The 60,948-nt window shown below is 44.9% G+C and overlaps 1 protein-coding gene across 5 annotated transcripts; it reads right to left on the bottom strand.

Moving 5' to 3' along the window:
• Window positions 1-18,705: 18,705 nt before the first annotated feature.
• LOC147366441 (solute carrier family 22 member 2) lies at window positions 18,706-55,696 on the bottom strand. Of its 5 annotated transcripts, XM_086316672.1 has the most exons (11): window positions 54,876-55,696; window positions 52,389-52,492; window positions 47,097-47,251; window positions 44,672-44,840; window positions 42,376-42,490; window positions 40,726-40,832; window positions 38,520-38,734; window positions 37,590-37,698; window positions 31,011-31,123; window positions 27,162-27,261; window positions 18,706-18,894 (listed from the first exon to the last, which is right to left on the bottom strand). In XM_086316672.1, exons 1-11 carry the CDS (start codon window positions 55,269-55,271, stop codon window positions 18,828-18,830), a joined length of 1,650 nt encoding a protein of 549 aa, XP_086172798.1. In that variant the 5' UTR covers window positions 55,272-55,696; the 3' UTR covers window positions 18,706-18,827. The 5 variants fall into 5 exon arrangements, 4 of the variants coding, with proteins under 4 accessions (XP_086172798.1, XP_086172800.1, XP_086172799.1 ...); XM_086316674.1 differs by lacking the exon at window positions 31,011-31,123; XM_086316673.1 differs by lacking the exon at window positions 27,162-27,261.
• Between the last annotated feature and the right edge of the window lie 5,252 nt (window positions 55,697-60,948).

The following is a 60,948-nucleotide window of genomic DNA, read 5'->3' on the forward strand; positions in this document are numbered from 1 at the left end:
GAAATCAGATGACAGTGTTTTTGTTGTTGTTGACTCTCCTTCCCCATCCTGCTTTGCCACATTCTCTCTGCGTGGCCTGACTATCGTTGGAGTGGCCAGGCTTTCCCTCCTGGACAGTCCACAATCTAGTCCTGCCCTATCAAGCATTTTGTGAGCTAAACACATTTTTCTTGCTGATCCAAATTCTGTTTGTCTCATCTTACCAATTCACTTTGTTCTCTCTCTTTCTCACACGTTTCACATGGCATATTATGTTACATATGAAAATCACCCCAAACATACAAGACTGCATACAAGACTGTGTAAAATTTCTTAGCAGGTACATTTTCCAAAATTCTCCAAGCGAGGATTCAACAGTATGTGAACTGAGAACTTCCAGATGTTCAAGCTGGATTTAGAAATGGCAGAGAAACCAGAGATCAAATTGCCAACATTTGCTGAATCATAGAAAAAGCAAGAGAACTCCAGAAAAACATCTACTTCTGCTTTACTGACTACACCAAAGCCTTTGACTGTGCAGATCATAACAAACTGGAAAATTCTTAAAGAGATGGGAATACCAAACCATCTTACCTGCCTCCTGAAAAATCTGTATGCAGGCCAAGAAGTAACAGTTAGAACTGGCCATGGAACAACAGACTGGTTCCAATCTGGGAAAGGAGTACATCAAGGCTGTATATTGTCACCTTGGTTATTTAATTTATATGCAGAATACATCATGCAACATGCTGGACTGGATGAAGCACAAGCTGGAATCAAGATTTCAGGGAGAAATATCAGTAGCCTCAGATATGCAGAATATACCACCCTTATGGGAGAAAGCAAAGAAAAGAGCCTCTTGATGAAGGTGAAATAGGAGAGTGAAAAAGCAGGCTTAAAACTCAACATTCAGAAAACTAAGATTGTGGCATTTGGTCCCATCACTTCATGGCAGATAGATGGGGAAACAATGGAAACAGTGACAGACTTTATTTTCTTGGGCTCTAAAATCACTGCAGATGGTGACTGCAGTCATGAAATTAAAAGATGCTTGCTCCTTGGAAGAAAAGCTGTGACAAATCTAGACAGCATATTAAAAAGCAGAGACATTACTTTGCCAACAAAGGTCCATCTAGTCAAAGCTATGGTTCTTTCAGTAGTTACGAATGGGTATGAGAGTTGGACCATAAAAAAAGCTCTCTGAATTGATGGTTTTCAACTGTGGGTTTGGAGAAGACTCTTGAGAGCCCCTTGGACTGCAAGGAGATCCAACTAGTCAATCCTAAAGGAAATCAGTCCTGAATATTCATTGGAAGGGCTGATGATGAAGCTGAAATTCCAATACTTTGGCCACCTGATGTGAAGAACTAAGTCACTGGCAAAGACCCTGATGCTGGGAAAGATTGAAGGCAGGAGGAGAAGGGGATGACAGAGGATGAGATGATTGGATGGCATCACCAACTTGATGGAAATGAGTTTAAGTAAGCTCCAGGTGTGGGTGATGGACAGGGAGGCCTGGTGTGCTGCAGTCCATGGGGTTGCAAAGAGTCGGACACGACTGACCAATTGAACTGAACTGACATTTTCCAAACATCACAGTTAAATTTTTTGCTCTGTCTTAGCTAAATAACTCCCCTCCCACTAGGTACTTCATTGTTCTTGTTTAATCCCTAAGTCTTGTCTGACTCTTTTGTGACCCCAAGGACTGTAGCCCACCAGGCTTCTCTGTTCATGAGATTCTCCAGGCAAGAATACTGAAGTGGGTTGCCATTTCCTCCTCCAGGGGATCTTCCTAACCCAGGGATTGAACCTGTGACTCCTGCATTGGCGGGCAGATTCTTTTCCGCTGAGCCACCGGGGAAGCCCACTAGGAACTATACTTACCTCTCAAATGCAAACAAATGTGTTCTGACCTTCTGCCCTTAGAGGGATGTGGAGGGAGGCTGCTGTCCCCTTGGGAAGTGACCTTGTAGATCCCAGGAACCACGTGGCCTTTTCTTTAGCAGATATACCTCCCTAGGTCCTTTTGGGAATGAAAGGTGAGTTGGGAAGGTGATAAGAAAACAAAGAGCTGGCTAACCTGTAACTTGTAAAACTGGAAGCTCAAAGCTGCCTTCTAGGGTAAAAATGGAGGGACAAAGGGCGTCTTTAGAAGAAGGGAAGAAAGTTAGAACAAAGATGTGGAGTATAGGGCACATCTGAGCACGTGAGCCCCGCAGAGGTCAGGCAGTTCCCATGTCCCACCCACCACCTCCTTAACTTGCCAAGAGAGAAGCACGGACACAAAAAACAGCTGTGTGTCCTTCAGCTCATTCTCAGTTATGACAATGACAGGGTGAGGTCTGTCGTATGCCTCCTCTCATCCCACCCGCAACACGCTCCACCGTTTTCCCCCCAGCAGCCTGAGAACAGAAAGGATGCAGTTGCCAAGTGGCCCTGGAGGTACACAGCACCTGCTTTTCACCACCCTGACTGCTGATGTCCGGTGGAGTCTCTCCTGGCTCCAGGGGGGTATCATGGGGTATTTCAAGAGCTAACGAACAGCTGAGATGAGAACTTGGTGATGCATGGGCCTTTCTTTAAGTCTGATTCTAGTTTTGTTTGCACGTAATCCTGGAAGGAGGGTCTGGACTTTTAGAGGATCACACCTGGTCATTCAGTTAGCCTCGTTCAAAGAAACCCCAGTGTCCATCTGTTAAGGAAACCACTAACTGAAGCTGCCCACCCTGGCCAGGCACCATAGTAAACCCCTTACATGAGTTATCTTAAACAGGAGGTCCTGGTGAGGAAAGTGGAACCAACAAGCGACCACCGACGGGAAGAATTCGGGAAGGATCCAAAGGAGACACCAGTCCAAAAGTCCTACCAACCTCCCAGAATCCACCTCTCTGGGATCCTACCAACCTCCCAGAATCCACCTCTCTGGAATCCATCTTGGTGCCACCAGGAAGGACCCTGAGTCAGAACGATTGGCCAGAGACAACCCGGAAACTAATCCTGTCACCATAAAACCCGAGGCTGTGAGCCACATAGTGGAGCGGTCCTCCTGGGTTCCCTTGCCCTCCTGCTCTCTACTCAGGTGCCCCTTTCCAATAAAGTCTTTGTTTTATTGGCCTGTGTGTCTCCTCAGACAATCCATTTCTGAACGTTAGACAAGAGCTCACTCTCAAGCCCTGGAAGGAGTCCTCCTTCCGGTAGCACGTCTATGCTTTGGGGACCCTCTCATTGTACTAAAATGTTCCTCCCCTTCCTGGGAGGATTTCAGGCCCTTCAGCCTCCATCTCTATGACTTCTCCTCCAAGTGCTGACGTCCCCTCTGATTCCAGACACCAGTGCCCATGATCCACCCTTTGCAACTTACTGTCCAGCCCAAACTCCTGACCTCTCTCTATCTGTTCAGAGAAAGTTTGGTTTTTATCTGCTTTGTTATCATAGTCCCAGACATTAATATTAGTGATAAAATCTAGAATTGCTCATCATTAAAAACCAAAGCAATATTGTAAAGCAATTACCCTTCAATTAAAAATAAATTAAAAAAGAAAAAAACACCCCAAAGAATCACAAGGAAAAATCAGAGTAATTCATTGCACCAAAAATGAAATCTCTAAAAAAAAAAAACCCATATAACATTTGAAAGGCAAAAAAAAGTAAGTGTTCTTTAAACATTTGCTAATTGATCTGTGAACGGCAAGCTTTTGTGGCCTAATCTTGGTCTCAGTCCAAATTTGAACTTTTGACTAGTTGTCTTCAAAAGATTTGTAATTTCACTCAGAGCTGAGGCTCCCTCTGAGACCTCTCTGCTGCTGTCAAAACCCGTCGGCCCATCTCATGTGCACTCGAGGAACCCAGATTTTGGTCTCCTATACAGTTTGTCTAAAAGAAATTAAGATCCCGGGAAGAGCGGCTGTGGCTAGACCCAGAGACAAGGAAAATCCAGACTTCAAAAGTGGGAGGAAACGTTTTTGCCGAACAGCAAAGACTGTCAGAGATGGTTAAGGTCGTGTTCAAGAGACAAAGATGCCTACAGTATGGAGGGCTCCTCACGGCCCAGCAGGGACAGTTTCAACATCATCAAATTGTAGTAATTATAGTCTGTTGAAACCAGCTGAGACTATAAAAAGAGTCACAAGTCCACGATAATAATTAAAAGGAACACACAGGAATTGTGCCAATTCCTAATAAAGTTTATAAGGCATTCTGTTAATTGTTCAACACAAATAATATGAATTTGCTACTCAAAGTTAGATTAACACCAAGGTTAACAACCATAAATAAGAAACAGATATAGAAGGAAAGAAAGCATGCTTAAAATATATAATGTCTATGATTTGATTGTTTTATTTCATTTTTATTACATTGATTTGCAGATATTGAAGAATCCTTGCATCCCTGGGATAAAGCCCACTTGGTCATGGTATATGATCTTTTTAATGTGTTGTTGGATTCTGATTGCTAGAATTTTGTTAAGGATTTTTGCATCTATGTTCATCAGTGATATTCATTTTTTAATATTAATTCTTCTGAACCACGATCATAGTGAAAGTTTGTGGCTGAGAGCCGTGAATGACAGCAGGATTCGTAGCCCCCAGAGGAGAGGAACTCCATCTGGAGCCAGAGATGAGGCTTGATCACTCGGTGCTTTTGGGTAGCAGAGTTTTATTAAAGTATAAAAAGAGATAGATAAAGCTTCTGACATAGACATCAGAAGGGGACAGAAAGAGTGCCCCCTTTCATATCAGTTAGCAAGCTGCTAATCAGATAAAAGAAACACCTCAAGACTGAAAGGGTCACACCAGGCCCCTCTCCCACAACGTGAGTTTTGAGATAGAATGGCACAAGGAGAGTCATCTCCAGCCATAAAACAATCACATGACTCTTGAAGAAAGGCAGATTTCCAAGCAAATACAGTTTCATTAACATAGTTTGAGAAAACATTTCCAAGAGTAAAACGTACTGGTTTGCTGAGACATGATCAGCACAAGGTTTGGGAAATAAATGAGTTTTAAGCAGAACAGATTTGAAGAAGGGCAGATTCCAAAGCAAATCATTTCAGTTCAGTTCAGTCGCTCAGTTGTGTCTGACTTTTTGCGACCCCATGGACTGTAGCACATTAGGCCTCCCTGTCCATTACCCACACCTGGAGCTTACTCAAACTCATGTCCATCAAGTCAGTGATGCCATCCAACCAACTCATCCTCTGTCGTCCCCTTCTCCTCCTGCCTTCAATCTTTCCCAGGATCTTTTCCAGTGAGTCAGTTTTTCACATCAAATGGCCAGAATATTGGAGCTTCAGCTTCATCATCAGTCCTTCCAATGAAAATTCAGGACTGATTTCCTTTAGATTGACTGGTTGGATCTCCTTGCAGTCCAAGGGGCTCTCAAGAGTCTTCTCCAACATCATAGTTCAAAAACATCAATTCTTCAGAACTCAGCTTTCTTTATGATCCAACACTCTCACCTATATATGACTACTGGAAAAAACATAGCTTTGACTAGGCAGACATTTGTAGGCAAAGTAATGTCTCAGCTTTTTAATATGCTGTTTAGGTTGGTCATAGTTTTTCTTCCAAGGAGCAAACATCTTTTAATTTCATGGCTGCAGTCACCATCTGCAGTGATTTTAGAGCCCAAGAAAATTAAGTCTGTCACTGTTTCCATTGTTTCCCCATCTATTTGCCATGAAGTGATGAGACTGGATGCCATGGTTTAAGTTTTTGAATGTTGATTTTTAAGCCAACTTTTTCAATCTCCTCTTTCACTTTCACCAAAAGGCTCTTTAGTTCTTTGCTTTCTGCCATAAGGATGGTGTCCTTTTTCAGTTCAGTTCAGTTGCTCAGTCATGTCCAACTCTTTGCAACCCCATGGACTGCAGCACGCCAGGCCTCCCTGTCCATCACCAACTCCCAGAGTTTACCCAAACTCATGTCCATTGAGTTAGTGATGCCATCAGCCATCTCTTCCTCTGTCGTCCCCTTCTCCTCCTGTCCTCAATCTTTCCCAGCATCAGGGTCTTTTCAAATGAGTCAACTCTTCACATCAGGTGGCCAAAGTATTGGAATTTCAGCTTCAACATCAGTCCTTCCAATGAACACCCAGGACTGATCTCCTTTAGGATGGACTGGTTGGATCTCCTTACAGTCCAAGGGACTCTCAAGAGTCTTCTCCAACACCACAGTTCAAAAGCATCAATTCTTTGGCATTCAGCTTTCTTCACAGTCCAACTCTCACATCCATACATGACTACTGGAAAAACCATAGCCTTGACTAGATGGACCTTTGTTGGCAAAGTAATGTCTCTGCTTTTTAACATGCTGTCTAGGTTGGTCATAACTTTCCTTAAGCGTCTTTTAATTTCATGGCTGCAGTCACCATCTGCAGTGATTTTGGAGCCCCAAAAAATAAAATCTGACACTCTTTCCACTGTTTCCCCATCTATTTCCCATGAAGTGATGGGACCAGATGCCATGATCATTTTCTGAATGTTGAGTTTTAAGCCAACTTTTTCACTCTCCTCTTTCACTTTCATCAAGAGGCTCTTGAGTTCTTAACTTTCTGCCATAAGGGTGGTGTCATCTGCATGTCTGAGGTTACTGATATTTCTCCCACAAGATTCCAGATTGTGCTTCTTCCAGCCCAACATGTCTCATGATGTACTCTGCATATAAGTTAAATAAGTAGGGTCACAATATACAGCCTTGATGTACTCCTTTTCCTATTTGGAACCAGTCTATTGTTCCATGTTCAGTTCTAACTGTTGCTTCCTGACCCGCATACAGGTTTCTCAAGAGGCAGATCAGGTGGTCTGGTATTCCCATCTCTTTCAGAATTTTCCACAGTTTGTTGTGATCCACACAGTCAAAGGCTTTGACATAGTCAATAAAGCAGAAATAGATGTTTTTCTGGAACTCTCTTGCTTTTTCCATGATCCAGCGGATGTTGGCAATTTGATCTCTGGTTCCTTGGCCTTTTCTAAAACCAGCTTGAACATCAGGAAGTTCATGGTTCATGTATTGCTGAAGCCTGGCTTGGAGAATTTTGAACATTACTTTACTAGCATGTGAGATGAGTGCAATTGTGTGGTAGTTTGAGCATTCTTTGGCATTGCCTTTCTTTGGGGTTGGAATGAAAACTGACCTTTTCCAATCCTGTGGCCACTGCTGAGTTTTCAAAATTTTTTGGCATATTGAGTGCAGCACTTTCACAGCATCATCTTTCAGGATTTGAAATAGCTCAACTGGAATTCCATCACCTCCATTAGCTTTGTTTGTAGTGATGATTCCTAAGACCCACTTGACTTTGCACTCCAGGATGTCTGGCTCTAGGTTAGTGATCACATCATCATGGTTATCTGGGTCATTAAGATCTTTTTTGTACAGTTCTTCTAGGTATCCTTGCCACCTCTTCTTAATATCTTCTTCTTCTGTTAGGTCCATAATGTTTCTGTCCTTTATTGTGCTCATCTTTGCATGAAATGTTCCCTTGGTATCTCTAATTTTCTTGAAGAGATCTCTAGTCTTTCCCAGTCTATTGTTTTCCTCTATTTCTTTGCACTGATCACTTCCAAAGCAAATACATAGTTTCATTAACATGGCTTAAGAAAAACATTTCCATAAGAAAACTGCACTGGTTAGCTCAAGGTTTGAGAAAAATTAAGTTCAGGTGGCACCAGGTGTCATCATGCCAATGCAGGAATAAGAGAAAAGAAGAAAGAAATGCCTGTCACTTGCAGTTCATTTCCTCGTGCCACTTGGGGACCCCTAGCCTTCCTGACTGTTAGCCCTCTCAATAGTGTGTCTTTCTCTTATTATTTTTTAAAATGCATTTTATTTTATTTATTTCTGGCTCTGCTGGGTCTTCGTTGCTGCTCTTGGGCTTTCTCTGGTCACAGTGCATGGGCTTCTATTTCGGTGGTTTCTCATGTTGCGGAGCTTGGGCTCTAGGTGTGAGGGCTTCAGTAGCTGTGACACTCAGGCTTAGTTGCTACTCAGCATGTGAAATCTTCCCAGATCAGGGATCAAACTCACATCCCCTCTTAAGGTGAACTCTTAACCACTGGATCACCAGAAAAGTCCAGTTTGGTCGTTTTAAATTGAAACCTGTTGGTCATCCAGAAGTAAACTCATCTGAAAGTGAAAGTCGCTCAGTTGTGTCTGACACTTTATGATCCCATGGACTGTGGCCAGCCAGGCTCCTCCATCCATGGATACCAGGCAAGAGTACTGGAGTGGGTACCCATTCTCTTTTCTAGGACATCTTTCCAACTCAGGGATTAAACCCAGGGCTCCTGCAGTGCAGGCAGAATCTTTACTGTCTGAGCCACCAGGAAGCCCTGAAAATCAGGGCAGGTGACCCCCAAACCTTTCCTTTCCCAGTGAATACACCCCTTTGTTTGTAGCCCCTCGCAACCGGCTTGCTAAAGAAACCCGGGGCAGCAGCTCCTCACCTGCTTGCCGCTCTCCCTCTCAGAGTGTATTCTTGCTGAAATAAACTCTGACTTAACTTTCTTAAACTCCCTGCTTCCTTTCTGAGTTCTTTCATGATGAAGAAAGAACCTTACCATTCAGCAGAAGCAGCTTCGGGCTTCCCCTGAGTCCCACAGACAGCAGAGGAGTGCTTTGCTCAGGATGGAATGGGGGTGGGGTTGGGGGGGTCCTGGGAGGGTGGAAAGAGGAAGTGGGGAGGGGAGCCCTCCTTTCACGGCAAAGGTGTGGTAACGCCCAGACTTACTGGGTCAAGACAGAGACCTCCATTTCAATCGCACCAAAGGTACCTCTCGAGTAGGGAGGCAGCCCATTTTGTTTTTCTTTTTGGTAAAAAAGAATTCTATACATGAAAAATTTCCCCCACCCACCCAAAACCCCTAAAAGGCCAGAGGCCAACTCCAAGACACAAACTGAAGGTTCTATGCCAAAGTGTTACTATTCCTAATATACAAAAGGCTCTTACCTGTTAATAAGGAAAAGCAGACGATTTCGGAGAGAAAATGGGCAAAGGGCAAAAATAGTCATGTCACAGCAAAAAGAAAATTGCCAAGAAATTTGAAAACACGTTCAGCCTCACCGCTCAAAGAAGCACGGGTGAAACAGCCTTGCGGTGTGATCTTTGGCGGATCCACTCGGCAAGACTGCGCAGCGGTGGTACGTGTGTGTGCGGGTGTGAGAGCATGAGCGAGTGCGTGAGAGAGAAGCTGTTGGGGGGACGACGGCATGAAAAAGTAGGCTCTCCTCTGGTGTGTCGGTGCAATTAATTTCTAACACCTTCTGGAGGACAATTTGATACTTGCAGCAGAAGTCTGTAAACGTGCGTCACATGGCTAGTAAACGGGGCAATCCGTCTTGATGCCGGGTCAGCCCTGACCCCCTCTGCCTCTTGCCTCAGCAGTTGCAGACGCAAAGTGGCAGCAGGAAAGACAAGTCAAACCTGTCTCTCAAGGCCTTCCTCGCTTCTCTCTGACGCTGTCTTCCCTCTTCGTCTTCTGCTGTCCATTCACCTTTGCCTGGTTTGATCTATTGGAGAACCCTGTTTAATCGGTTTCATGGGACTTCCTTTCATTCCAGACATTGGCTCTTAATGAATCCCCCCTTCTCTGGATGCTTTAGAAAGAATGGCTCACTAGTTGAACTTGGCCAAGTTCTCTGGAGCCACACTTGGAAGAAGGGAGAGGGAATCTCTTCTTTAGACTTCCCCCTTTGTCCTCCCGTTAACTTCATTACCACGCCCACCGCACTTAGCAGTCTCTTGCCTTTGGAAGAGAGAAATCCGTGATTTTAAGATGTGTTTGAGCTGAGACAGTGATGCGTCAGTGTCTGACCTTGGGTGGTCACTTCTAACAGACAGCCGGGCGTGGCTTTAGAGGAGTCCCTGGACAGCATCAGGGGCTGCTCTCCTTTGAAGACCCAGGAATAGACGTTTTCCTGGCCTCCCAACTCAGCATGTCTCCGAGAAGAAAACAACCCACGGCTGTGGGAAAACATTGCTGTGCCCTTTGTGTGATAAGGGGGTTAAACAGAGCCTGAGAGAGGGGGTGGAGCTTTGGGACTTTCTCCCGGTTGAAGGTCCCACCAGGAGATAGGAAGCCTGGGGCAGGGATGCGGGGATGTATGGAACAGCCTCTCAGATCAGAATCGGCCAACGTGCTAGATATCTGTGACGGCTGAGGCTCAGAGTCTAAATGGTCATTCGGGACAGGGAATTAGAAAAAGAACTGCAGGATAAACCCAAAGTAAGAAAAGTGAAGATGAAGATAAAAGCAAAAAGTAATAAAAATATAAAACAAAGCTGAAAATAGAGGCTGAAATTAACTGTATTTCAGTAACATTTACAAAATATATTAAAAATAAGTTGATAGCATTAAAATAAGACCACAGGCCCCAAAAGGATTCACTTGTACTACATTAGGCCACCGAATCAGGACTTAATACCTAACTTAACTGAAGCTCAGACTCCCCCAGAAATACAGCCTTAACCTTTCGGTCAGATACTTTCCGGTCAGCACCTTCTCCATCCCCCAAAGGAAGGTGAGGTGGTGCCTGAAAGACCCCTTTTCCCCCGAAGAAAGATGATCTGAATCTGAAACAATTTTGTTTCCATGTTTATGACTTCCTTGTCCTGCCTTTGGGGCTTCCCTGGTGGCTCAGTGGTAAAGAATCCACCGGCCAATGCAGGAGACGTGGGTTCCATCCCTGGGTCGGGAAGATCCCCTGGAGAAGGAAATGGCAACCCACTCCAGTGTTGTTGCCTGGAGAATCTCATGGACATAGGAGCCTGGCAGGCTACAGTCCATGAGCTTGCAAAAGAGCTGTACACGACTTAGCCAATGAGCACACACGCACTCTCTCATATCCATCCTGTCTTTAGAAAATTTCCCTTTCTGTCACCCTTTGAGGCTTCCTTCCACACAATGCATGGGATGCTGCCCGATGCCTGAATTGTTCAATAAAGTCAATTAGATCTTTAAAATATTCTCAGTGGAATTTTTGTTTTTTAACAGGATGCATACACACATTTGTGTGTGTGTGTGTGTGTGTGTGTGTTGTACACTCAAAACAAGGAAATTGGAGAGACAAAATCTGGAATAGTTGTTACCTTTGGTGTGATGGAGGCTAGACCAGGAATGAATTCAGAAAGGAAATCTTTAACGGTGACCCATCTATCACGCGTATTTTTATAGGCACCATATCCTGCCTAACACATGTTTTTTTGTTTTTTAAATATATGCATTGCAGAAAATTGAGGAAATGCCAAAGTTATGAAGAATAAAATGTAAAACTACCCTTCCTCTCAGTCTTAATGTTATTTCTCTTTGAACCATTTTGGATGAAAGTGTTCCTAAAATGTCTTTTTTCTTTCTTTCTGAGAGTACTTGAGAATACTTGAACCTGTTTTTGTGATTTCTGGTTGCCTTGTGGACAAAAATTCCTGTGTGATGCTCTAGACACCGATGGCCTCAGGACCTCTGAACCTGGTCCTGGAATTGTCCCCAGGCTGTCGAGCTTGTGAAGCTAGTGTCTAGTGTGTTTGTTATGGGATAAATCTCATTGCTATGCTCTTCTTAAATGCCCCTTTAGCCTCTGGCTCCACAGCTAATGGTCATCCTTTTTCTTTTCTCCCTTAATCTCCTTCATCTGTCTGCTTCTCTTGGCTCCGTGCCTCCTGCTGCCCATCCCATCTCTCCCTGCCCAGCTCTCTGCCCACAAGGTCAAGGTTGGGCAGCCCTGGCCACTCTGCCTGCCTCTCCACCTCCTGCACACACTGAAGCTCAGCCTCTCGGGGTATTGTCTCCAAACTCCAAATTGTCCTCCAGGTATTCTCCTTTGTCTGTGAACTCCTAGAACTGTACTAAGTATCGGCTCCCCAGGGAGAGCTGTCCCCGCTCAAGAAGCAAAACCAGCTTGACTTTGGGGATCTGGCACTTCCCTCTTGGTCCCCAGGCTGGCTCCACATCGCGCTGTCATCTCTAGGGTATTCCCCAACCGGCCTGCGGCGTCAAAGCCCACACCCATCTTGTTCATCTTGTCCTGGTGAACAGCATTCCCGAGTAGAGGAGACCCTCGCACTTTGTACCGTGGTTAGTAGTCTGAGGTTGCTTCTCTAGTGATGAGGGACACCCCAGACAGGGTTCTGGTTACAGTTCCTGTTTGTTGTGTTTGAGCTGGGCCCCTGCAGGGTTGTGAGCTCTCACAGGCACTGGGTGGCCTCTACTGCCTCTGTGGTTTCTGACCCTAGTATTTCTGCCTGACGGGAAAATCCTCACCGAACATCTGTTCTGGGGGTAAAATATCTGTAACATTCCACAAGATTTCCTGGGGATGACAGATGGCTTAGAAAATGTGCAAGAAAGATATGAATATGGACCTCTACAGAGTTCTTCCTCTTTTCAAAATCTGAAGACGATAAACTTTTTTGTCATTGGCAGTAAAATCTCAGTGAGAAATGCTGGTTACCGGAACCCTCATGCTAAGCAGCTTCAGTTGCGTCTGACTCTGCGGCCCTGTGGACTGTAGCCCGCCAGGCTCCTCTGTCCATGGGATTCTCCAGGCGAGAACACTGGAGTGGGTTGCCATGTCTTCCTCCAGGGGATCTTCCCGACGCAGGGTTCGAACCTGCATCTCTTATGTCTCCTGCCTTGGCAGGTGGGTTCTTTATCACTAGCCCCACCTGGGAGACCCACGGGAACCCTCCGCATGTCTAAACAGAGATGTCTGGATCTGGGAAGAGTGCTCTGGGCTAGAATCTCTGACCTGGGGATCCAAGCCAGCACTAGTTATGAGTCATTGTTTGTAGGAGTTTCTGGGCATCTAAGCACTGAAATGATTGAACTCTGGGATGGAGACTGCTAGTTCCCACAACCCAGCAGAACTGGTTTCCAGAATTAACACTCTCTGCCCTACAGGTCGCTCCCCAGCTGAGCCCTAAGATTCTGGGGCATGGAGCGGATCTTTTTTGATGAGGGGCCACAGGGGAGATTGGCTTACTTGCTTAGTCGCTCAGTTGTATCCAACTCTTTTGTGACCCCATGGATTGTAGCCCTCTAGGCTGCTCTGTCCATGGAATTTTTCAGGCAAGACTACTGGAGCGGGTTTCTTCCTCCATGGGATCTTCCTGATCCGGGGATTGACCCTGTGTCTCCTGGATTGCAGGCAGATTCTTTACCTGCTGAGCCATTGGTGTCAAAGGGCCCTGGTGTGGCCAGGGAGGGTGGGCATGGGGAGGAGGATAGGCAGGGACAAGGGGACCTGGAACACAGACGACTCAATTTTGCCAGGCCCAGTCATGATTGAGGTGGTGTCCTTGGGTGCCTTATGCTTGAGGGCAAGCACTCCTGAGGCAAGATGCCCTGGGCTCTTGACAGGGAAATGCAGATTGAGGGCACGTGGAAATCACACAGACCCCCAAATTACAGCAGCCAGAGAGTGACGGACGTGGTCCCCTCTCACTCCACATCTTCCTGCCTTAGAGAAATCGTTGCTGGAGACATCTGAAAGTGAACCTGAGCCCGAGACCCACTTGCCTGATGGTGTAAGCATAGAGTCAGACTGTTTTGGGAGAGAAGTCTTTGCCAAGTCAGTTTTGATTTCAGAACTTTCATGGGGGTCACCCAAGTTCACAGCTACAGAGTTCTGGTTAACCGAGGATACTGTGCTAAGACCTGCCAAATGGGGAAAAGGGAAGACAGCTTTACTCTTGGGGTTTGATCAGGGTCCTGGTGTTTTAGATGTATTGTCCTATTTGTCAAGTTTGCATGAGTGAAACAAGGCGAGTTCTATGTTTTGTTTACCAGAGCGGCATTGGGCTTAGAAGGAGCTCTTGAGACCAGCCTCCAGTGAACTGGTTTACAGAGCGACCCCCACCCCCATGAACGTGAAATCCTGTGTCCTGATGAAGCAGGATGCCTGAGTATGTCTGTGAGGGTGTTTCAGGATGAGATCGGCATTGGAAGCGAAGCGGTGGACTCAGCAAAAGTGGATGCCCCCTGCCGCCAACAACCTGGGTGGGCATCGTCCAATCCAGGGACTGAGCAGAACGAGAAGGAGAGGAGGGAGTGCTGTCCCTGCCTGCCATCCTCCCTTCCTGCTGCTGTGAGCGGGGCATCTGTCTTCTGCCCTGGGACCGGGAGTTACAGCATCATGCGCCCCTGGTCTTTACAGCTGGTTTCCCTGGGTCTCTGGCTTGTAGACAGTAGATCGTGGGACTTCTCAGCCTTACAATCAATGTAAGCCAAAGTTTCCTTTCACGTATGTGTATATGTACATTGTGCGTTGGTGCTGTTTTCTCTGGGGAACCCCGCTGGGCACACCTTCTCTCTGTGAAACTGTAACAGATCAGAACCCCGTGGGACCTTCCTGGGGCAGACCCGTCCCCAATATCCTCTGCTGTAGCTCCTCCCTGAAGCACCCAGATCACGGTATTTCATGCTTATTTCCTGAGTTTTTTGGAGGCTACCACCAGAGGAAAGAAATTAACTGCTCGATGCTGAGCACTGTAACCCCCAGACCTACTGGAGCCTAAGGATTGCTCAGGTTTACCCCGTGACACGGCCATGTCACCTTCCCATCAGCCAGTCAGAAACGACGCAGGAACTGATCACAAACCCTGCCATCCTTCCCACCCCCATCTTTAAAAATGCTTTGCTGAACTCCTTCAGGGAGTTGATGGGTTTTGGGGGCATGAGACACGCATTCTCCTGGCATGATTCTAGGGGTTGCAATAAACCTTTCTTGGCTCCAAACTCTGACATTTAGGTTTGCTTGGCTTTGCTGTGTGTCGGGCACACAGACTTGCGTTGGGTAGCAAAACCAGCTGGCGAACCCTCAGCTCAGCTAGGTGGCCACGTTCTAATGTGACCACCTATCTGTGTCTCTTAGTTGAGCTACAGGAGGACCAGGGATCAGTTAGATTTGCTCCTAAATCTGTTTTTTCTCTTTGAACTCTATATTGTGATTACCTAATTTGATGACATCATGTAATCTGATGAAATAGAAAGGTAAAAATGCATTTTTAATACACAATTAAAGTAAGTTAAATCAGCAGTTCCCTACACTGGGCACCAGTGACTGGTTTCATGGAAGACAGTGTTGCCGCTGGCCTGGGTGGGATTATAGTTTTGGTTTTGCCTGCCCAATCCTCACCTCCTGCTGTGCATCCCAGTTTCTAACAGGCTACAGTCTGTAGCCTGGGGGTTGGGGACCCCTGAATTAAATGCTTTCTCAATATTCAGTAGAGTGAGTCACTAAAAATGTCATGTAAATGTGGACAAGTCAAATATTAAAGAAGAAAAGTATGGTAAAAATCTGGAATTTTTGATCCAGGTTGTTTCAAAGTGTTTTGAGTTTTGGTTCTACTTTAAAGAGACTCAAACTGCAAATGATCAACAGTGCGTCAGAAACGTGGCTTATGCCAGAAAAAGCGGAAGAACTCCTAACAGGAGACATATTCTTAGAGGAAAGACATTCCTCTTTCATTGAAGAAATAAAAATACATTCTTTTTGCTTTAGGTTAAATGAAAATAATAGTCTTTGATGAGTGGGACTTTTTAGACAATGGGGCTTTTACTGAGCACATCTTACACAGTAGACAGAATGGTCCCTGACTCTTCCCTCCCAAGTCGCCCCTCCCAGTTTACGTGGCCACCCCAATCTGCACGGCCCACCCAGTTCTTTTCCTCAGGAGTGCTGGGGCTCTCGGGAATCACCGCACCCAGAGCACGCCCCGAGGCCGCTGGGCAGCCCAGCCCAGCTCAGGGCCCAGGGAGGAAGCCGCAGGGGGCCGTGTGCACGAGCGTGCTGGGGAGATGTGAGTGCGTCTTCTTTCCACACTGCCACCTTCTTGCCTGACTTCTTCCTGTTTGCCTGCACAACAGGCGCACAGAAGGAGCGCAGACTCTAGAAGGTCAACAGTGTTGCCTTCTCTGTGCTTTTATTGTTCTTTTTTATTCCAACATTTCTTTCAGTTTACAGAGGTGGGATTCTACCCAGGGGTCAGCAAACTTTTTCCATAAAGGGCTGCTGTGCTGTGCTTAATCACTCAGTCATGTCTGACTCTTTGCAACCCCATGAACTGTAGCTCACCAGGGGATTCTCCAGGCAAGAATACTGGAGTGGGTTGCCATGCCCTCCTCCAGGGGATCTTCCCAACCCAGGGATCAAACCCAGGTCTCCCGCATTGCAGACAGATTCTTTACCACCTGAGCCACCAGGAGAGCCCATGAATACTGATGTGGGCAGCCTATCCCTTCTCCAGGGGATCTTCCGGACCCAGGAATTGAACTGGGGTCTCCTACATTGCAGGTGGATTCTTTACCAGCTGATCTATTAGGTAAACCCCATAAAGGGCTAGATAGCAAATATTTTAAGGTTTGTGCATCAGAGAATCTTTGCAGCAGCCACTTACTCTGCTGCAGTGGCTGCAAAGTTGCCTTAGACAAAATAGAAGTCAATGCGTGTGGCTGTGTGTCAATAAAACTTTATTTAAAAACAGGCAGCATGCTGGATTTGGTTTATGGACTGAAACTTGTGTCAACAGCAAGAGTTCTTAACTGAATGAAGGATTGGTAAAAGCCTGTGAAAGTATATGCAAATTTTGGATATGCAGTTTTCTGGACAGAGGAACGTAGTTTCCTTTGGATGTCAAAGACATTTTGACCATTAACTTGAAAAAACATTGTTACAGAGAAGTGGCCTCTTCTGGGTCCCCATAGCATTTCATTTTGAAAATATTGTTTTTAATTTTTTATTTTGAAATAACTAGATTCACGGGAAATTTACAAAGGTAATCCAGAGAGATTCTGGGTCCCCTTCACCTGGTGTTCCCGAATGGTTCCATCTCACATAATTATAGAAAATATCAAAACCGGGAAACTGACACTGGTGCTTTATGTGAGTATAGATCCATGTCACTTTATCACACGAGTAGATTTATGTACTTATGTAACCACTACCGTAACTACTGATCTGCTTCCCATCTCAGGAGTTTTTCCTTTCATGAGTGACCTTTGGAGACTGGCCTTTATCACTCAGCCTAGCATCCTTGAGATCCATTCAAGTTGTGTGTGTCTTGTTGATTTGTTCCTTTTTCTTACTGAGGAGTGTTCCTTGGTATGAGGGACATTTTGATTATTTCCAGATTGTGTTTAATTAGAGACAAAAATGAGCAATTGTGTATGGCATTTTGTGTGGATGTATGTTTTCCTTTCTCTGGGATAAATACCCAGGAGGGCAATTGCCGAGTGATATTGTAAGTACATGTTTAGTTTTTAAAGAAACCATCAAACTCTTTCCCAGTTAATCATTTATTTTTAAAAACAGCATGAGCATGCCACAGATCAGCACATGAAAAAATAAAAATGCAAGACTTGCAGAAAAAGTAAAATCTTTCTAATCGTTTCTGTGCCCTGCCAGTCCCATTCCTCTCCCCCTACATCATTAGTTAGATGCGCATCCTATGATTTCCACATCCTTATTCCAAAACTCACCTTAGCCCTCCACCATGAAGGTCTTTATATGGAGTAGCTATATGTCATTTTCACTCTTTTCCACTGATGAGTTGATATACCGTAGCTTATTTAAGCATTCCTCACATACAAGGACTTTGGTTATTTCCAGTTTTTGCTCTCATCAACAAATGATGCGATGAATACCTCTGAGATGAATCTGCATACACTTTAGTGTTTCTCAAAAATAGACACTGAGTGGTGAAATTGTTGGGTCCAGATGTGCACATTTCTAATATGTGCACGGACACCGCCAAACTGCTTTCTAAAGACTAAACCAATCAACTCATGCATGCCAGCAATGCACGAAAGTTCTTTCATGTCCTCGTCCATACTTGATGTTTTCAATTTTTTAAATTACTTTTATTAATTAATCTGAAGAGTAAAAAATATTTCCTTATTATTTCCCAGCAGTGAAGATATATACGTTTATATATATATAATCTAACCATATTTTAAAGCTATTTCTATAAATAACTTTGTATTCTTGAACCATTTTTTTCCTATGGTCTGTGTAAAGGATTGTCATTTCTTTATTTACTTTTAGTAGCTTTTTATTTATTTTGGGTATTCGCCCTTTAATATTTTATATGTGGCAAATATTTCCCCAAATCTGTCACTTATTCATTAAATTTACTTTTCGGGTGTGTTAAACATCTAGCCTCATTTAATTTAGCCTTGTCTTGTGTCATCACATCCATCAGTCAGTCATTTACTTTATGTCTCTTGGATTATGCTTTTGCCTAAGAAGTCCTCCTTATTTCAAATTATGGAAATATACTCATAATTTTTCTCATGTTGTTGTTCTGCTAACTGTTGGAGCTGATGCTAGATGTTCCAGCCAGCACATTAAATCTAGAATCTTGGGTCAGAGCACTCAGATCAGTAAATCTTACCTGACTCATTATTATGTTTCATCCTCCTGGGCCTTGTATCTTTATGATTCATTCCTAAACTTGTAGCCAGATTTCTGCTGATTTAAATGATAAAATCTTGACATTCTTTTTATGTGTAAGCTATTTCTTTCCTAGACAGACTTTTTGCTTCTCCCTTGAGATATTCTAGAACCTACTCTGGAAATATCTGGTCCAGAGGAGTACTGGCATCCCCTCTGAAGGTACCTATGTAAGATGAGGTCATTGGAAGTGTTTAAGCAAGTGAAGATTTGCTTGAACCTCTAAGACCTCGTCCTAGAGGCAGATTTTCATATAGCAGTACAACAGACTCCATTTGGTTATAGATCAGGGTTAATAGTGTCCAAACAGAAGTAAGGTTGACATGTATAGGCTTTGTGGTGAGAGCAGAAATGTTCGATTCTTGCCTTGTTATTGTCAAAGCAAACCAGAGCGGCTCTCTCTTCTTAATTTAGTGGAGTGTCTAATTTCTTGACTTCAATGTAAATCATCTTTTCTTTGTTTTTTCCTGACCTGCAATAATAAAACAAAAAAGGAGAGAGGAGAAAGAGATTATGAGGAACTGAAAATCAAGATAAAGTGGATAATAGAAAAATGGAGCAACAAATGAGTATAAGCTTTGTCCAGGATCAGTCTTGCCAAGTGTTCCTTGTGGTGATGCTCAAAAAGAAAATGGAAAGAGCATCGTGAGCAGCTATTGTGGATGAAGTCACTCCTAAAATGCTCTCCCAGGAGTGGGACTGGCCCACATTCTTTATTCAAGGTGTCTCACTCCTCTCTGTAATAGAGAACACGCTAAACATCTGAAATTAATTTTCTATCCCTTAGATGAATGCAAAATATAGACACTGTTAACATCTCTTCTGCAAATAGGACTTGAGAAACCATTTTTACCAAAGATTATTGACTTTTCAGTAAAAGTAAAGAGCAAATAAAAATTAATTAAAAAAGTTTTTCAAATTGCAACTTTTCTTAGTCATCTTGTCTTTATGAATATGAGGATCTTGCTGATATTCATGTAAAAATGCTGTTTTCTTCACTTTGCTGTTCCCAGCCACACCCTCTTGGCATGTTTGTGTTTATAATACTGAAATCCAGGTTGGGGCTGCTCCTGGGTCCCCTAACTCCTCATAGAATGCCCCCCACCTGGAGGAGCTTAGTCTTGCCTCAGTCTCTGGATCCATCTGAGAAACAGAGAGGAGCAGAAGCTTGCCGTAATCCAGGTGGTTCTGGAGTCCTCTCAGACTCCAGATGCAGGGGCCCAAGCTCAAAAACCAAGCTCCAAGGGCCTCCTTGTCAACAGTGGCAACAACAAAAATGATAGTTGCAGCAGCAACAGCAGCAACTACAGCAACAGCAGCAGTGACAACAGCAACAGCAATAGCAGTAACAACAACAACAGCAACAGAAGCAGCAACAACAGCAACAGCAGCAGCAGTAACAACAGGAACAACAGCAGTAACAACAACAATAGCAGCAACAAAAGCATCAGCAACAGCAGTAACAGCAACAGGAGCAACAACAACAGCAGCAACACCACCAACAGCAGCAACAGCAATAGCAGCAGTAGCAACAACAGCAGAAGTAGCAGCAACAGCAGCAGCAGCAACAACAGTAGCAGCAACAACAGCAATGGCAGCAACAAAAACAGCAGCAGCAAGAAGAGCAACAGAAGCAACAACAGCAACAGTGGCAACAACAGCAGCAGGAGAAACAACAGCAGCAACAGCACCAACAACATCAGCAGCAGTAACAGCAACAACAACAGCAACAGCATCAACACCAATAGCAACAGCAACAGTAACAGAAACAACAGCAATAGCAGCAACATCAACAACAGCAGCAACAAGAGCAACAGCAATAGCAGCAACAGCAGCAGCAGCAGAAACAGAAGCAACAACAGCAACAACTACAGCAACAGCAGCAGGAACAGCAACAATAACAGCAATAGCAGTAACTACAGAAACAACAGCAACAACAGAAGCAACAACAGCAACAGCAATAGCAACAGCAGTAATGGTAACAACAGCAGCAGTAACAGCAGCAGAAATAGTAAGAGCAACAACAGCAGCAGCAAAAACTATTGTTGCTGCAACAACAACAATAGCAGCAAAAGCAGCAACAACAATAGCAGTAGCAACAGCAGCAGGAACAGCCAGGTTGCTGACAACTGAAGGCAGCCCTGCACAGGGCACCTTGCATGCCTCATTCTTCTCGTGAGCTCAGCCCTCCAGGGTGAGGTGTGTCCATGAACCCTGGCCTTGGGCTGCCAGGATTAAAACCTTGGCTTTGCTACTTACTGACTTTGGGCAAATCTCTCTTTTTTATTCTGTCTTCAAATGGGGTTAATGATACTACCTACTGCCTACGGTTGTTGTGAGGATTAAATGAGGTGATACAGGTGAAGGGCTTGCAGAGCACTAGACGAAAGCTCTTAGGACATGTAAGCTATTGCGGCTCAATTTTACAGGAAAGGAAACAGGCTGAAGGGGTGAAATAGGTGTATGTTAGTAAGTCAGAAGGCTCTGTGTACCTAGGATGGACTCAGGGACTGAATAATTTGAGTGGTGGTGGGGTTCGGGTCCTCCCTGGTCTTGCCCATGCTCACTCAGTGCCTGGGACACTCTGTCTGGGTCGGCTCTCCACACCTAGCGAGAAACGTGCCTGACCCCAGGTGCCAGCTATGGCTGCCCCATCTCCTGGGCGCCTCTGCCTCCTGCCAGCTGGCCCCTCCTCATCTTTCTCTGAATGGGAGCCTCCACCCGACTCGGCTTCAGTCTCCATCTTCTCACATGCTCCTCCTGTCACACTCTGAACCCTACTCATCTCTCTTCTGTCTTTGAAAGGTGAACTGGGTTACACAGTACAGAGGACAGAGAAGTGCAGATCTTCATAGATGTATTTGCAGCTGGCATAGTTAGCAAGAATGTAAAATAACAATAGGAATAATATTGCACAGAATCTCTTTAGCCTACTTTGAACCAGTCTGATAAAAATGGAAAATTCTTTCAAGTATAGGCATATGGGTATATCACTGAGCTGCACTTCCCTGTCTCAAAACCATTCAGCATATATTTAAAAATTTGATTTCCAATAAACCATCTGGGTACCTATTTTATTGTTTTGTAAAACAGCTATGAAAACTTCTATGAATAGTCTTGGTGGTTATTGAACATTTACTAACAGCCAGGCACTTTACATGCATTATCCGCCCACCAGGCTTCTCTGTCCATGTGATTTCCCAGGCAAGAATACTGGAGTGGGTTGCCATTTCCTTCTCCAGGGGATCTTCCCTACCCAGGGATCAAACCCACATGTCCTGTGTTGCATGTGGAATTTTTTTACCTGCTGAGCCATCAGGGAAGTCCCATTTAATCATTACAAAAAATTCAATGAATAGGAACTCTTGTTCCATTGACAGATGAAAAATTGAGCCCTAGTGGAGTGAAGATAACATGATAGGAAATATGAGGACCCATAGCCCAGCAGGACCCTATGAAGCCTTTCCAGAATAGACACCCACCCATGACCTCCACTTGCCTTTGTCTGTAGAAAAACTTTAGTCAAAGAATACATTCAATCAGAGAAGTGAGAAAATGCAGAAAAAAAAAACAGCCCACCAAGACAAAATAATACTCTAACCGTTAAATAAAGTCAAGGACCTTTAGTTCCTCTTCAAGGGCCATAGATAATATTCCGAGCCGTGTCCTTTGAGCTGTTTTGCAGATACTGAAACCCCACCAGATGGAAGAAACTACCTATGCTGCCCAAAAACTCTAGACCCCAGACTGGTTGGAACCAGAAGGCTGATGATGCTGACTCCCAAGTACCTCACCACCAACCAGTCAGAAGAATGTCCATGAGATGGTCACACACCCCATAACCCCCTTCCCTCACCTTGTTTTATAAACTTTTCCTTGAAAATCTTCAGGAAGGTTGGGTCTTTTAAGCACTAGCTGCCCTGGACTCTTTGCTTGGCACCTGCAAAAAAAGCTATTCTTTTCAACTTTACCCCAAAACTCTGTCTCTGAGATTGAATTCAGAGTCAGTGCACAGAGGCTGGGTTCTGGCATCAGACCAGGCCTGTTCCTCACCATCACATGTTGCTGCCTTGCCGACACTGGAACTGGCAGGGGAAAACCTAGGGGCACCCCACATGGGGGTGCTGTGGAAGGAGCTCTACATTTATTCCACAAATATTTGGTGCGCGCCTGCTCTTTGTGTGCAGGGATTATGCTTAGCTCTAGGGACACGACCATAAATGATGTAGAATTTCTGTCCTCCAGGAGCAGCACTCACGTGCACGGGAAGATGCATTGGACAAGGTCTGTGGGGGTTGGTTGATCAAGATCAAAGCTCTCAAACTCAAAGGTCCACACTCACCAGACGGAAAACAAGTGTCCTAGGCACCAAGCGTAGGGAAGGCAGGCCTGTGGCTGGCTCCCCAGGCATGCCCTTCAAAGAGCAGAGCTGTCACCACTCAGCTCCTCCAAACTGTCAACAGGAGGAAACTGCCTGCTCAGTGTTACCCAATTCTCTGATTAAAAAAAAAAAAAAAACAGATTCTGGAAATTCAGTTTATGTGGAATTTCCCACTTAACAAAATTATGTGGGCCAGGCAAAGCTCTTGAGACCCCGGTGTCCCATAAACTGCTAGGGTATGACCTCTGGCTGAATTCAAAGCCTCTTCCAAGTTCTAGGAAAAGCATCAGACCACTGTAACTCTTCTGCTGTGACCTTTGCCCAAGTACTGAATATGTGAAATGTGAAGGGTTTGTAGCATGGGTACAATTCAGCTCAATTCATGGCGCCAGTGGGCCGAAAATGGACTACGGATAAAACAAACAGTTATAGCTAAGAATGTCACATAAACAGATTCATGGGGGAGTGTGTCATATATGTTTCTCTGTATGTAGATTTTTAAAAAATTCTTCTATCTATTTATTTTTGATTGCACTGGGTCTTTGTTGCTGTGCTTGGGCTTTCTCTACTTGCGGCCAGCAACGGCAGCTCTCCAGTTGCGGTACACGGGGCTTCTCACTGAGGCGGCTTCTCTTGTGGAGCACAGGCTCTAGGCCCATGGGCTTCAGTAGGTGCTCCATGCAGGCTTCGGTGGTTGCGGTTTCCTGGCTCTCGGGCCTGGGGGCTTCCGTAGTCGTGGGACATGGGCTCCGTAGTTGCGGCTCATTGGCCCTAGAATGTGCATCTTCAGTAGCTACGGCCCACAGGCTTAGTTGCTCTGTGGCAAGTGGAATCCTCCTGGACCAGGGATCGAACTTGTGTCCCTTGCATTGGCTGTACCAACCGAAAGGGAAGTCTCTATTTTTGATTTTTAAGGTTACTTTTAAAATAGAATTGTATGTGTTCAGAGAGTGCAAAAAGTATGCACTGAAGAGTCTCCCTTCCACTTACATCCCATAGCCATTTAATTCCATAGACGATCAATGTTACGCATGTTCTTCCAAAGATAAATTGTATATATAATTTATATATATGTTTAATATATATTTAAGTTTCATATACATGTATTTTGCTCTTTGTACATAAATGATTATATACCTTTCTATGTTTTGTTTTTTTTCCCCATTAATAATACATCTGGGAGAATTTCCATATCAGTATATATATATCAAGGTGCTTCATTCTTTTTAATAACCATGGAGTGTTTTACTGAATGACCTACCATAGTTTACCTAACTGGTCTCCCAATCGATCGACATTTATGTTACTCTCACTCTTTTGATACATAAAAATTGCTTTAATGAATAATCCTGTACAAACACCATTTTACACACATAAATTTCTACAAGTATGGAATTGCTGTATACAAAAGTACACACATATACAATTTTGATACTATTGTCATACTGCCCATCAGAAATGTTTTAAGGACACTGCCTGTCTCTCCACATCTTTTACCAGCACAGTACAGTTGATCCTTGAACAACACAAGTTTGAACTGCATGTGTCCACTTACGTGTGGATTTTTTTCTATAAAAAAGTTGAAAAAGTTTTGGCAATTTGTGACAATTTGAAAAACTCTCAGATGAAACATGTAGCCTAGAAATTTTGAAAAAACTAAGAAAAAGTTAAGTACATCATGATGCATAAAGTATATGCAGACATTAGTCTGGGCTTCCCTGCTGGCTCCGTAGTAAAGAATTCCCCTGCAGGGCAGGAGATGGAGGAGATGCTGGTTCGATCCCTAGGTCAGGAAGATGCCCTGGAGGAGGGCATGGCAACCCACTCCAGTATTCCTGCCTGGAGAATCACATGGACAGAGGAGTCTGGAGAGATACAGTCTATAGGGTTGCAAGGAGTCAGACATGACTGAGGCGACTGAGCACGCATGCACGCACAAACTTTAGTCTATCCCTACATAGGCATAAGGTGAGTGATATTAATACAAAATTAATAATGTATTCATTTTCTTATTGTTTTATAATTTTGCTTTCAAAGAATTACATTATCTTACATTATGCCTCTCTTGATCGTACTGGAGAACCTGCCTACCATCACAGGTAAGTGGTTTTTTTAAAAAAATGTAACAAATGTTTCCAATGCTGTATTATGAATATGACTGTAATACTGTATGGCACAAAAATTTCATATCAATGCATTCATTCGTGTATAGGCTAGGCTGCTGTGAGCAGTGGAGGGTGATAGCATCAGTCAATTACAGCAGGCAGCCTTACAGCAACCACACAGACACCGCTCCAGTATCAGTGCATGAGTCATACATGGTGGCCGTGATTCAGTCGCTAAGTCGTGTCTGACTCGCAACCCTGCCAGACTCCTCTGTCGATAGGAATTCCCTGGCAAGAGTACTGGAGGAAATACTGCCATTTCCTCCTCCAGGGGATCTTCCCGACCCAAGGATCACACCTGTGTCTCCTGCATTGGCAGGTGGATTTTTTTTTTTTTTTTAACCACTGAGCCACCTGGGAAGCCCATGAATCACCATATCTGTAAATAAATATGGATTTCTTTTTTATATTATCTTTTCATTTTTGATGTCACTTGTTATTAATACACGTAAAATCTACCATGTTTCCTTTTTAATTTTATTTATTTAGTTTTGGCTGTGCTGGGTCTTCACTGCTTCGTGGGCTTTGCTCTAGTTTTGGTGAGCAGGGACTACTCTTCATGGTGGCATGCGGGCTTCTCATTGCGGCGACTTCTCTCGTTGGGGAGCACGGGCTCTAGGGCGTGCAGGCTTCAGTATTTGTGGCACGTGGGCTCAGAAGTTGTGGTTCCCAGGCTCTGGAGCACAGGCTCAACAGTTGTGGTGCATGGGCTTAGCGGCCTGTGGCCTGTGGGATCTTCCCGGATCAGGGATTGAACCCATGTTTCCTGCATTGGCAGGCCAATTCTTTACCACTGAGCCATCAGAGAAGTCCTACAGTGGTTTGCATCATATAGGAACATGTTCATGTAGGTGCTGATAGATGATTTGTCTTATAAACAGATGATGTAAATTTATAAATTTACAGTATTGATAAACAAGGTGTGTGAGTGCTAAGCTGCTTCAGTCGTATCTGACTCTATGTGACCCTATGGACTGTATCCTGCCAGGCTCCTCTGTCCATGGGATTCTCCAGGCAAGCATATCGGAGTGGGTTGCTATGCCCTCCTCCAGGGGATCCTCCAGACCCGGGGATCGAACCTGCATCTCTCATGTCTCCTGCATTGGCAGGCAGGTTCTTTACCACTAGTGCTACCTAAGAAGCCTGAAAAACGCGGTATAGTACTGTAAATGTATTTTATTTTCCTTACGATTTTCTTAATAACATTTTCTTTTCTATAGATTACTGTAGGAACACACTATATGATACATACAACATACGAAATATATCTGAACTGCCCTATGTGATTCATAAGCTTCTGATTATTAGCAGCTGGGGCTTCCCTTATAGCTCAGTTGGTAAAGAATCTGCCTGCAGTGCAGGAAACCAGGGTTTGATCCCTGGGTCGGGAAGATCCTCTGGAGAAGGAAATGGCAACCCGCTCCAGTATTCTTGCCTGGAAAATCTCATGGACAGAAGAGCCTGGTAGGCTGCAGTCCATGACTGGGTGACTAACACTTACTTACTTACTTACTTATTAGCGATTAAGTTTTGGGGGAATTGAAAGTAAGTGGATTTTGATTGCATAGGAGGTTGACACCCCTCACTCCTGTGCTGTTCAAGGGTCCACTGGATATTTTCAAGCAGTTTGATCTTTGACAATCCCAGGGGATAATAGTGCAGGGTAACTTTGTAATTCTCTTACTATGAAGGAGATTGGGCATATTAATATATTTTAGAGCTGTTTTTTCCTTCTTTTCACTAAATTATGTATTCAAGTCCTTTGTCCATTTTTTCCTACTGAGTGATTTTTCTTATGAATTTGTTAGTACTCTTTATACATTGGGAAAATTAGCCCTTTATGGAGGAGTAGACATTTTCTCTAAGTTTGCTTATCTTTTTTTAGCTTATGGAAGTTTTTCAACACAGTTTTAAATTTTTATGAAGGTGAACTTTTTTTTCCTAATGGGTCCTGGATATTTTTGGTCAAATTTTAAGTCTTCCTCACTGTGAAAGGGTAAAGGGCTTCTCCTATAATATCTTCATTCTCTTTTACTGTTTCTTTGTTGGTACATTTTAATCTTTGCTTTCATTTGAATTGATCTCAGTGTACAGTCGGAGGGACAGATTCACCATCATCTTTCTTTCCAGCCGGCTACAGCGTTTTCCCCAAACATGTATGGAATCGTTCGTGAAGAAACCGCAACTCCCTACCTCTGCATGTTCTCAGCTTCTTCAATGGTCTCAGGCAAAGTCTTCCCTTTGGTTTCTGGGAGCAACAGCACTAATCCTCCAGCAATCAGGCCAACCACAGCTGAGAGCCAAACAGACAAAGATCACATTCAGGGTTGATGCGTGCCGCTTCTGTAATAAGAGCTCCCCTTGTTTCTTAAAAAAATGTTTTTGATGATTTCCTATACTTACAGATTCCTTTGCCATCTCAGACTGCCCTGTTCTCCATCATAAATATTTAGCCTGTTCCAAACTCCGCTGAATTACAATTCCTTATAGGGAAATGAAATACTTCGCATTTTGAGTCAAAGTTATTCTAGGCTAGAGAACATTGCCATGATATTAAGATACTTTAGAGTTAGAAAATAACTCTGAAAAAAAACAATGCTAAGAAAAGAAAGAATATAGCCCTGCCAATATAAAGCACGTAGTAATGAAAATGAGTTAGAAACTTGGATTGTTACCAGCAAATAAAAGTAATGAATCACATATTACTTCATAACGGCATTAAATGGTATAGCCAGGCTTTTTATTTTTATTTATTGTTGCTTTTTATTTTTTATTTTACTGAAGTATAGTTGATCTACAACATTGGGTTAATATCAGGCATACAGCAAAGTGATTCACATATATATATTCTTTTTAATATATATAGCTTTTTAAATGTATACATTTATATATAGTCTTTTTATGTGTATATATAGTATCTATGTATATATGCATGTATTTTTTATGTATATCTATATATAGACTTTAAATGTATATAGATGTATGTATGTGTGTATAGACATAAAAAGACAATATATATCTATACAAATATATATACTTAAATATACATAAAAAGAATATATATACACACACAAATACATATATATACATAAAATATATATATACGTGCATACACACACACACGTGCTGTGCCATGCTTAGTCACTCACTCGTGTCCAACTCTTTGTGATCCCATGGACTATAGCCCACCAGGCTCTTCTGTCCACGGGATTCTCCAGGCAATAATCCTGGAGTGGGTGGCCATGCCCTCCTCCAGGGGATCCTCCCAAACCAGGGGTTGAACCCAGGTCTCCCTCATTGCAGGCAGATTCTTTACCATCTGAGCCACCAGGGAAGCCCATGAATACTGGCATGGGTAGCTTATCCCTTCTCCAGGGGTTCTTCCCGATCCAGGAATCAAACCAGGGTACATCTTTATATATTTTCTGTCATAGAATGCAAGAAGTAGGATGTGGGTTTTTTACTATTTAGGGGTTTCAAAAAAATGCCTGCTGGACTCCATTTTCTGCACCCTTAAAACTGAAATAGAAATACAGGCCTCCAGTGCGCAGTGGTTCAGGGCACCGGCTGTAGCTCTGGGCACCAGAGTGCTGACACCCCGAGTGCTGACACCCCGAGCACTGGTCGTAGAGCCCCGAGAAGCTCTACGATCTCCCGATACTCCAGGCACCTCTGCAGAATGTGGGATGATGTCTCCACCTCAAATGCTTGTTATGGGGCTGAAATGAGTTCATATTTGTTAGGTGCTTAGAAAAGTGCGTGGCCCGTGGCATGAACTTTTCCAGTGTATTCATGTGTTGGTTTTCAAGCTTCTAGATGACCATTTCTGGATATTACTAGAGCACAATTTGAACACTATTATCATGCATTGGAGAAGGAAATGGCAACCCACTCCAGTGTTCTTGCCTGGAGAATCCCAGGGACGGGGGAGCCTGGTGGGCTGCCGTCTCTGGGGTCGCACAGAGTCAGACACGACTGAAGCGACTTAGCAGCAGCAGCAGCAGCAGCAAAAACAGTGTAAAACTGCTCGTTTTGCTTCCTGCTAGCTATTAAAAGCTGGTGAGAGAAGGAAACTACCAGCAATATAAAATCAGGAATTGTCTTCTTCCCAGGTGGTTCTAGTGTTAAGGAACCTGCCTGCCAATGCAGGAGACACAAGAGACGCGGGTTCGATCCCTGGGTCAGGAAGATGCCCTGGAGAAAGGAATGGCTACCCATTCCAGTATTCTCACCTGGAGAATCCCCTGGACAGAGCAGCCTGGCAGATTATATATAGTTCATGGGGTCACAACGAGTTGGACACGACTGAGCCACTAACACTTTGCTTACTTCAAATTTGAAATGCAATTAAAATCCTTTATCTTTTTGATGGACAGGCAGGGCCCAAAGGAGGATCTAGGTCTGGGGAGTTCCTCTGGGTCTGGACTTCGCATAGTTTTTGTTGTTGTTGTTGTTAAATGGTACTAAGAGAAACAAAATAGATACTAAGGAGTATCTATTTTCTACCCAGAAATATCCCTCAGACCCACGGACCACTCACTGCCAACCTAGGGGAGTGGCCAAGGTTGGATTGTAAGGAAGAGACCAGAACGTGCTCCCAAGATGGAAAGGGGGTCCTGGGGTCAGGCCCCTTGGCCAGTGCTGGGGGAGGAAGGAGTCTGGGCCCGGGGCTCCCAGCCACTCTGCCTACCTTGGGATAGAGACCTCATGTTCTATCAACTTGGCCATCTTGTTGTTATTAAGGTGGAACATGGAAACATTCGTCAGGTCTCTTTCGAGGGTGAGTTCTCTCAATGCTTTGGAGTTTTTGCTGATAGATCTACAGCCGTGGAAACTTCTGCCCTCACAAGTCCCTCGAGCAGAAGGAATGAGCAGAGACACTTGGGTGTGACAACACGCAGGATTGGGGGAAAGCCATTTGCTGTCCCTCTGCTGTCATCTGAGACAGTCTTTACCTTCCTCCCCCAGACTGGGTCTTGTATGCCCGTGGGGAAAGCATTCCATTTCTGTCAAATTAAAACAAAGACTCGGAAGGAGTCTTAAAGAAGACAGGAGTGGGTGCATGGAGACCCCAGGGCTGACACACTGAGAGGGTGAAGTTACGTGTGTGGATCTGGAGCCGTGTCTGCCGGGTGCCCAGGAGGGCACCTGTCCCTCTGTCTGCCACTGGGGGAAGAGGCAGTGGATACTGGGTGAACGGAACCTCCCAGGATCCCAGCCCCTCTCAGTCTGCAGACTTAGGGTTCAGGACGCGGTAATGATTAGGTTAATCCCTCCCATTCTCTCCTGAGGCTGGTCGGGAGGGATGCACTCAGCACCCATACCTCCTTCAGGGTCAGCGGGCAGGACTGTGCCCCTGCTGCTTCAGTCTAATCGCTGAGGAACCTGAGGACAGGGCGCCAGCACCCCCACGGGTGTTCCTGTCATGTAACCCATTTTCTTTCTTTTTTAAAAAATGTACTTATTTGGCTGCACTGGGCCTTCACTGCAGCATGCAGGACCTTACAGTTGCAGCATGTGGAATCTAGTTCCCTGATCAGGGATCAAACCTGGGCCCCCTGTATTCTGAGCGCGGCGTCTTAACCTCTGGACGGCCAGGGAAGTCTGCACTCTCTCAGTCTTGGCCTTTGTTTCCCCTGGGTGTTGAAATTGCCCTTGGCAAAATTTTAACTGCTTCTTTTGAAGTAAGGAAGTAAAAAGAGTTTGGATTTTCCAATGTCTGGGCCTAGAGCAGATAGAAAGAATGAGTTCCTGGACAAAGAGGCAGACATCAGTGAGGGGAGAGGGTCTTCTTCAAGGAAACCCCCACCTCACTCGCCCTGGACTTTGCAGCTCTACGGGCGTGAGTCCTCGTGGGTTCCCAGACTTGAGTGTTAGCGGCTGCTAATGCTGTTAGTAACACTAGAGTTGCCACACTAATAGTAGTACCAATTACCAGTCACATTTAGTAGTGACTTGCAAGGAGAGCACTAGTTTGGAGGTAGAAACATGGAGACCCCTAAAAGACAGGTTTTCCTTCGGACATCTCTGAGGATTTCTTACCGAAAACCACCAGGGGGAGCTCGTGCCAGATGTCGGTGAGCCTGTAGACCAGGAAGGGGGTGAGGATGCCCCCGATGTCACACATGGAGGAGCACACGAGGACCCCGAGGTTCCTGAAACGCGGGACACCCATGTTTCCTTCTGCTTATCACAGGACCGTAGTTATCTCCCACGCCCGTCTTAAATACCTCCCCCAATCATTAAAACGGGTGCGAGCTGAAAGTCCTCACGGTACTGTCGACGCACGGAAACGATACATAATTCCATTCATGTTCTGCTGTACTTGTTTTATATTAACTTTCTCGAAGATGTCTAACTGGGGGCGGGGCCAATTTTGGATTCTTACTTTCATCACCGTCTGCCCTCGCTCTGCTCTGCCATCCTGCATGGGCTGTTCTCCCACCTGTGGCCATTCGGGCATCCCTCTCCGTGCAATGGCTCCTGTTCTCCCCACGTGGTTCCTGAGTTTTACCCCAGCCGGGGAGTGTGAGGTGTGACCTGCCTACTGCCTTGAAATGGTCCCATCCTCTTGAAAAGGAAGGTGCCTTCCCTAGAGATACCAAGCGCAGGAAGTCAGAAAGAGAAAGACACAGGAGGAGCCAAGATGGCGGAGGAGTAGGACGGGGAGAACACTTTCTCCCCCACAAATTCATCAAAAGAGCATTTAAACGTCGAGTAAATTCCACAAAACAACTTCTGAATGCCGGCAGAGGACATCAGGCACCCAGAAAAGCAACCCAACTCTTCGAAAGGAGAGAGAAGAAATACAGCTCCACCCACCAGAACACCGACACAAGCTTCCCTAACCAGGAAACCTTGACAAGCCACCTGTACAAACCCACACACAGTGAGGAAACGCCATAATAAAGAGAACTCCACAAACTGCCAGAATACAGAAAGGACACCCCAAACTCAGCAATTTAAACAAGATGAAGAGACAGAGGAATACTCAGCAGATAAAGGAACAGGATAAATGCCCACCAAACCAAACAAAAGAGGAAGAGATAGGGAATCTACCTGATAAAGAATTCCGAATAATGATAGTGAAATTGATCCAAAATCTTGAAACTAAAATGGAATCACAGATAAATAGCCTGGAGACAAGGATTGAGAAGATGCAAGAAAGGTTTAACAAGGACCTAGAAGAAATAAAAAAGAGTCAATATATAATGAATAATGCAATAAGTGAAATTAAAAACACTCTGGAGGCAACAAATAGTAGAATAACAGAGGCAGAAGACAGGATTAGTGAATTAGAAGATAGAATGGTAGAAATAAATGAATCAGAGAGGATAAAAGAAAAACGAATTAAAAGAAATGAGGACAATCTCAGAGACCTCCAGGACAATATTAAACGCTACAACATTCGAATCATAGGGGTTCCAGAAGAAGAAGACAAAAAGAAAGACCATGAGAAAATACTTGAGGAGATAATAGTGGAAAACTTCCCTAAAATGGGGAAGGAAATAATCACCCAAGTCCAAGAAACCCAGAGAGTACCAAACAGGATAAACCCAAGGAGAAACACCCCAAGACACATATTAATCAAATTAACAAAGATCAAACACAAAGAACAAATATTAAAAGCAGCAAGGGAAAAACAACAAATAACACACAAGGGAATTCCCATAAGGATAACAGCTGATCTTTCAATAGAAACTCTTCAAGCCAGGAGGGAATGGCAAGACATACTTAAAATGATGAAAGAAAATAACCTACAGCCCAGATTATTGTACCCAGCAAGGATCTCATTCAAGTATGAAGGAGAAATCAAAAGCTTTTCAGACAAGCAAAAGCTGAGAGAATTCTGCACCACCAAACCAGCTCTCCAACAAATACTAAAGGATATTCTCTAGACAGGAAACACAAAAACGGTGTATAAACTCGAACCCAAAACAATAAAGTAAATGGCAACGGGAACATACTTATCAGTAATTACCTTAAATGTAAATGGGTTGAATGCCCCAACCAAAAGACAAAGACTGGCTGAATGGATACAAAAACAAGACCCCTACATATGTTGTCTACAAGAGACCCACCTCAAAACAGGGGACACATACAGACTGAAAGTGAAGGGCTGGAAAAAGATTTTCCATGCAAATAGGGACCAAAAGAAAGCAGGAGTAGCAATACTCATATCAGATAAAATAGACTTTAAAACAAAGGCTGTGAAAAGAGACAAAGAAGGTCACTACATAATGATCAAAGGATCAATCCAAGAAGAAGATATAACAATTATAAATATATATGCACCCAACACGGGAGCACCACAGTACGTAAGACAAATGCTAACAAGTATGAAAGGAGAAATTAACAATAACACAATAATAGTGGGAGACTTTAATACCCCACTTACACCTATGGATAGATCAACTAAACAGAAAATTAACAAGGAAACACAAACTTTAAACGATACAATAGACCAGTTAGACCTAATTGATATCTATAGGTCATTTCATCCCAAAACAATGAATTTCACCTTTTTCTCAAGCGCACATGGAACCTTCTCCAGGATAGATCACATCCTGGGCCATAAAGCTAGCCTTGGTAAATTCAAAAAAATAGAAATCATTCCAAGCATTTTTTCTGACCACAATGCAGTAAGATTAGATCTCAATTACAGGAGAAAAACTATTAAAAATTCCAACATATGGAGGCTGAACAACACGCTGCTGAATAACCAACAAATCACAGAAGAAATCAAAAAAGAAATCAAAATTTGCATAGAAACGAATGAAAATGAAAACACAACAACCCAAAACCTGTGGGACACGGTAAAAGCAGTCCTAAGGGGAAAGTTCATAGCAATACAGGCACACCTCAAGAAACAAGAAAAAAGTCAAATAAATAACCTAACTCTACACCTAAAGCAACTAGAAAAGGAAGAAATGAAGAACCCCAGGGTTAGTAGAAGGAAAGAAATCTTAAAAATTAGAGCAGAAATAAATGCAAAAGAAACAAAAGAGACCATAGCAAAAATCAACAAAACCAAAAGCTGGTTCTTTGAAAGGATAAATAAAATTGACAAACCATTAGCTAGACTCATCAAGAAACAAAGGGAGAAAAATCAAATCAACAAAATTAGAAACGAAAATGGAGAGATCACAACAGACAACACAGAAATACAAAGGATCATAAGAGACTACTATCAACAATTATATGCCAATAAAATGGACAACGTGGAAGAAATGGACAAATTCTTAGAAAAGTACAACTTTCCAAAACTGGACCAGGAAGAAATAGAAAATCTTAACAGACCCATCACAAGCATGGAAATTGAAACTGTAATCAAAAATCTTCCAGCAAACAAAAGCCCCGGTCCAGACGGCTTCACAGCTGAATTCTACCAAAAATTTAGAGAAGAGCTAACACCTATCCTGCTCAAACTCTTCCAGAAAATTGCAGAGGAAGGTAAACTTCCAAACTCATTCTATGAGGCCACCATCACCCTAATACCAAAACCTGACAAAGATCCCACAAAAAAAGAAAACTACAGGCCAATATCACTGATGAACATAGATGCAAAAATCCTTAACAAAATTCTAGCAATCAGAATCCAACAACACATTAAAAAGATCATACACCATGATCAAGTGGGCTTTATCCCAGGGATGCAAGGATTCTTCAATATCTGCAAATCAATCAATGTAATACACCACATTAACAAATTGAAAAATAAAAACCATATGATTATCTCAATAGATGCAGAGAAAGCCTTTGACAAAATTCAACATCCATTTATGATAAAAACTCTCCAGAAAGCAGGAATAGAAGGAACATACCTCAACATAATAAAAGCTATATATGACAAACCCACTGCAAACATTATCCTCAATGGTGAAAAATTGAAAGCATTTCCTCTAAAGTCAGGAACAAGACAAGGGTGCCCACTTTCACCATTACTATTCAACATAGTTTTGGAAGTTTTGGCCACAGCAATCAGAGCAGAAAAAGAAATAAAAGGAATCCAAATTGGAAAAGAAGAAGTAAAACTCTCACTATTTGCAGATGACATGATCCTCTACATAGAAAACCCTAAAGAGTCCACCAGAAAATTACTAGAAATAATCAATGACTACAGTAAAGTTGCAGGATATAAAATCAACACACAGAAATCCCTGGCATTCCTATACACTAATAATGAGAAAACAGAAAGAGAAATTAAGGAAACAATTCCATTCACCATTGCAACGGAAAGAATAAAATACTTAGGAATATATCTACCTAAAGAAACTAAAGACCTATATATAGAAAACTATAAAACACTGGTGAAAGAAATCAAAGAGGACACTAATAGATGGAGAAATATACCATGTTCATGGATTGGAAGAATCAATATAGTGAAAATGAGTATACTACCCAAAGCAATTTATAGATTCAACGCAATCCCTATCAAGCTACCAACAGTATTCTTCACAGAGCTAGAACAAATAATTTCACAATTTGTATGGAAATACAAAAAACCTCGAATAGCCAAAGCGATCTTGAGAAAGAAGAATGGAACTGGAGGAATCAACCTACCTGACTTCAGGCTCTACTACAAAGCCACAGTTATCAAGACAGTATGGTACTGGCACAAAGACAGAATTATTGATCAATGGAATAAAATAGAAAGCCCAGAGATAAATCCACGCACATATGGACACCTTATCTTTGACAAAGGAGGCAAGAATATACAATGGATTAAAGACAATCTCTTTAACAAGTGGTGCTGGGAAATCTGGTCAACCACTTGTAAAAGAATGAAACTGGACCACTTTCTAACACCATACACAAAAATAAACTCAAAATGGATTAAAGATCTAAACGTAAGACCAGAAACTATAAAACTCCTAGAGGAGAACATAGGCAAAACACTCTCCGACATACATCACAGCAGGATCCTCTATGACCCACCTCCCAGAATATTGGAAATAAAAGCAAAAATAAACAAATGGGACCTAATTAACCTTAAAAGCTTCTGCACATCAAAGGAAACTATTAGCAAGGTGAAAAGACAGCCTTCAGAATGGGAGAAAATAATAGCAAATGAAGCAACCGACAAACAACTAATCTCAAAAATATACAAGCAACTCCTACAGCTCAACTCCAGAAAAATAAACGACCCAATCAAAAAATGGGCCAAAGAACTAAATAGACATTTCTCCAAAAAAGACATACAGATGGCTAACAAACACATGAAAAGATGCTCAACATCACTCATTATCAGAGAAATGCAAATCAAGACCACTATGAGGTACCATTTCACACCAGTCAGAATGGCTGCGATCCAAAAGTCTACAAATAATAAATGCTGGAGAGGGTGTGGAGAAAAGGGAACTCTCTTACACTGTTGGTGGGAATGCAAACTAGTACAGCCACTATGGAGAACAGTGTGGAGATTCCTTAAAAAACTGGAAATAGAACTGCCTTATGATCCAGCAACCCCACTGCTGGGCATACACACTGAGGAAACCAGAAGGGAAAGAGACACGTGTACCCCAATGTTCATCGCAGCACTGTTTATAATAGCCAAGACATGGAAGCAACCTAGATGTCCATCAGCAGATGAATGGATAAGAAAGCTGTGGTACATATACACAATGGAGTATTACTCAGCCATTAAAAAGAATTCATTTGAATCAGTTCTAATGAGGTGGATGAAACTGGAGCCTATTATACAGAGTGAAGTAAGCCAGAAGGAAAAACATAAATACAGTATACTAACGCACATATATGGAATTTAGAAAGATGGTAACAATAACCCGGTGTACGAGACAGCAAAAGAGACACTGATGTATAGAACAGTCTTATGGACTCTGTGGGAGAGGGAGAGGGTGGGAAGATTTGGGAGAATGGCAATGAAACATGTAAAATATCATGTAGGAAACGAGTTGCCAGTCCAGGTTCGATGCATGATGCTGGATGCTTGGGGCTGGTGCACTGGGACGGCCCAGAGGGATGGTATGGGGAGGGAGGAGGGAGGAGGGTTCGGGATGGGGAACACATGTATACCTGTGGCGGATTCATTTTGATATTTGGCAAAACTAATACAATTATGTAAAGTTTAAAAATAAAATAAAATTGGAAGAATAAAAAAAAAAAAAAAAATCATTAAAAAAAAAAAAAAAAGAGAAAGACAAATACCGTATGATGTCACCTACATGTGGAATCTAAAATATAACACAGATGAACTTATCTACAAAAGAGAAACAGACTCACAGACACAGATAATAGACTCATGGTTGCCAAGGAGCGTGGAAGGCGTGAGAGGCTTGGATTGGGGGTTCGGGGTTAGCAGAGGCACACTGTTCTATACAGGATGGATCAACCACAAGGTCCTACTGCTTAGCACAGGGAACTAGACTCGATATCCTGTGATAAATCGTAATGGAGAAGAATACGTAAAAGAATGTACATACGTATAACTGAATCATTTTGCTGTACAGTAGAAATTGGCACGCCACTGTAAATCAACTGTGCATCAATAAAATAAATTTCTTAAGAAAGGTGAGTTGTCCTCTGTCGGCACCTGTGGTCGTTCTCACCAGTAAACAAATGTCCCAGCCGCCCTCCTCGCGCTGAGGGGGACGTACGCACCTGATGAACGTGGGGTACAGTTCCGCGTTGACCAGGCAGACCATCTCATAGGCCATTGTGATCCCCATCCGACCCAGGCAAGCAGCCGTAACTCTTAGCCAGTGTAGATCTGAGGGGAAAACACATGGCTGACACGTGCTGCTCAGGCTCCCGGGCCACCCAACGGGGCTCGGCGGCAGAGGGGAGGGGCAAGGAGATAGTGCATCCCCCAGAACGGGACAAGAGTGCACCGCCGGCACTTCTGCAGCCTCAGGACAGTTCTGCAAAATCCCCCGCGTCTGCTCGTGTTAGCCTCACGGTTCTAACACACTCCTCACTTTAGACCTCGGTCGTTAATGACACCAGAATGACACCCGCTTCCGAAGTTCCACCAGCTTTCGTCTACAGAGGTGACCCAGAAGAAATAGCCTGCTCTCTGTGCTGGCCCAGCCAGAGAGCCCGAGGCGTGGGTCCTCCTAGCCTCTCTTGTTGTACTACATTAGAGAACCGACTCTTTGCAACCCCATGGACTGTAGCCTATCAGGCTCCTCCGTCCGTAGGATTTTCCAGACAAGAGTACCGGAGTGGGTTGCCATGTCCTTCTCCAGGGTAGCCTTCTGACCCAGGGATCGAACCCAGGTCTCCTGCATCACAGGCAGACGCTTTACCGTCTGAGCTACCAGGGAAGCCCAACTCAGAGAACCAGTGGATGTGATTATATCACATCAGGCCATCATGGGGTGCCATGGCTCTTACAGGCAGAGTTGCCATATGCGTTCACTCAGGAAAGTCCCAGATATTTCATTCATTCTTTCCAAATAGACTTCCACGCTGAAAAACATGGTCTTCCTATCAAAGGGCTGTGCTTCCCACGCCCCGCCCCCAAATCCCCGCCCCTGGCCCCTTCTCAGGGCCTTGGCAGACAAGACCCCAGCTTGGCCGGGCACTTACCCTCAGGGATAAAAACCGAGACCAGACAGGCTGCCCCCGCCACCATATTTGATACGGCCCATGGATAACGGCGACCTATGCGGTCAATGGTGAGGATGATGAGGAAGGCGGCAGGGAACTCGACCAGGGCAGAGTAGAAGAAGTCCAGGTAGATGTTGCTGCCCGCAAGGCCCATGTGCATGATGAGGCCCTGGTAGAGAACAGAGCTCGTGAACCTGAGCAAAGAGGAGAGCTCAGATCAAGACAAGCACCGTGAGCAAGTCACTGAAAGCTTGACTGTAGGACACCTTTCCTTGTCATCTTATTATGGCTTTCCCTCCATCCCACTGCTTTTACACCATCTGACCCATTACAGTGACTGGCTGTAACCTCAGAGTCTGGAAAGGGAAAGAATTAGGCTAACATTCCCTGGCCAAATTGAAAGGCGAGAAGCAACGTCTTACTGGAAGGATTTATTTAGTAGAACTGTTTCAGGTTATTAGTGGTTGTTAATCTTTTCTCTTTCTGGTCTTCTAATGACTACTTAATCCAAACATTAGGAACACAGGAGACCAAGTGGAAAGCAAATTCCCAAATGGATACAGCCCCACTTTTGATGATTTATCTTCTGACATGATACAGACAACATTTTAAAAATTAATTAATTTTTAAAATTGAAGAATAGTTGGTTTCAGTGTTGTGCCAGTCTCTGCTGTACAGCAAAGTGGCTCAGTTGTATACATGTATGCTTTCTTTTTAAATATTCTTTTCCATTATGGTTGATCACAGGATACTGAATCTAGTTCCCTGTGCTATATGGTAGGTCCCTGTTGTTTATCCATTCACAGACAAGACTTAGATGATGTTTCTGGTTTTGTTGACTGGAAGCGTTCAATGTCTGCAATGGAAAATATGTGGATAATGAGGCCAAGTTTCCCCGATGCATTTTGCATGCAATATTGTGAAGGCTGCTAAACTAACTCCTGCTAAGCTCTGCTTCTGTCGGTGACTGTGGATAGTCTTTATTGTTTAGCTGTCCCATGTGGCGTGCAGGACACTCAGGATCTTAGTTCCCCGACCAGGGATCGACCCCATGCTCCCTGCAGAGGGGGCGTGGACCGCCAGGGACGTCGCCTTCTGTCAGTGACTGTGAAGCATCATTTGGCTGCTCTGTGTCATCCCAGTGATGTCACTTAGTGAAGGGAAAGCGTGCTGCGTGGTGCAGAGGCTGGTGCGGAGCCCAGGGCTCTGGAGCAGCCTGCAGGCAGTGAGGATGCCCAGACTTGCTACTGGATGTGGAGTCAGTGGTTAATCCTGTCTAGTCTTGTTTGAGAAGTTTATTTATTTACATTTTATCCAGGTGGAAAAGAAAAGGCCTTGCAGTAGAGATCTACACTCATATCAATTAACCTATGTAACAAGGACCTACTGTATAGCACCGGGGACTCTATCAATATTTACTAACAACCTGTAAGGGCTTCCCTGGTGACTCAGATGGTAAAGAATCTGATCTGTCTGCCAATGCAGGAGACCCAGGTTCAATCCCTGAGTCAGGAAGATCCCCTGGAGAAGGGAACGGCAGACCACTTCAGTATTCTTGCCTGGAGAATTCTCATGGACTCCTCTCCTTCTCATGGACTCCTGCCAGAGGAGCCTGGCAGGCTGCAGTCCACGGGATCACAAAGAGTCAGACACAACTGAGTGGCTAACACTTCCACTTCTACTACTTCTATAAGGGAAGAGAATTTGAATCATATAAATATAAAAAAAAAAATATATATATATATGTATATGAATCACTGTGCTGTATAACTGAAACTAACATATTGTAAATCAATTATACTTCAATTTTTAAAAATCTATACCAATTGTCTCAGTTTGACATTAGAATCACTTGGAAGATTTTAAAACTACTGGTTCTTGGTTCCTAGCCTTGACAATTAAATCCATGTCTTTGTGGGAGAAGAGTCTGGCCTTGGTATTTTATAAACTCCCAGGTGATTCTTAAGGTAAAGCCCAGGTTGAGAATGTAGTGGTCTATGTGTTGGGTCTGTAAGCTGATTTCAACATCTGCCTGACAAAAATATAAATGAGCCCACTTGCAATCCACCACTGATGCTGACTGGACCTAGGCTACGTTTTGAAGGCCCTCTTGGTCCCTCCCTCTATGTGGATGTTGGAGATTAAAAGAATTTGGAGAGATTTTAAAGTGGAAAATAATCCTTACCAGTTGTACATCAAGATCAAGGTGTGTTTCCTTATCTGTGGGGTTCTGACCAAGTCAAGAAATGAAGGATTCAGCTTCTCACCAACTTCCTCATCAGGTCTGAGGCTCTGGGAACAGAAACAAGAGCAACAGTTTTGTATATTTCATGACGGCATCCCAGGGTCACCCGGGGAACATAATACCCTAGACTTGCTAAATGCTTTTAAAGTGCCCAGAGCTAGTTAAGCCCATCGCACACATTAACTCGTTTAATCAATATAACCACCCTGCAAGTTAGATTTTATGGTTTTCACTACGTCTCACAGAAGAGGAAACTGGGATACAGAGCAGCAAGGTAACTCATGCATATATATTATGGGATGTTGCTGGCAAAATGTGGTGGGGTAAAACTGAGGTCCTCCAGGGACCCTGAGGGCTGAGCACATTGACACACCCTCTCTGCACACCCGGACCCGAGTACGGCCAATAGGAGACTGCTCGGGGACCTTGGCACTCAGACCAGCATTGGCGTCACCTGGGGCTTGTTGGAATGAAAGGTCTCTGGGGACTTCTCTGGTGGTTCAGTGGCTAAGACTTCAGTGCAGGGGGCCTGGGTTCGATCCCTGCTCAGGGAACCAGGTCCCGCGTGCCAAATCTCATATGCTGCGTTGAAGATCGAAGATCCTGCATGTCTCAACTGAGACCTGGTGCAGCCAAACAAATAAATAAAATAAAATATCAAAATAATAAAGAGCGAAAAATCTCTGGCCCCAGCCCAGCCAGAGGGAAATGCACGTTCATAGGTTCCCCCGGTGAATTGAGAAGCCCACTCTAGAAGCACACAGTCGATGCTGAACCGGACAAGTTGGTGTTGGAAGAAGCCTCCAGGGAACCAGCAATGACCGGACTTAGTGTCCTCACAGGAACTCTGACCGTGGAGGGGAGACAGTGACCCAAATGTGCTTTATTCCCTGGCCAGTTTCCAAGAGGATCTGAATTCTAAGAATCAGTGCTATGCCAGCTGTTTATACAGAAAAAAAAAAAAAAAGGTACTCTAACCACCCAGAGAGGAAGTGAAGAAAAAAGGCCCCTGAGTCCCTCACTGTGAATGTCAGGTCAATCTCAGATTTGTACAGGTCACATCTTAGAGCCTCATCAGAAATTACTTGCTACTATGTCAATATAAATTCCTAGCGAGCTTGGTTTTCTCTTTACCAGGTCCTGTCAGGTGAAAAGTTTTAAATTAAAGGTGATGAGGTCTACTCAAGGTGAAATGCTAAGTGCACGGAAAATGGACACTTTGATTTGTTCTATTCAAGAAGGCAGGGGGGTGTTTAAAATATTTTGGGATACTTTTTATCTAAAATTTTAAAAATTCTAAGGAATTATTTGTGTTTGAAGATTCTTCCCTCTGTACTGGGGCTGAGGGCCAACACAGTCAAGAGATGAACAAGACAGAAGCTCCTCGTTTGACTTTCAAATGACTTTTGGTTTCCTTTGATGTTTTCCATCTGTGTAAAATATTCTGCTGGGAACCACAAATCTTAGTACAACAGAAGTACCCTGCTGTGCCTGGGAGGTGGGCCGCTTCTGCGGTTCCCCATGGAGACAGTGCATGCTTTTTCCCCCTCTTCGCAGTTCCCTGCTTTGCCACTTCAGCCGCTGGCTCACCTGGAGAGATCCGGGCAAGGGTTTTCCATTTTTCTTTGCAATATGCTTAATGATCTTCAAGGCTTTAGCATTTTTGTTCTGGGAGATCAGCCATCGAGGAGACTCAGGCACACACCTGGGGCACAGAAACTGTCATCAGTGCTGTTAAGTAGAGGGAATCCTACTTGGCCCTGCACCTGCTCAGTGGCCACAAACCAATTTCTGGGAGGGGCCTTACATAGACAGGTTTGGTTGTATCTACAGAGGAAGTAAAACTGTGTGGAGACTGCGCAGTAAAGGAAACCATCAACAAAATACACAGCCTACTGAACGGGAGAGAATACTTGCTAGCTGTATATCGAATAAGGGGTTGATATCCAAAATATATAAAGAGCTCATTCGACCTGATAGCAAAAATCCAAACAATTTGATTTAAAAATGAGCAGAGTGGGACTTCCCTGATGGCCCCAGTGGTTAAGAATCCTCCTGCCAATGCAGGGGACAAGGGTTCGACCCCTGGTCTGGGAAGATTCCACATGCCGTGGACCAACTAAGCCCGTGTACCACAACGACTGAGGCCGCACGCTAGAGCCAGTGCTCTATAACAAGAGAAGCCACCACTGCCATGAGAAGCCCGAGTACGACCGCCAGAGAGTAGCTGCCACTCATCCCAACTAGAGAAAGCCCACTCCTGGCCTCAAAGATGCAGCACAGCCAAATCTTTTTTTAGTTTTAAAAATAAACAAAAATGAACGGAGCATTGGAATGGACGTTTTTCCAAAGAAGATATACAGATGGTCACTAAGGACATGAAAAGATGCTCAACATTGCTAATCACCAGGGAAAAGCAAATCAAAACCACAATTGAGATGTCACCTCAACCTGTCAGAGTGGCCGTTATCAAAAAGACAAGAAATAGCAAGTACTGGTGAGGATATGGAGAAAAGGGAATCCTGGTGAACTATTGGTGGGGATATACTTTGTGCAGCCACCATGGAGAATGGTATAGAGATTCCTTAAAAAAATATTAGAAATAGAACTACTGTATTATCCAGAAATCCCACTTCTGAATATTTATCTGAAGAAAACAAAACAGCCCAAACACCTGTTTTCTACTCTTCATCTTGAGTGATCTTTTGAAAAAGCAGTTCTATTGTGGGGCTTGTGGAATTGTAAGAAAACTAAATGGGACTCAATTGAGTAAAAGTGGCAAGAAGTGCTTCAGAGATGGTCAGAACTTGGATGATAGCTGGCCCTTTCCTGTCATGCTAAAGCATTAGGTCTTTATTCTGAAGAGAATAAGACTGTTGAAAAATATTTAAGCTGAAGAGGAATGAGCTAGACCTGGATTTTTTCAATGCAATGTGAAGCATGGACTAGAGGATGGGGAAGCTGATGCCAAAGAGACCAGTTATGAATCTGTCCAGAAAGCCAGGCAATAAATCATGAGTTCCTAATGAGAAAAAATGATTTTTTTTTTAATGAGTTCCTAACAGGAAAAAAAAAAGGGGGTGGATTCAGAGATAGAAAGTGGGTAGAAAGGATAGAGGGAAGGAGCTAAGAATCACCCTCAGAATGTTACTGGCTTTTGGAGGAGAAACAGGCTTCCTAGAAAGGGTTTAGATGTTCAATCCTTGGACAAGGCACCTATAGGAAGAACAGGTAGCTATGTCCAGGAACTAAATAAGTGGGTTTTTGCAAAGGAGATTTGGTTGATAATCCAGCACCCTTCTTACTTTATCTCAGGTAACCTCACATTAGGAGTTTTTGAGAGCTTCTGCTATTTGCATGTTTCCCTTGGGCAGGAACGACTGACATTTCACTTGCTCTGGTAACTCTGATTGATTGGTATGGTCTGACTGGGGTGCCACATTGGCCTAATCTGGGATAAAAACTGCTGTGATTGATTGGGGATGTCTGCTCCGGACCCGGCAGGCCAAGTGGTGACAACAGCGTCACCCTTCACCTTCTCCATCTTGGAGTCTCTTCTGAGGAGAGGCGGAGTAAGAACAATAATATTGTCAGTCTCTTCCAAGGGTGTTACGGCCACTGGAAGCTAATTTTAAAAACCACATAAATACTGTGAAAATGTGAGATCCAAGTCATAAAGCTCTTTGTTCAAAGTGAAAGAACATTTGAATTCCAGAGGGCGAGACAGGTGGGAACTTGTCATTTTCAGCCCTGAAGCTGGGTTTCCCGTGAAACAGAAGAGTGACGGACATCTTAGGCTGGATGGATGGTGTGCACTGGGGCAGACAGCCTTTTTAGCTAAAGGTAGTATTTCAGTTTCTTTCCTTTTTGTTCCACGTGGACTCACCAGTAATACAGCAAGAAGCAGAAGTTGGGCAGAGTCACGGTGAACTGAAGCCATCTCCAGTGCGGAAGCACATAGGCCACCCCAGCAAGCACGAGGAGTCCAATCGTGAAGGCCACTTGGTAGAAAATCCCCACTGTCCTCCGGTATCTCAGCCCGACAAATTCTGTAACTGTGGAGAGAACCCAAAGGGTCAGCACCGGTCAGTACGACAGTAAGCTGGCGATCCAACGATAGGACAACTAGAATGCCAACCTCGAAAACGTGGTCCAAGCTCCAGAATTTTCTATACAGCTCTTAGGAAACATTTAAATGTCCTTTGGGACCTATTCTGTTATGATTATTGCTATTGTGTTAATATAAAATCTCATAATCCCACATTACATGGAGTAAGCATTGAATTTAGAGCATAGATGATTTTCATGTAAATGAATAGCTCAGTATAATAGCTCATGTCCTCTTACATGAGTTAAACATTTTCTTGGCCATCCTGTTAATGTGTGCAAATGGCTTGAAAACCTAGGGGGTGGGTTTCCAAGTTGACCGAAATCAGCTAGTACTGACTGGCAAGACCTAATTTTTAGGAATTTTGCAAGCTGATTTTTAACCCATTGGTATCTTAAAATCAGTCATGGTGTGAGTATTCACAACTTAGAAATTGGAAAACCCTATGAATCAGATTTTTTATTCTCTAAGAGCTGGTTTAAAGGCATAACACTGCACATGGTATAATTATTGCCTTATCCTACGCCATATACCATGACAGATGTATGAAGTCTATGGTACATGGATTTAGGAAATAGTCATTTTTGTATCACAGACATTCTAAAATTGACATGCCAGATATTCCATGAACCACAGAGTTTTGCTAAATGTTTGGTTATCATGTTAAAGATTTCAGCTATTTATAAACCAAATAGAAATGTTCTCTGAAATTATTTCTATGAAGTACTGTGAACTATCCAAAAGTACTTACAAAGAGAGATGAAATTGTGTACATAATAAATGGAAACATCTGTCCTTCAAAGTGGTTGGGGTCATGGATGAGGTCTTGGGGTAGCAAGTAGAAAAGAAAAGTAGAAAAAGGGCACATGGCAAGAGCACCATAAGGACACTGGAGGGACTGGAGGAGAAATTACTGAGAAGAGGCCAAAATCTACATTCAAATGCTACGTATTTCGATGTCATGTCTTCAGAAACCAAGTTTCTCATCAAATAACCGCATGCATTCATCTCTTTATTGTCCTCACATAGATCAGGGGACTACCGTGACAGGGACATAAAAGTATTAAAGGCGCCATTTCCTCCTCATCTCATAGAATCCCCCAGATTTATTGGCCCCTCTCCTGGGCCAATTTTTAAGCACAGATATTCTAGTTCTCTTGTGTGAAATGAGAGATTTATTATTATTATTTAAATTTCAGAGTCCGTTTCCCTTTGTGTGGATGCTACTTGAATGTGCCCAAAAGAAAAGCAATGATGAAGTGAATTCCCAAGATCTAAGTGTGGTGGTAAGTCTTCTTAATATCACTTTAAAGATGCCCTGCTGTTATAATGCAAATATTCTCCTATAATCCATGGAGCTTAAGCATAGCTCTGGCTCCTAATGGGTAGGATGTAAATGATATTCCTGGTCCCACAAGTGGCTTGCTGAGGGCCCGAGATTGACCACAGTACTTGCATCCTCAGTTTCCTTGCATATAATTTGAGGATAACTGTGGTTTGCTAGAGTGGATGTACTCAAACTAATAAAGTCTCTTATAAATCTAGCATGTTTCCCATTGAATATTCTCTCTGTAGAGCCTGGTACTAAAGTTCATGGGGTTCACACCAGTCAATCCTAAAGGAAATCAACTCTGAATATCCATCAGAAGGACCAAAGCAGAAGTTCTACTTCTTTGGCCACCTGATTTGAAGAGCCAACTTGATGGAAAAGACCCTGATGCTGGGGAAGATTGAGGACAAGAGGAGAAGGGGACGACGGAGGATGAGATGGTTGGATGGCATCACCAACTCAATGGACATGAGTTTGAGCAAGCTCTGGGAGATAGTGAAGGACAGGGAAGCCTGGTGTACTGGAACCCATGGGGTCGCAAAGAGTCAGACGTGACTTAGTGACAGAACAACAATCAGAAGAGCCTGGTAGGCTCGATTTTCTCTCTATGGAACACCCTAGGGTACAGAAAACAAAAATTCCTAAAGCATTATACAAGAATTTGGATGGCATTCCTGTTGCATTGTTTTCTTTCTAGGAGGAATGTAGAATGAGTCTAGTGAAAAGATTTTAGAAATTGTTTTGATACAGAAAGAAAAATCTTTCAACGTTGTCTGGAAGCTGAGTCCAGTTTTCTGTGTAGCTTCCCCCACCAGACTGACTATTTTGCCAGCCAACCTTTGTTCCCACAGCTAAAATCACAAGTGTTCTTACTCAGGATGTAGCCTATTAACCAGCCTGCTTTGCTGACCAGTCCTTGGATCAAGCGAAAAATTAGCATCCATGTGTAGTTTGGGGAGATGGCCATGAGCACTCCAGATGAAGCGTTTATGAGGATTGTAATCAAGAGGCAGAGCTTACGGCCAAACCTGTGAAGAGAAAACGAAGAGAGGGAATGGCATCAGATTAGATTCACGAAGGTTGTAGAAAATTCACACAAGCTATGGAACTCTAACTAAAGTGGGGGTCAACTCTGAAGGATGGAAATTCAAGAGGTACAGACTGACTCCCTCCAAGAGAATCCCTGACTTCGGGTCTGTTCTGTTGGCACGATATGTAAACAGCGAGACCCTTTCTGGGCTGCAGAAACTCTCAGCCCCACACTGCGGAGGGTACTCAGGGAGGGGAGATTCTTCGAGCCCCCCGGTCCTGAATGCCCCAAGGGCCTATCTAAGCCTTCCATCATCACATGAGCTGGGCCTCTCCATGAACAGACTCAACTGCCCACCCAGGAGCTTTTGCTTTAGAAAAAACAAAACTCAGTGTTCGGTGAATTTCCGTATCCATTTTCAACACTGCCTTTGGACTTCGTGGTATTTGTGTGTCTCCATGGAAACGGTTGTTTATGCCCTCACCTCATGTGTTCCCGTCCCTTAGGCCTTTGTCGTGGAGTCCCCTAGCCGGAGAGCTCCTGTACATTTTATTATGGGGACTTGGGTTTCATTGCTTTAAGGACCTGGGAGTGTCTCAGTACAGAGTAGAGGAAAACATGGAACCCGGGCTTAACCTTGTCTTTTACGGAAACAGAACAGGACCGTATGCTTCCTGCCCCCACCCCACACCACCATGCCCTCTCCCTGCCTCCTGTCTGCATAAAACTTTAGTCAAAGAATGAGTTCAATCAGAGAAGTGAGAAATGCAGAAACAAAGGACAGCAGCCAAAGGAGACTAAATAATAATGTCATCATTAAGCACAGTCAAGACCTTTAGCTCTTTTCTCAAGGGCTATAGATAATATTCTGAGCCTTATCCTGTGAGCTGTCTTATGGGTATTATTAATGCTTTAAATCTGAAACTTAAAGATCAAGCAGTCCCATTGGGAATTGATGTAAATTGCCAAACTTCTTAAAACTCTGTGTTGACTACATCATTTTTGAATTCTCAGTCAACTGTTCCCCACTGTAAACGTATACCCTCTTAGCCTTTTATCCACAGCCTTCCAAAGTCACAACTCAACACAACGTTTTAGCCTTTCTTTCCACGTTCTCCTACCCAACCCCCTTCACTTATCCTCAAAGAATTTATAAGCACGTGTTCAAAGGAGATTTCTTCAACTTCCAAAGTTGACTTGGGTGACCACAAAGCACCCCAGTCGTGCTCCCCTAGGTGACAAAATCCCATGGCTGATGAGAGGGGGCATTCACCATTTGACACTCAGAGTGTGGGAACTTTCAGAAACTCGAATCTACTAATGCAGTTCACTAGGGGACAATTTCACAGATGGACACAAGGCGATTAAAACAGTAAAGCAGGGCTGGAAGAAATTCTGGAGGTTCGGGAGACTGGTTTGAGACATCCCCACCTTCCTGCCCTCCTACAATAGAACCACTTAAGTGGTTAAATGAAAGAAAGAGAGAAAATCAAAGGGAGTGGGTGGACTCCTGTACCGCTGGCTTCGTAAATCCTTTAGCTACTTGCCACTCCGACTGTGGCCTGGGGATATGAGTATCGCCAGCGGGTGGTTTGAAAGGCAGATCCTCAGGCCCACTCCAGACCCACTGGATCAGAATCGTAATTCTAACAAACCCTCCAGGTGGTTGACATGCACGTTAGCATTTGGGAAGCGTGCTTTCATTTCACTGAGCCTCAGTCTCCTCCTGTGCAAACTGTGGACAATAACTCCCCTCTTCAAGGCTGTTAGGATCCTAGTGAGATATAGCACACCATGACGTACAATGACTGGCGCATAGGAGGTAGGGGCAGCTTGGTTTGGAAGATTCTGCAGAGCTGGGTGAGCTTGACTGCAACCCACTGGGACTCTGATTCTGTTTGGATCTGGTTCCATTTTGAAATTTGAACGGCATAGTGGTGACTCTCGAGAACTGACTGATAGACTTTCAGAAAATTTGTGAGCTGAGTGTTAAATGCACCATTATGAAAAATGAAAGTATACACTTACTCTAAAGTAAATTGCGTTAAAAGCTAGTGTAGTAAATATGCAAACCATCTCTTTCTCCATCTCTAATTATTTTACTATGTTTGAGTATTTATCTATGCTCATGAGGTCTTTTACATCTTGTTATATTTGTATGGTGGAAATGCCATAGGATGGTGCATATTTCTCCAACTCTGTGTTCCATCACCTCACTTTGGTAGCTTGAAATGGACCACCATGGGAGCATGGATAGCATGGAGATCTGCAAACTCTACAAGTCAGGCCTTTCTCCTTTAGAGAGTCAGTTGTTAAACATTCATAAGCCTGATGGGACTTCTCTGATAATCCAGTGGTTAAGACTCTGCCTTCCATCCAAAGCAAGAAGCATGGGTTTGATCCCTGGTCAGGGGACTAAGATCCCATGGTCAAAAATAAAAAAATAAAATAAAACATTTACAAGCCTGACATTAAATGACTGATCATTGGAGTAAAAACCCTGGAGTCGCTGATCGATTACTTTTTTACGTCAGGTGATTCTCACAATCGTTGTTTAGGCGGTTTGGATGATGAAACAAATGGGACACGTTACGAAAGACTCATTTCCAAAGTCTCTAGCATATTTCCTCCCTCCCTCCCACCGGAGGGTTGCAAAGCTGACCCTCAGAAGTCTGGCTTGCTGTTCCTGGCTTTCTTCTAAAAGACACTGCAGCTCTTAAAAGACTCCTCACTCCTTCAGCTGTCAGGTCACATTTTTAAAATTCCTTATCGCAATCTATTTTGTTTAATCTGTAGCATCAAATGGGTTCCCATGAGATTCTTGTCCCATTGTATAAAACCTGAGAGTTGTGCAGAAACAGGTGTTGAGTGTGCAAAAATAGAGCGTCCTCATTGGACCCCTCTGGCGGTCACCTCATTCCATACCCTTATCTGCACACAGCAGAGGAGAAAGGGGTAATAACCAACCAGACTTCAGACAGTTTAAGAAAAAGAAATAAAGGGATGTGCACAGCTTGTGGGGGGAAGAATGATGACTCATTAGCTTTACACAGGAGATTTCAACAAAAGGAACAAAATGATGAGGTCATTTGAGAAGGTGGATAATCACCCGGGGATTGTAAATCAGGAATGCACCGTCAGGAGAGAATTATAACCCGGTTCCTACTCTCTGAGTGGGACGGGAATAATTAACTCATTTATTTAACCAACTGTGAAGCTCAGTCACCTGTTTGTTCACTTCTGTGCTGGCGAGTTGAGTGTTAGAGTCTGCTCTCTCCAGTGCAGGCGGGAGTGGAGAGGGAGCCAGGGGCCAGGGACCCGAAGAGCCACACGCTGGAGCAGGGTGGACTCTGGACCGCCCTCGTTAGGGTGCTTCTTCCTTCTTAAAGGGTCATCTCCAAACCACCTCTCTCAGTTCAGTGGCAATACTAGTGAAAGCAAATGCCTTCCCCTTGCACCTCACCAGCCTCTTCGCAGCACAGAGTCCCAAGAAGAGCCTCTGGAAGAAGGTGCACAGGCAGTTCCAGAAGAGGCACGAGGCCCGGGGCTGCCTCAGACCAGCGCCCTCTCTGTCACTCCCCTCCTGCCTGTGGCCACAGGGAGTCCTGGCCGTGAACATTCAGATGCCCCTGAGGTGTGACTGACTCAGCCAGCCTGATTCATCTTTAACACATTTGCCGGTTTTAATCCAGACAGACAACGCAGTATCATCAGACAAAATGTCCCACCTACGTTTCATATTAAACTGACAGGTGTGGGTTTATCTGTACCAAAGATAGAGTTGGAGAAGGCAGCAGGCATATTTACCATTTATTTCAGAATTAAACGTGTAGTTTATAATAAGTTATGAGACTATATAGGCATTGCTCAGTTATGCAGTGCTATCTCACTAGCGGACTAACAATTTAAGAGGATGATACTGTTTAAAATGTTGCTCACACTGCCTGGCGTACAAAACACACCCAGACATTATAGCTCTGATGGCCAAATTAGCTAAGGTGCTCACCAAGTATAGAGCCGATTTTTTGTTCCTTTCCCTTTGTTAGTCACTCAGTAATGTCCAACTCTTTGTGACCCCATAGGCTGTAGCCCGCCAGGCTCCTCTGTCCATGGGATTCTCCAGGCAAGAATACTGGAGTGGGTTGGCATGCCCTTCTCCAGGGGCTCTTCCTGACCCAGGGATAGAACCTTGGTCTCCTACATTGCAGGTAGATTCTCTACTGCCTGAGCCACCAGGGAAGCCCTCCTTTTCCTTTCTCTTTAGGGGACTCCTAACAATGTCTAATTGATCATTGATCAATTAGATCAATGAGTAAAGATGCACATTATGAGCAACTTTCAGCACAGTGAATGTGGGATTACAAAACGATGGATAAATAAGCGACCCAGGAAGAGCTGGATTGGTACAAGCCACTGAAACCAAGCTCCTGAAGATTCAGACCCAAGTGAGAGGACCACCGGCCATGCGTCCCACCTGGAGAAGTCCCCCTTCATTTATCTCTTGGGACGTGACATCATGGAATCGAATATTTACCTCTGTCAGTGTGGAGACCCTGCTTCCCTTTCAGTGTTATATTGTACTTCCACACATATATTGGGTTAACCAAAAGGTTCATTCAAAGTTTTCTGTAAGATCAGAAGGGAAAACACAAAGGAAGTTTCTGGCCAACTCAACAATTACATCTGGCTCTGGGGCCCCGATTCAGGAATCCTGCACCCCCTTGGGCTCAGGTGAGAACAATAGTGAGATTCTACCTGGCTCTGGGACTTGAGAGGGAAGAGGGAAGAGGCCCCGAAGGTGCATGACCAGGGGGATGGCAGGAAGCCAAAGGAAGAGTCGGGATTACGAAAGGGGTCCAGTCATCTTTCATCTGTCATCTCTCCCATCTCACCCTCAGCTTCTGGACAGCCCACAAGGAAACACTGCTACCCGATGATGAAACATCCTTCAATGAGCCCCCAGAATGAGAAAATACAGACAGTGGTCATGCTATCGGAGTGGCAGGAGAACTCTAAGACTGTCGTGACCATCCAGGGAAGCGTGGCCGGTGTGCTGTGGGGCAGGAGGGCATTCAAGCGGGGGCGGGTGCTCTCCTCCGAGGGTTTCAATTCCGCCACTTCTGTGGCACACCTACCTGTCTGCTATGTAGCCGATACTCATAGAACCGATAAAAAATCCTACGTTCACCGCCGACTGAAACAGGTCCAGCATCCAGGAGTCGGCACACACTAGGTTAAACTGCGAGGGGCCGCAGGGGTCCCGAGTGGGGAGAGAAAGAAAACAAGTCCTGTTAGATGCGACTCAGCCCAAGGGACATGGGAGGCACTCCTTGTATTGCACTGAGTATCTGGATGACAATAACCCAACTCTTTCCTTGCTTGTGTTAATTTTCTTTACACAACCTGAAGATTTGACCAGCAGCCTGTTTAGCTTTCTATCTGGTGGTATGTCATCAGGCTAAACTTGATTTTGGCTAAATCAGCTGAAATTAGGTAATTACTTGTGCACGAACCATTCCTCTTTCTAATTTTAATGCACAGAGGCAATAGGTGTGTGGACACATTACAAGTGCTGCCTCAAGGAAGTTGGGCAGTTTGGTGTCTCTTTAAAGTAGGGGAATTAGCATCTTGCTCAGGGCTGTGGCCTTTGCTCTCATTTGGAACAAGAGGCAGTGTTGTAGGAGTCACCAGTGCCGGCCCGGAGTTTGGGAGATGCGGTTTCTAGGGCTTAAAACTAACTTTCTCTCTCTGTGTGTGCGTTGTGTGCTCAGTGGCTCAGTCATGTCCAGCTCTTTGCAATCTTGTGGACTGTAGCCCGCCAGGCTCTTCTGTCCATGGAATTTCCCAGGCAAGAATACTGGAGTGGGTTGCCATTCTCTCCTCCGAGGGATCTTCCTTACCTAGGGATTGAACCCATATCCCCTGTGTCTCCTTCATTGGGAGGCAGAGTCTTTACCCCTGAGCCACCTGGGAAGGCCTTCTCACTGTCTGGGGTAAAATTTTTCTCTGCCCTGGACCTCAGTTTCCTCATCTCTGTATGAATGAGTGAGATGAGCCAAGTTGTAAGGCCTCTTAAAAATTGTACGGTGTTATGGAATTTAGAAAGATGGTAACAATAACCCTGTATACGAGACAGCAAAAGAGACACTGATGTATAGAACAGGCTTATGGACTCTGTGGGAGAGGGAGAGGGTGGGAAGATTTGGGAGAATGGCATTGAAACATGTGAAATGTCATGTATGAAACGAGATGCCAGTCCAGGTTCAATGCACGATGCTGGATGCTTGGGGCTGGTGCACTGGGACGACCCAGAGGGATGGTATGGGGAGGGAGGAGGGAAGAGGGTTCAGGATGGGGAATTGATATAAATAAATTTAAAAAATAAATAAATAAATAAAAAGAAGAAGAAAAAAAAATTGTACGGTGTTAAATCTTCAATCCTTCACGTTTCATGTAACTGTCAGACCACTTTAGATCCTTAGAAAAGGCTCTTCTACCTAAATGTCTGTTCAGACAGAGTATCTTCACATAGTCCAAGTGGTCCTTTTAAGTTAAGCCAAGCACCTGGCTTTCTTTGTAGAATAATCTTGTCCCCTTATTTTCCTTTGCCTCCAATAAAATCATGTCTCATTATTGTATATAAAATAGACAACTAACAGGAACCTACTACAGAGCACAGGGAACTCTACTCAATATTATGCAATAGTCTATGTGGGAAAAAAATCTAAAGAGTGAATGTATATATATGTATAAGTGATTTACTTTGCTGCACACTTGAAACTAACACAATATTGTAAATTGGCTCTACTCCAATAATTTTTTTTTAAACATCAAGCCTCCATTTTTTTCCTTTTTATGGAAAAGAGGCCTCACAATCAGATGTATGTCAACTGTGTGTGTGTGTGTTAGTGCTCAGTTGTGTCCGACTTTTTGCGACTCCATGGACTGTAGCCTGCCAGTCTCCTCTGTCCATGGAATTCTCTAAGTGAGAATACTGGACTGGGTTGCCATTTCCTTCTCCAGGGGATCTTCCCAACCCAGGGCTCAAACCCAGGTCTCCTGCACTGCAGGCAGATTCTTTACCCTCTGAGCCACCAGGGAAGGGCAAGTGTAGGAATGTCAAGTGTGGTTTGTAATAAACTATAGTACCATAGCAAAAGATCCAACCCCAAATGGTTTGACATGTATACTTTGAGCAAACTAAAGAGAAGAAAGTTAACCATTGAGAGAAAAGTACATTGTATCACAGTAAGGCCCCAATCAGGTGAGTTCTACGAGCTGTTGCGTGTCTGTCCATTCATATGACGGCAGATGGAGGGTACAGCTTCCAGAAATTCAGCCTGAGGCTTTGAAATTTCCCCTTTCCTGGCATTATTTCCAGGAATTCTGATATGTTTTTGTTTATTTCTTATACTGATACTTGCATACACTAGAATAATTATGGCCATAATTTGAAGTTTCAACTAACTCACGCTCTAGACAAGTAAGAGGCGGCATGTTTCGGTTGGAAACAAGAATTTTATGAGATCCTTTGACTCCACGTCTGGGCTTCCCCGGGTTCTTCCTTAAGGAAAGCTGCGCTGTTTGTTTTCTCCATCTCTTTAAGTCCCACGGTCACCTACCTCGGTCACGATGGAGGAGCCGGGCGTGTCGTACACCCAGCCCTGCTCGCAGGGGCCCAGGGGCAGGGGGCTGCCATTGGTAGCCAGGCTGGCCAGCGGGTCCAGGCAGCCAAGGGTGCTCTGGTTCCAGTCCACCTCGTAGCGGAGGCACTGGCCCTCGGGTCCCGGGCCCGGCACCGTGTAGTTGAGCTCCTCCGCCAGGCTCCAGCCGCATCGCCGGCTCAGCTCCGCCACCCCCGGGCTCCGGCAGCGGTGGTCCGGGGTGAAGCCCAGAAAGACGATGCCCACGTAGATGGGGGTGAAGGCGGCCGAGATCAGGCAGAGGAGGAAGAACGTTTGTTTCTGGAAAAAGTTGAATTCCCCGATGTGCTCTAGGATGTCGTCCACCGTCGGCATGATTCCGGGCAGAGAGATCCCGAGGTTCTTTCCTGCGCTGCTCGGTCGTCGCTGAGCGAGGCTGCAGCCAGCTCAGCAAAACCCCGACCAAAAGTCAAAGGGTGAGTGTACTTTAGAAAGGGGACCAGCCTCTGGTCCAGACCTCTGCTGGTGGGACCAGCTCCCAGCCAGGCGCTTCCCCGGCCCCTGAACCCTGCTGCTCCCCGGAAGAATCCCCGGGTGAGTCGCTGTATTTACTGTCGCATCCCCCCGTGTGTGCGGGTAGCTCCCTCACCCGGCCCCACAATCGATCCTTCCTATGTCCCCCACGGGGAGAAATCCGAGAGCTTTCACGTATCACAGCCCTGTTAATCTTTCTCTTAGTAAACTGAGCGTCCAGGAAATTAATAGATTCGTATCTCACCCACACAGCCGACCTTTTCGCTAAGGTGTTGTAGGGAAAAGAACTGGATTTTGGCCGTGCTCCCCGGGTGTGGCGTGAGTCACAGTCTCCGGCCAGAGTTCTTGTCTGGATCTGGGGGGTTCGCGAACTCGATCGCTGGACTCCGCTACCACCCGCAGCCCGTGACTCGGCACCTGCCGGGGCTGCCTTGTGCTGATTTTCCCGGATTTCCCCATCCTGCTCTTTCAAGAAGGACAATTTGACATTCCTGCCTTTGAACCCTGCAACTGCCTGACCCGGTTGTGAGGAAAGAATAACATGTCCTCTCCACACGTAGGTCAAGTGGAGACGCAGGCAGGTGTGGTCTTGTTCTGCTGCCTTTTTGTCTTATTTGTTATTTCTGCCTGTGATTGGTGTGGAGGGTACTCTTTAGGATGGCGCTGGCTGCATCCAAGTGCAAGGGAAGCAGGCAGACATCTTTCCCAGGTGAGGATGGAAGGATCCTCACTGCGGTGGGCGGCTGCCACTTTAGGAATGTGGCTTCTTGATATATCTGCCTATTAGAACACCAGAAATCTAATCTTGTTTACTTTCTTCTTTTTCTGTTAGGGTCTGTTTTCCTGTGGCTAGAACAGCATGGGTCTAAAAGTAGTGACTCATAGAAGTCCTTCTCACCAAGGCAGCTGCAAACATCTTATTTTTTTTTTTAACAAAGCCAGAACGTGGGTGCCTGGGGGGTCCCTGTCTACCTCCTCTGGGTCCTGTTAGGCTCCTGGTGACGTGCTGGGGGTGGGGCTCCTGCCATCACTGACTCCCGTTTGAGTGAGTGGATTCAGACTCTAGAACCAAGAACTGGTGCAGTATTTCTGGCACAAAGTTGTAGCACAAAGCTCATCATGCAGTTCTACCCACTGACTATTTGATGTGCTCAGTCACTCAATCTTGTCCGACTCTTTTGCGACCCCATAGACTGTAGCCTGCCAGCCTCCTCTGTCCATGGACTTTTCCAGGCAAGAGTACTGGAGTGGGTTGCCATTTCCTCCTCCAGGGGATTTTCCTGACCCAGGGATGGAACCCATGTCTCCTGCATTGGCAGGTGGATTCTTTATCACTGAGCCACCAGGGAAGCCCATTCAAAGGAGAAAAGAGAACAGAAGTGAGACTTGAATTGAGTTGCTGGCTGTACCCGAAGTGGCCAAGGCCAGGACTGGACCATGGTGAGCAGGGGTCTCAGCTTCTGAGGGAATAAATTGTCATGACCTAAAAGCATCAGCCCTGTGAGGCCACGGCTCATCTTGCATCCGTCTTGGATAATAGATGATGGGAAGGATTTCCAGGGAGATGAGGCCTCAGCCAGTTGCCTGAATCTGGAGACGAGTTCTAGTCCTTTGCTCAGGAGATCTCCAAAGGCAAAGGGATTTTTCAAATAAAGATGAGAAAACCATGAATAACATAAACAGCAGAAAAATAATACCAACCAGCAAAAAGATAAGGTGATACTGAGCAAGAAAAACATGGCTTGAACTTCCATTTCCAGGAAAATGCAGTAGATGGACTTTTTCTTCCCACTGAGCACAACAAAAGCCCTTGGAAAATTTGTGTAAAACGATCACCAGGAGTTGCTGTACACTGGAGAGAAGGCAGACCCAGAGGGCACCTCTGGACCCAGAAAGTGACATAAGCCCAGACCGGTGCTGGAGAAGCAACAAGCCAGAAACACCAGTGGTCCCAAGCCAGTACCATGTGAAGCCCCAACACAGGCCTGCTCTCTCTAGAGTCCTGGGAGTAAGTTGGAGCTTTATCATGACCGCAATGGACATCTCCTTCTTTTCTTTTAAGTGTGTTATATATATATACATATATATACACATATATAATCAGTCTTCTGCTAGCCGCAAATCACATTGTCTCTTAAATAACCCCAGAACTCTGTAAGATGAAGCACCGCTTGAAGAGTTGCTGCCTGCAGTTCTGCAGTGTGATCTTGTCCTCTGAACAAGGATGCTGAGCACCCTGGACGTGGTTGCCCGGCTGAGAACAGCTAGCAGGGACCAGCGGTCACCTCGTCTCACTGCTGTGAAAACTGTGGGTCTCTCAACGGGATCTTCAGTGCACAGCCCGCAGGCCTTGGGGGCTGCCACCCTCCCTGCCCGACGCTCGCTATTGATGGGCAGATCCGTCTTCGCTCTGCCTGTCCACACGCTCTCTACTTGCTAACCTGGTTCTTGCCTCCAGAACCATCAGAACAAGACTCCACTTCCCTGAGGGGACCCCTCCATTCTACAATCGAGGTTTGTGCATTGCCGAGAGTGACTCAGGGAGACCGGAGAGGCCTATGGTTCCTCCCAGGAGTCCAACAGGGCCAGCTGGGGCTTTGGTCTTCCTCCTCCACGTCCAGCCTCTTCTCTCACCCCAGGTGCCAATGGCGGAAACCAGAGGAGGACTGTCAGGTGGCAGAGAGCGTGATGGGGAGGAAGGGAGGAAAGAAGGACACTCAGTCTGCTGAGCATGTGCTCTGCTCCAGGCAGCCTCTGAGGAGCCGAGTCTTTCCTATAATAAGGAGATCGTTTCCACAGGGTGGACGTGAGTGCCCCTGATTTAACGAAGAAGACACTGAGGGTCAGAGCAGTTTACAGACTTCCTAAATGTCAGCCAGTCAATTAAGGATGAATCAGACCCAAGGCAAGGATGTCCCCACATCTCCCCTGCCTTCTGTCATTTGCTGGAAGTGACATAAAGTGAAGTGAAGTGAAAGTTGCTCAGTCATGTCTGACTCTTTGCAACCCCATGGACTATACAGCCATGGAATTCTCCAGGCCAGAATACTGAAGTGGGTAGCCTTTCCCTTCTCCAGGGGATCTTCCCATACCAGGGATCGAACCCAGGTCTCCCACATTGAAGGCAGATTCTTTACCAGCTAAGCCTCAAGGGAAGCCCATGACATGAGAATGGGTGAATTCAAAAGTGACCAAGGTCCTAAAACTCAACTCCACTCCCAGAGAGCCAGAGGTGGTCCTGACTGCCTCTTACAAACCCCTGCACCCTGGATTTGTCTGACACAGTCCACTTCAAGAGACCAGATCTTCACTCCATGAGCCAGAGGGCACCAGGTGAGAGGCCAGAAGAATGTTCCTTGCCTGGGAGAAAAGATGTTGAAACTCGCTGTGAATTACTTACAGTGCATGGGCAGATAAGGAGAAGGCAAGACCTCAGATCACTTACAGCTTGGCCATGTGACACTTTTCCACTGAAGGACGGGCACAGAAGCAAAACCCACAGCATGGCCACCATAAAACCCATCCTCTAGGGTGACAGACGGACCCTGCAGCAAAGTCACACGGGCCCTGAGCAGGAGAGACGCAATGCAGGAGGGAACAGGACGATGGGGTAACTCCCCGCTTGCTGCCTGAGTCTCTTGGGCCCCCACCACTTCCTTTCTGGGGGTGCCTACATACCCAGGTGTGGGGCACGAGGCTAACACAATCCCATGCTGAAGGATCACTTAATCTGTATAATCGGATGATTCATTGTACTGAGTCGGAAGTATTTCTTGATCTTTTATCAGGTTCTTTTGAAATGTAAATAAACACTGTCCCCAGATGCTCTGTTCTGACAGCACTCAGGAGGGCCAGGTGCACCCAGGCTGACTTCTGAGCTCTCCCCACCAGAGCACCGGTGGGCACCCAGAAGTGTGAGTCCTACCCAGGGACAAGCCAGCGTGTAGGCAGTAGACCCCTGGTAGAGAGAAAAAGGTGATGTGGCTCCGGCCAGTGGTGCCCCCTAGGTAAGTTGGAGCCCACCCGAGACCAGGAAGATTGGCAGCAGGTCATCTCGGGATGATGAGGGCTGTGTGTTCTCCAAGCAGGTTACAGGGGTAATGATGGCACCAGACCAGGCAGGACCGGAAGGGGAGTCCACACTTCCAGACCGTGCCCATCCTTGCCCTCGAGCACCCGTGTCTTTGGGCTGGTTCCTAACTTGCAGGCTGGTGACTATACCTGAGTCAGAGAGCTTATGAGCAGGACCACTTGGGACCCCCCAGTGCCATGGCCTGGGCCATCAGCTTCACCCACAAGACGTGCTCACCCCTCCCTTCCACCTTCCCCCTTCCCACCGTCCCCTCCCCGTCCTGAACGCGCCTCACCCTTCTTCACTGCCTGGCTGCCCACCTGCAGACATGGGCCAAAGCGGTAAGAGACCAACCCTGACCCAGGGGGCTTCCCTGGTAGCTCAGCTGATACAGAATCCACCTGCAATTCAGGAGCCCCAGGTTCAATCCCTGGGTCTAGAAGATCCCCTGGAGAAGGGAACAGCTACCCATTCCCGTATTCTTGCCTGGAGAATCCCATGGACAGAGGGGCCTGGGGGGCTACAGTCCATGAGGTCGCAAAGAGTCGGATATGACTGAGCGACTAACACTTTCCCTTTCAGGCCCTCTGGAAAGAAGGACCTGAGCAGACATCGGAACAGCACCGTCTGATATGTCAGTTCCTCAGAAATGTTTGTCCTGCCAGGTTCCCTTCATGTACAGGTAAGCCCACCATGCGTTTAGGCCTTAACAACTGCTGGAAAGATCTTTCTCATCCAGCATCAGGAGTCATCTTCCAGAACCTTCCACATGCTTTGACATTGTTCTTTCCTTTGGGGTCAGATAGGTTAGGTTAAAACTTTCTTATGCAGAACTTCCCATATTGGAAGAAGGCTTTCTTTGACCTCAGAATATTCTCTTTTCCAGAGTAAACATCCCCAATCCCTGGTAGCAGGAGATCCATTCTCCTCACTACCGAGGATGGCCCTAAGGTGAGCTCTGGTTTCTCTCTCCCTTTAACTTGCGGAGTCCAGGGCCTGGCACACCACTCTGAGTGGGGTCCCTGGAGTGCTGGAGAGCTGGGTGCTGCCTGCTCAAGCAGGGGCGGGCTGACCCCACCAGGTGGACAACTCCTCCGTCAACCCTCCTGCCAAGGGAGGGCTGACGGGTCCTCTCCTTGTGCTTCCTGTGTTGAGGAAATCTCTGACTTTGTTTATCTTTATTGGGTCTGTTTCCCCCACAAAATGATGCTCTGTGCTTATTCCCTTCAACTCCAGGAAGGTGGGCTCAGACTGGCCATCAGATCAGGGTGCCTTCTTAGGAAGGGCAGGAAGAGGAGGTGACTGAGGTTTCGGGGGTCCCTCCTGCCTACGGCGCCTTCTCTTTCTTCTTAGTTCAGCTTCCACACCTAGGATCGGGTTGGGGGTGCAGCTCTGGGGGCTACACAAAGCCTGGACCTTGAGTGTTAAACTGCAAGACTCCTGCCT

Source organism: Bos grunniens, chromosome 9 (assembly GCF_055505025.1).
Source record: "Bos grunniens cultivar Pamir isolate PY7600 chromosome 9, Bosgru_T2T1.0, whole genome shotgun sequence".
Taxonomy (NCBI): domain Eukaryota; kingdom Metazoa; phylum Chordata; class Mammalia; order Artiodactyla; family Bovidae; genus Bos; species Bos grunniens.

Coding starts and splice junctions, on each gene's coding strand:
- LOC147366441 (XM_086316672.1), bottom strand. CDS start 55,271: ATGCCGACGGTGGACGACATCCTAGAGCACATCGGGGAATTCAACTTT. Junction 52,493..54,875: donor GCTCCTCCATCGTGACCGAG/GTAGGTGACCGT, acceptor GGCCCCTCGCAG/TTTAACCTAGTGTGTGCCGA. Junction 31,124..37,589: donor CTGTACCCCACGTTCATCAG/GTGCGTACGTCC, acceptor CCCGCGTTTCAG/GAACCTCGGGGTCCTCGTGT.